At 39.4% G+C, this 72,089-nt stretch overlaps 2 protein-coding genes and 2 long non-coding RNA genes across 4 annotated transcripts; 2 read left to right on the top strand and 2 right to left on the bottom strand.

Annotated features, from left to right (window-relative positions):
* The first annotated feature begins 216 nt into the window (after positions 1 to 216).
* Positions 217 to 7,188, top strand: LOC113055117 (zinc-binding protein A33-like). The gene is made up of 6 exons (XM_026221117.1): positions 217 to 612; positions 750 to 845; positions 2,577 to 2,807; positions 2,897 to 2,919; positions 3,000 to 3,121; positions 6,677 to 7,188. The coding sequence occupies exons 1-6, from the start codon at positions 217 to 219 to the stop codon at positions 7,186 to 7,188; spliced, it is 1,380 nt and encodes a 459-aa protein (XP_026076902.1).
* Positions 7,189 to 11,316: 4,128 nt separating this feature from the next.
* LOC113055983 (uncharacterized) lies at positions 11,317 to 13,969 on the bottom strand. The gene is made up of 4 exons (XR_003277636.1): positions 13,871 to 13,969; positions 11,782 to 11,875; positions 11,554 to 11,676; positions 11,317 to 11,478 (listed from the first exon to the last, which is right to left on the bottom strand). It is a non-coding gene; the product is annotated as an uncharacterized LOC113055983 (long non-coding RNA).
* Positions 13,970 to 21,457: 7,488 nt separating this feature from the next.
* LOC113055971 (uncharacterized) lies at positions 21,458 to 22,695 on the top strand. Its single transcript, XR_003277631.1, has 3 exons — positions 21,458 to 21,541; positions 21,661 to 21,691; positions 22,172 to 22,695. It is a non-coding gene; the product is annotated as an uncharacterized LOC113055971 (long non-coding RNA).
* A 9,143-nt stretch (positions 22,696 to 31,838) lies between these two features.
* On the bottom strand, positions 31,839 to 36,370 carry LOC113055283 (von Willebrand factor A domain-containing protein 7-like). The gene is made up of 6 exons (XM_026221467.1): positions 36,158 to 36,370; positions 35,092 to 35,364; positions 34,217 to 34,310; positions 32,776 to 32,898; positions 32,450 to 32,639; positions 31,839 to 32,063 (listed from the first exon to the last, which is right to left on the bottom strand). The coding sequence occupies exons 1-6, from the start codon at positions 36,311 to 36,313 to the stop codon at positions 31,943 to 31,945; spliced, it is 957 nt and encodes a 318-aa protein (XP_026077252.1). The 5' UTR covers positions 36,314 to 36,370; the 3' UTR covers positions 31,839 to 31,942.
* Between the last annotated feature and the right edge of the window lie 35,719 nt (positions 36,371 to 72,089).

Consider the following 72,089-nt stretch of genomic DNA (forward strand, 5'->3'; position numbering starts at 1 on the left):
AGACTGACTTATTTCTGTCATACAGACTCGCTTCTCTCTCAACAAAAGCTATAAGGATCAATAGAAAAGGAGGAGAAACTCTTTAAAGAAGGATTTCTGAGAACTGTGTTTGTAAACAGACAGCAGATCTTTGTGATTCTTATGATTCATCATTTTTTAAACTGTCTTTCAGAAAGTGAAAGTAAAGTTTAGATCGCAGGAGCTCAAACAGGAAAAATGGCTTCACTATCTGAAGAAGATTTTTCTTGTCCTGTGTGTCATGAAATCTTCAAGGCTCCTGTTATTTTATCATGTAGTCACAGTTTCTGTAAAGAGTGTCTCCAACAGTTCTGGAGAATCAAGGGAACTCAGGAGTGTCCTGTCTGCAGGAGAACATCCTCAAATAATCATCCTCCTATTAATCTTGCATTACAAAACTTGTGTGAGTCATTTCTAAAGGAAAGAAAAGAAAGGCATTCATCAAGATCTGGGGGAGTCTGTAATTTACATGGTAACAAACTGGAGCTCTTCTGTCTGGAGGACAAACAGCCGGTGTGTTTAGTGTGCAGAGATTCGGAGAAACACGACAATCACAAATTCAGACCCATCGCTGAAGTTGTGTCATCATACAAGGTAAGACAGATTTATATTGTGGGTTAAAACTCATAGAAACTGAGTAACATGCTATACAACTTTCTCTATCATTTTGCTCATACAGTAACACATATGATTATATTACAGAAATCTCTGATTTTGTCTTTAAATTATAGGAGGAGCTCAATACAGCAATGAAGTCTTTACAAGACAAACTAAAACACAATGAAAATATAAAAGAAGAGTTTGAGAAAACAGTTCAACACATCAAGGTGAGGATTGATTCTTTTGACACTGATAGCTGAATTGATTTGTCCAACGTAATTACACATTTGACGAAGATCAAGCATTGACACTCACAGATGATTATTGCTCATATTGATATATGATCAATGCGCTCACTTTCCGCAGTTTCATTTTAGATAATTACTTCAGGCGAACTAAGACAATCTTTTCGGTAGAACAATTTCTCGCTGCTTAAAGGTAATGTAGGTGATTTCAGAGAGGCTGGTTGTAGCAAGCTAGCTTTGAAAGCATAAGATCCCACTTTCCCTGCATAACTGTTCTCCAGAGCCACGCCTCTTTCTTTGAACATGCATCGGCAGACCAGAGGCTAGAACAGAGCTGCTGGAGGATTGGATGCAACGCTGTCAGATGACCTCACTTCTCATTCACCAGTGAGAAAACATTACAGTAAAAAGTGCAGAATATTACAATTATAACACTTTCTATTCCTGCTCGTGTCTTCAAAAGCAAAACAGAAAGCACTGATCATGTATCATGTTTGTGAGAACAAGTTGCACAGAGTTATGCAAATATGTACAGGTATGTTGACAGGCAGGCAGGACAGCCTATCATAGCACTCGGACCGAGGAATATGATTGGACGAACAATTTATGGTCCTATGCCTTCCACAGATGATATAGATACATATGCCCTGTCCTGGGACAAAAAGACACTGAATCATTAAACAATGCTGGTAACCTCGGAATTTGTGACCATAGTTATATAACTACACTCTAAAAACTGCTGGGTTGAAAACAACCCAATTTTGGTTATTTTAAGCCAACATGTTGGGTTATCATGTCTTAACTCATGCTCTGTGTTTTTTTCATGGGTTAAAACTACTACATTGCTAGTCTAAATTGAACCCAAATTAAGCTAGGCATTAAATCTTGTTCAATTTAAAATCACTTTTACTCACAAATAATAAGTATCCGAGGTAAATATTTATTAAAAAGAAAAGAAAACAGTCAAAAAGTAACATGTAAGAAGAAATGCAGAAAAGTATGGCATTAACAGCTACAGAGTTCATAAATAAAGCATTGCACATCTGTTGAATATAACTTTTAAGATCAAATCTGACTTTGGAAAATTTTATATATTGTATAAAAATATATAGAAATCACTATTATACAATAACTGTACAATTAGTTAAGTTCTTAAACTATTCTGACATGACAGTACACAAATAAGCCACAACATTAACACTGATATTATAACATTTAACATACGTGTGTGTGTGTGTGTGTGTGTGTGTGTGTGTGTGTGTGTGTGTGTGTGTGTGTGTGTGTGTGTGTGTGTGTGTGAAAGAATGTGAGCATGTGTATGAATGACAGAGTGTAAACTCTTCTACTAAACCACACAGAACAAGCATTTAATATTGTTTTTACAAATTATACACTTACAGTTTGTTTCATAGTCCATGAATACAGATCATACATCACGGTCAATTTTCATGATCTCTTTAGCATAACTGAAGTAGTCATGAAGAAGCCCCATCAGCACAGTATATGTCATCTTTTACATCATCCAGGGCAGCGTCCTCCTTTAAAACCACTGCTGTATCAGATCAGGGGAAAGGATATTCCCTTCTTTGCTACAGTACTAGTACTTCAGAAAGTTAAAACTGTAGTTAACTATCCCATATTTATCCACTCACTCATTCATGCTGCTTCAGTTGAGTCTCTGAGACGACTGAAGTGAATGTGATTTGATTTCAGTCTCAAGCTGATCACACAGAGCGTCAGATTAAACAGCAGTTTGAGAAGCTTCATCAGTTTCTCAGAGATGAAGAAGCTGCTACAATCACTGCACTGAGAGAGGAAGAGGAGCAGAAGAAGAAGATGATGGAGGAGAAGCTGGAGGAGATCAACACACACATCTCAGCTCTTTCACACACAATCAAAGACACAGAGGAGATGATGAAAGACAGTGATGTCTGCTTTCTGAAGGTCTGATTTCAGATCAGTGATTGATTGATTGATTGATTGATTGATTGATTGATCAGTTGTTGATGATCAATGGTGTGTTTGTTCTGCAGAAGTTTCCAGTCTCGATGGAAAGGTGAGTGATCTGCTGCTGTCTCTACTCTCTCTGCTTCTGATCCAAAGGCACTTCAGTTATGATTCTGAATGTTCTTCCAGAGTCCAGATCTCATCACAGCCGGATCCACAGACTCCTTCTGGAGCTCTGATTCATGTGCCGCGATACTTGGTAAACCTGCCCTTCAGAGTCTGGAAGAAGATGCAGGACATCGTCCAGAACAGTGAGTCTGGAGAAGATCTGAGCACTTACACACAACAGTTTATCATCATGACACGAAACTACTAGATTATTTCAGTTCGTAGTGAGAGAAGATCAGACTATTATTCCTGGTATATAACTGTAACAAATTAAACCTTCATAATCATCGGGAAGAAGGAGGCGGGAACCAGCGGACAATCAAATAAGATTTAATAACTAACTAAAACCCAGGCCTGGTTCTCTCTCGTCCGTCACTGTCATTGCTTCGGTTTTATATCCTTCCATCTCCTCCGTGGGACTCGAGACCGGTGGGTCGAGCAGGTGTTGCTCATTTGTTATTGTCTGTTTGTAGAGAGAGGAGCAAGTGTGGTTAGGCAAGTCTGAAACAGAGAACATGAACAAGTTAAGGGTGGCCTCCGTAGCCACGACAGGATAAGTCGAGTGCTCAGAGAGTTCGGCTGAGAAGTGACGAGGCTCTGGTAGTTCAACAGAGACGTGGAGACGCTCTGGTAGTTCAGTAGAGATGTGGAGAGACTCTGGTAGTTAAGCAGAGATGTGGAAAGGCTCTGGTAGTTCAGCAGAGACGTGACGAGGCTCTGGTAGTTCAGTAGAGATGTGGAGAGACTCTGGTAGTTCAGTAGAGACGTGGAGAGGCTCTGGTAGTTCAGTAGAGACGTGGAGAGGCTCTGGTAGTTCAGTAGAGATGTGGAGATGCTCTGGTAGTTAAGCAGAGACGTGGAAAGGCTCTGGTAGTTCAGCAGAGACGTGGAGAGGCTCTGGTAGTTCAGTAGAGATGTGGAGAGGCTCTGGTAGTTCAGCAGAGACGTGGAGAGGCTCTGGTAGTTCAGTAGAGATGTGGAGAGACTCTGGTAGTTCAGTAGAGATGTGGAGAGGCTCTGGTAGTTCAGCAGAGACGTGGAGAGGCTCTGGTAGTTCAGTAGAGACGTGGAGAGGCTCTGGTAGTTCAGTAGAGATGTGGAGAGACTCTGGTAGTTCAGTAGAGATGTGGAGAGACTCTGGTAGTTAAGCAGAGACGTGGAAAGGCTCTGGTAGTTCAGCAGAGACGTGGAGAGGCTCTGGTAGTTCAGTAGAGATGTGGAGAGGCTCTGGTAGTTCAGCAGAGACGTGACGAGGCTCTGGTAGTTCAGTAGAGATGTGGAGATGCTCTGGTAGTTCAGTAGAGATGTGGAGAGGCTCTGGTAGTTCAGCAGAGTTGTGGAGAGGCTCTGGTAGTTCAGCAGAGACGTGGAGAGGCTCTGGTAGTTCAGCCGAGATGTGGAGATGCTCTGGTAGTTCAGTAGATACGTGGAGAGGCTCTGGTAGTTCAGTAGAGATGTGGAGATGCTCTGGTAGTTCAGTAGAGATGTGGAGAGGCTCTGGTAGTTCAGCAGAGTTGTGGAGAGGCTCTGGTAGTTCAGCAGAGACGTGGAGAGACTCTGGTAGTTCAGCAGAGTTGTGGAGAGGCTCTGGTAGTTCAGTAGATACGTGAAGAGGCTCTGGTAGTTCAGCAGAGACGTGGAGAGACTCTGGTAGTTCAGTAGAGATGTGGAGAGGCTCTGGTAGTTCAGTAGATACGTGAAGAGGCTCTGGTAATTCAGTAGAGACGTGGAGAGGCTCTGGTAGTTCAGCAGAGTTGTGGAGATGCTCTGGTAGTTCAGCAGAGATGTGGAGATGCTCTGGTAGTTCAGTAGATACGTGGAGAGGCTCTGGTAGTTCAGCAGAGACGTGGAGAGGCTCTGGTAGTTCAGTAGATACGTGAAGAGGCTCTGGTAATTCAGCAGAGACGTGGAGAGGCTCTGGTAGTTCAGCAGAGTTGTGGAGAGGCTCTGGTAGTTCAGCAGAGATGTGGAGATGCTCTGGTAGTTCAGTAGAGATGTGGAGATGCTCTGGTAGTTCAGTAGAGATGTGGAGATGCTCTGGTAGTTCAGTAGAGATGTGGAGATGCTCTGGTAGTTCAGTAGAGACGTGGAGAGGCTCTGGTAGATCCGTGGAATTTAGACTGGATTCAGGAAAATCAATGGTGACTTTACTCTGCTCATGAAGATCATTGGTGACTTGACTCTGCTCATGAAGATCAATGGTGACTTGACTCTGCCCATGAAGATCAATGGTGACCTGCCTCTGCCCATGAAGATAGTCGCTGACTTGCCTTTGCCCATGAAGAACACTGGTGACTTGTCTTTGTCCTTGAAGATCACCGGTGACTTGACTTGATTCCTGAGGTCTAACTGTGGTAGTGCTTAACTCATGAGGGTCAACAGGGACCTGACCCGACTCTGGGGGGTCAACTGTGGCTGTCATCTTGTGCAGAGGCACTGGACAGTGGGCCATCTTGTGCCATGGCTCTGGGCCGATGGCCATCTTGCGCTGGGCCGGTGGCCATCTTGTGCAGTGGCGCTGGGCTGATGGTCCTCCTGTCTGTAAACCCTGGTCTAGAGTCGGCCATCCCACAGGGAGAGACAGGTGTGGCTGGGGTATCCCACGGAGACCGATGTTGTAAGTACAAAATGAACCCCCAAAAATCAAAGGCATCAAGCTGATCCATTTCCCTTTCTGGCACAGGGTTATCTAGACCGGCGTTGGAAAGGGTCTTTCAGGGCTGCATCATTATATCCCAATCCACCCGCCAGTGTCCAGAACACTTGTGCCACACCACCCACCTCATTCCCCTCTTGACAGAGGGTGGTTAATTTTAGGAATCTCCCCCTCCGCTCCTCCACACTGGCTGGGGAATGGACACAAAGACCCACACCGCTGAATCTCGACATGATGGAGTCCTTCTGTAACGATCTGTAACGACTGGGACACAGGAGACGAGAGATCCAAAAGCAGTGTGAGATTTAATGGATAATCCAAAATCAGTCATAACCAAACATCAGTCCAAAAAACAAACAAACAAACAAACAAACAAGAACAGGAACTTGAAATACTAGGAACGTGAGGAAACCAGGTGATGGAAAGTAAGGACTCCATGAAACAAACAGAAACAGACCGGTTCAAATAGGCAGGATAATGACTGTGAAGTGAAGACACCTGAGTGCAATTAACAGGTGTGCAATTACTCTGATGAAGGGACAAGGCTTTGTGTGAATTGTAGTGCCTGCGGTGAGGTGCCTATGGGGAAGTGAGACCACTAGTGGAGACCCAGGGAAACACAGAACAGACACCGTGACAGAATGATGAGGCTCTGTTCAGACAATTATGTGTTTACCACAATATCCTCAATTACTCATTCCACAGAGATTTGAATACAACATTACAAACAGACAATAACAAACTATTTACAAACAGACAGAGACACAGTTTAATGAACATGATCAGATAATGCTGAATATACGACATTTTTTTACAGTTTCCGATGGACACAGATTTTTGAATCACACATAGTGTTTGTGTCTGATGCCATTAAACACTGATAATAAAAATGAGTGTGTAACTAATAACACTGAGGGGTCAGAGGAAAATGTCTGATGTGATTGATCAACAGTGTCATAACTCATAATAATCTGTGTTCAGTTCACTCTTGATCATTATATGAACATCACAATAAAATCACCTGTTGATTGTGTCTCATCAGCTCCTGTGATTCTGGATCCAAACACGGCTCATCCACGTCTCCTCCTGTCTGATGATCTGACCAGTCTAAGAAAAAGTGTGAACAATCAACCAGTTCCTGATAATCCAGAGAGATTTGATAAGTGTCTTTGTGTCCTGGGTTCAGAGGGGTTTAACTCAGGGACACACTGCTGGGACGTGGAGGTTAAAGAGAGTCTGTGCTGGAGTATTGGAGTCACTACAGCATCAAACCAGAGGAAGGGATGGGGTTTCTTTAATAGTGATGTCTGGTGTGTGCAGTATCATGAATCTCCATATCTCTCACCATTTACAACATTTGGTTTTCCTGTTAAACAGACGCTGGACAGTGTGAGAGTGTATCTGGACTATGACAGGGGAACATTGTCATTCTCTGATCCTGTAACTAACACACATCTACACACATTCACAACCACCTTCACTGACACCGTCTTCCCATTCTTATATTGTTATAGTTTATTGCCTCTAAAGATCTTACCAGTCAGCAGTCAGTAATCATTACACCTGTAGATCTGAATATCAGTACATACAGACTGATCTCCGCTCTACAGACACACTCACACTGACACACTGCTGTTATACATCAATAAATAATACAATTAATTTAGTGAGAGCAATCAAACTAGATGATTGAGTTTATAGGATCTGTCTGCTGAGTTGAAGTTAATATCAAGTCACTCCATTTTAGTCACAGTATATCCAGATATCTTCAGCGTTCAGACACAGAAAACATGGAAACATCAGGGAATATTAAAACTATGATCTTCATGTCTGGATTTCTGTTATGATAATATATTTTTATTCATTAGTTTATTCTCTAGATTTATTAATCAAGCGTCATGCTGCACTGAATTAAAACTCACGGTGAAGGTTAAAATCAATCATGTTATTTCTCAAATCTGACCGATGAGAAACCGTGATGTGTTGTGAATCCACCCAGATTTTAGGAGTCATGACTCAAGAAAAAAAGCTTAAAAGAAAAGGAAAAAAATGTTCGTTTTTGTTTGTTTGTTTGTTTGTTTTCATTGTGAAAGTGTGTTGGTTTTCAGACTTTCTGTTGTTGGTTCAAATGTTCAGAGGAAAAACATTGTGCTAAACTAAAAACAGTGTTTAAATGTGTATCACTAAAGATCAAATCCAGTATAAATGACTTTCTAGTGTATTTTCATCAAGGTTAGCTCAGTTCAGCTCAGTTTTGGTTGAGAAAGTTCCTGTTTACTTATTTAAATGTGAATATGAATATAGAGCAGTGTTACTTTAGTATAGTAAGTGTTATAGTTTTTTTTTATTAACATTTTAAATAACTAAAATCTCTCTCTCTCTCTCTCTCTCTCTCTCTATATATATATATATTACATTTTCTGTTTTCATTTTAATTGAAAGATTTAGTCATTTTGTTTTAAATTAAAATAAGAAATGTTGTCTTGGCAACTTGCTAAAACAAAAATGTTATTTATAAATGTTATATTTAATTTCACTTTATTAAATGTTATATCATGCTTTTAATACACCTCTTAGCTAACTATAATAACTCTGACTTAGATTAGCTGTTTTTAATGCTATAATTAAATAAAATATTTTAATTCCACAAATTACACTACATTTATTTTACATTTGTGTTAAAAATTTAGTGATTTCTTTATTTTTTCCTATTTTTCCATCAAAAGTAACCCTATCTGTTTCTGGTCTCCATTGACTTCCACAGTATTTAGTTATTAACTCTCTGATTACCCACATGCTTCAAAATATCTTCTTTCATGCTCAACAGAAGAAAGAAACTCTTAGGTTTTGAATGATTTAAAGCAGAAGAATTTAAATCATTTTCATTTGGGTTAAATGTCCCTTTAAATAGTTTAGTATATATATATATATATATATATATATATATATATATATATATATATATATATATATATATATATATATAGTACAGACCAAAAGTTTGGAAACATTACTATTTTTAATGTTTTTGAAAGAAGTTTCTTCTGCTCATCAAACCTGCATTTATTTGATCAAAAATACAGAAAAACAGTAATATTGTGATATATTATTTAAATTTAAAATAAATGTTTTATACTTTAAATTATAATTTATTTCTGTGATGCAAAGCTGCATTTTTAGGATCATTATCACATGATCCTTTAGAAATCATTCTAATATGATGATTCATTATCAAAGTTAGAAACAGTTCTGCTGCTTAATATTTTTTCAGAACATGTGATACTTTTTTAGGATACTTTGATGAATAAAAAGTAAAAAAAAAAAAAGAAATAAAAAGAAGAAGCTAAGTTTTTAAGAGCAGAAATATTTCATTTGCGGATGTTTGTTGTTTTTTCAACCCAAATGCTGGGTTGAGACCGTTGGATAGGACTTTTGGATGTTTTAACCCAAATTTGGGTTGAAAATTGGTCTCCGTTTTAACCCAGCAGGGCTGGGTTGAGAACGCGGACGTGAAGGAGAGCACGCACATCACGTTAAGTTAAGATCGTACGTCTCCAGTGCGAGCAGCCGCCATTTTCTCAGCGTGAAAGAAGCGAGAAGCGAGTGAAAGACTTTGGTAAGGAAATATTCAAAATGTAAATTTATCGTTTATTGTTTACCTGGTTGTATGAAAGGTGGAAACAAAGGAGCTCAACATTATAAAAAAAAAAAAAAACGGAGGCGGTTTTCGCCTCAGACACGGAGGTCTTAACGGCATCATTTAAAGGAGCATTGCATAGGTTCTGAAATGTATTACTGTTACTGACACCAGTGACAGTTATACACCATGTTTGGTATAATTTGAATTGCAATAATCTCAGCTTTCCATAGATATATGACACGATTTTTTTTTTAAACTATTTTCGCGATATTTGTGATTCGTAATTGCGTGGCCCGTGGGCGGCACACTGGAATTCTATCACTAAATATGTTACAGTGTTATATCATAATGTTATTGTTGTTTTACTTCCTGCTTTTATCTCATTTTACAATTACTTTCAGTTCACAATCCGTCCCTTTTCGCCATCTGGCGGTAGTTTCGTGAATTATTTTAACACGCGACCTACATGCGGCAGTAATACCCATATTGGATGTCAACCTACTGTATATGACAGCTGAAAGGAACCAGATTTGGAAGAATGAAGCGGCTTGACCAGAGATCATAAACATGAGTAAAGGCCCGTTCACACCAAGCACGATAACTATAAAGATAACGATAGAGATATAAAGGATTTAAAGCGTCAGACGTACGTGCGCTCAGAATAAACAAACGATATAGTTTGCTGGTGTGGACGCTAATATCATTATCTTTATAGTTATAATTTTTGGTGTGAACAGGGCTTAAGTCTTTTTTATTATTAATCTACTTGTATTAGTTTTCATATAACTTGTACACATTTTACTTAGACTTTTTCAGAAATATAATTCCTTACCGACGTCTGCTTCACACATACTCCGTCTTCAGTGCGTATGCGTTGCGTATTTTTTTACGCACCCATGTTAACGAATTACAGTGTCCCCCCTGGACGCAGTTGCGGTCTATCAGTATGTTCCAGGAGCGGTGCATGTTTACGTACCGAGCCTATTTTTGCTGTGCTGCATGCGCTGAACTAAGTGACAGCGCATTGTTCGCGGTACAAATTAACATGGATTGACACAGAAATGCAGTCATTTCACAATAAATATATACTTATAAAAGCCTACTGTGTTTCACAGGCAACACATTGATTTTTGGCTAGGTTTAAAACAAGAAAAAGAGCACCTTTAGATAAACAGGGCAATATAATATGTGCACTTTTATGGAAGCAGAAAAACAAAGTTCATTAATACCCGTGGGATTGCTTGTAATAAAGATTTAAATGCAAAAGGAACGAGAATCAACTGTATGTCACTGGTGTTTTAATTTGATATATTTACGATATCCTAACAAGAAAAGTTGGCTAATTGTTGTGTTAAAAAGTCTGCTTGCTTAACCCTCTGAGACCGTTGGAACCATAATATTAATTGGTGCAATACAGTTCCAGTCAAACAGTTATAAAGTAATCACTCAATTTCAGTCACTTTCAGTCCCACTCAAGGAAGCGAGTACTATCTACATTGTAGTTGAAGAGTTCTATTGTATCTGTGGTTGTGACAATTATTTTTGTGTCACAAAGAAATATGATTCTGCTGATCACATGAGGAAACAGGAGGCATCATTTGCAAACTTTATTTAATGCACATGGATTCAATTGGCTGTTTGCTCATTGTCATTCAATTTCCACATTTTCATTTTCAGTTGCATTTGGAAATCTGTCTTTGAAGCTAATGAAAGGAATATGAGTTTTCCATTCACCCTTTGGCTTTTCCTGATGAAGACCCATCAGCCTGAGAGAGAGAGAGAGAGAGAGAGAGTGAGTCATCATAGAACTAGTCACAGTTTAATTGCAGAAAAAGCTATATAAATTAACCTGACAACATTAACTTCAGCTTGTTTCTTTTTGGTGTGAAATCTTTACTGATTTTCATCATTTAAATAACTTTTATATTTCAAGTTGAACACTTAAAGTGCTGAAGCAATTTAGGATTACTTCTTCTTATCAGGATTATCTTAGTTAGTAAGAATCTGTCTGTACCTGAAGAAAATAGCGTCATCATTGTTCTTCCAGATCTTCTCCAGCAGCTGCACACTGGCCTTAATGGCAACCTCTGCAGCTTTATTATGGAGTAAACCATGACTGGAATCCCTGTAGTCTTTATTGATACCATCCCAGCTTCTCCCAGTGCCAGTTGTGAAGTCTAGAGTACCTCCATGGCTACATTTACCTGTCAAGGAATAAAAAAGTAATAACAATATCAATATGACGATTCGACATTCCATCTGTAAATGAAAAAAAATACCTGGTGGCTTTTTTACTCCAAAGTGTCCTGATGTCAAAATCTTTTTGTCAATAATGTCTTGCAGAATTGTGGCCCCACAATTTTCATTAGCACAGTTTGCCTTACATGTTGGTTGTTCTTTTTCTGGAGGGAATATGCAAGCAAGGTTTTTATTTTTTATTTTTTTATACATAAGTGTTTGCTGTGCAAAACACACACACACACACACACACACACACACACACTTACCTGCAGGGTTGGGTATGTTCTCGTCTGGATTGATCAGGGCAGTACAGGGTTCAGTGTTTCCCAGCTCTATCCAGTTACTGTGACTGTAGAAATCCTTTAATTTACCATATTTAACCAGTGTGAGTTAGTAGATGTTCATATATTATTCAGAATATTTACTGAAATATATGCCTTAGTGTCTTATTATATAAGACACATTTTCTGGTATGAAATCTCATATTTAAAACACATTTGTGTCACAGTTACACTTATACAAATATTTATCCTAAATTTAAGATTTATTGTTTTATTTATTTGCATGTAAAAATTCAGTCTGTTTTTACAGTCAAAAGTTTTAACAAAATAATATAATACACTACACTACCAGTGGATTACACAAAAACATCATGCATTCACAATCAGAAACATTTTCTTTATTAATCAATATTTTCAAACAAATCTATTGTATTGGATGCCAAAACATATAACATAAGTATGAGACTCAAATTGACATCCCAGAATTTATTATAAATTTAAACAGCTAAATGTCTTATACAGTATGTAAAACTATGTGGGAAGAAAAAAGTTTAATAGGCAATCAGTCAAAAGAGCAAATACAAGCCAAATATACTTCGATGCATACCATATCTCAATCAAAAGATGAAGCACAAGGGTAACACTTTAGGATACTGTTTCTTACTTACTACATAACTAATAAGGAATTACTGAAGAGGTGATTAATCATTAACACTTAACTCACTACTGTTAACTACTAAGAAAGATGTGTTAACTAATCAGTATGTAATATAATTTTATGATTATGTTAAGTAACAGTTAGCTAATCTATAACTAATGTATTCTGTCATACCTCCTGAAGAACTACTTTTAATTATCTACTATTTAGGGTTCAAGAAAAATAACTATGAAGTAACTACTAATGAACAGTTTTACACAATTACATTGAATTGTGACCCTTTCATATAAATGTTATTAGCAGTAGTAGTAGTAGTATGAAAATGCAATATTAATTAATGCAATACATTTTATAGAGGTTTTGCCTGTGTAGTAAATTGTTTTGTGAGTGTGTTATGTTATGACATATGATAACTTACCTTAGTTTTTATATTTTATATACAGTACTGTATGTGTGCCTCCTCGGCATATACCACATTACCATTAATTCAATTTCTTTATGCAAGGCACAGCCTGAGGAAAAGTGAAAATACAGGTATCCAGTTTGTAATTAATAAAGAATTATAAAATAATTCTGCAGGACTTATTTTGATCCTGAAACATTAAACCTATTCTAAAGTGAAAGTATTGGGAACCCATTAGTAATTAATAAAGAATTATTAGATAATTTTGCAGGACTTTACTTAGAACCTGAAACAGTATTCTAAAGTGAAACTATTAGTAAATAATAATAAACTACATCATTTTGACTAAAAGAGATGAGAACATTTCTTAATACAGCATATTTTATTCTATTTTAACATGTACAGCATACTGCCCACATTTTAACTAATTAAACAAACATTTCATAATCAAAAGTTACATTTAGAAGCAAACAAAATCCATATTTTATTTCCAATATAAGCTAATAAGTGGGCTGTAACAAAGTTGGTACCATAGTAGTACTTTATACTTGTCCTTTTACTCAAGTAATTTTGAAAACTAGTAAATAATTAATAGTAGTAGATAATTAAAAGTAGTTATTCAGAAGGTATGACAGAATACATTAGTTATTGATTAGCTAACTGTTACTTAACATAATCATAAAATTATATTACATATTGATTAGTTAACACATCTTTCTTAGTAGTTAACAGTAGTGAGTTAAGTGTTAATGATTAATCACCTGTTAGTTCTTCAGTAATTCCTTATTAGTTATGCAGTAAGAAACAGTATTCTAAAGTGTTACCAGCACAAGTATTGCCAAATAGGAAATTAGAACTGAATCTACTAATTATAACTGAAATTATACGGTCTTATTTTTAGTTTAAAAAGTGCACCAATAGCAGCCTTGAATAAACGTATTTATTGTAAGGGTCTGCTGAAGTCCACTGGTCATGTTGATCACAAATTCATTATTGAATTGTGTCTGACTCACCTGTAAAGTATGCAGGATTGCCCCAAGTGTCTTTCTTGCATCTTCAAATTTCTCCTTTTTCACATGAGCTTTGATGTTCTCTATTCCCTCGATGATGAGGGCTTTACCGTCTAGAAATCTCTCGCTGTCAAAATGATGTTTCTCACTAAAAGGATGGTCAAGATCTGTTTTTACATTGTAATAGGCGATAATTATTATGCCTGTTTCAAAGTTACTTTTAAATGCATCTTTTTTGCAGGCCTTTGCCAGTGTCTCTGCATTCAGTGGTTCTGGCTGAAACACACAACACACACATCACAGACACACAAAATGTCTAGTTAGTAGTAAATAAATCGATGTGAACCCTCCCCGGTGCCCTCACAACACCATTGGGCTAGAGTACTGTTAATATAATAATGCCTAATGCCATTGGATCAGAGCATCTCCCTACACCAACCCTACACCTACCCCTCACAGAAAACTTTGTACATTTTTAGATAAAAACAAAACAAAACACAATTTACTATGTTTTTTTATGCCTTTAGAAAAACAGGGACACAAGAAGTGTGAACCACCTTTATATTGTAATACCTGTGTCATACCCATCTCATTCTACATTATATATATATATATATATATATATATATATATATATATATATATACGGCTAAACAATAACTGCCCCACCCCCTGTGATTTCAGCCATTGCCCCTCAAAATGTCTGTGCATGGCCCTGTTAAAATTGATAATTTACCAATGAGCATATTGCTATCATATTACTGATGCCATGTATTTTTACAATGCATCTGTAATCTGTTTTTATCATTGTCACAGTGTATGGAGAAGTATTTTGTCAATTGTTTTCCCTACAGAAATCTGTTGCAATGTTTGTCAAAACTTTGGGTCAGTAAAATCTATCAATACTAAATATTGTATTAAAAGTGTATTATGATTGCCCCAATCATAATACGCTTTTAATACAATATTTAGTATTGATAGATTTTACTGACCCAAAGTTTTGACAAACATTGCAAAAGATTTCTGTAGGGAAAACAGTACATGCTGTCTAATAGATTAATTTCATGCACAGATTATACATATATTCATACCTTTTTGAAGCCTTCAACAGTCTCGCAGAGCTTTGCAGTAGCACGCACAATAGCCGAACGTGTGATGTCTTGATGGTTTTTAGAATTTGGCTTTTTCAAAATATGAAAGGCCTGTACACCAATCAGAAGAGTCAACAGAAGAAATGCGCTCCTCATTCTCATATGATTATTAATATGAAAGATCACTCAAAGAGATCTTGAAAGTTTGGTTGCCCTCAGTCAGTGTCGTATGGTGTGCTGCATAATATATACATTGTCATTTGAATTGATATGAAAAAAATTTAGATAAAGATATGAACATTTGTATAGGTATCACATCACAACTTGCTCAGAACACTATCTGTATATCTGAATTGTAGCCTTCGTCATTATATATAGTCATTTACCTCATCAAAGAAGTTTTGAAATTAAAAAACACCATGTCTGATATAAATTCTTTATTGAGTGGTGCAAAAATGTAAAAACCATTTTCTATTGAACAAATGCTTTCATTTTTATTCACACTGACTAATTTCCTTGTTTTATCTAGTTTCTTATAGGCTGAGTTGGGGAAGTGAGGCTATAAAGGCCACAGCCTTCTTCACGGACACATCACCACGTTCTTATTTTTTCACCTTAGTTAGCGCATTTAGTTTTGTGCTGGGAGTCGCAGCTTGACTCAGTTTAGTTATCTTTTCTGTTGCTGGGCTCAACATCTCTCATTTTGTTTGGTTATTTGTTTGTGGGACCATCCTTAAAAATATTCTTGTTAGCCGTAACCCGACCGACCCTGTCAATTTAGGACTGACTAGATTATTATTTTTATTTTTTTTTTGCTTTTAGTCCGACCGACTTACCGATTGTAAATTTGCATTAAGACCAAACAATTTTTTTTTACTCTTCAAACAACTAATACAAAAGCAATAAAATAATATTAATTATATTTAAGTAAGTATTATAAATATATACATTTCCTAGGCCTACATACAAACGAAGGCTATCTTAATTTTTTTATTTTTAAAAAGTGACGTCATCTATGTTTACATGGATGTCACACTATGGCCTGTGCGTTCGCTTCGTTTCATAAGGCTTGTTCGACTTCATGCAGCTCTGCGCAGACCGATCGCCGGCTGACTTGAAGCAGTGCATGCCGGTTAGAAATTTTGTCATCAAATTTTTGTGCCATCAAAGTACCGCGAGAGCGATTCGAGAGTAGCCGGAGAGCTCAGCCAGCGCAGCTTCTGAAGAGCGGCTGCACAGGTTCTGATGACGACACAACTGATCCACGATTGGCTGGATTCACTGATGACACAGATGACGTGCGTTTCAAGTTTATTGCAAGTTGACTTCAGTTTCAGAAATTCTCATATGGACTTTTTTATGTCGTCTTCATCTTATAAATCATATTTATTAAATATTGTTTTACTGTATTTACTTTATTGTTAATATAAAATTTGTGTATGTTTATTTTGCATGACTTTCTTTTTTATACAGACCTTTTACAGTATTCAGCAGCATAACCTATTCAAGTGAGCATTTTTAATAACTAAAATGTTAATCTTAAAAACATACAATCTAATGTGGTCATAAATGTATGCTCCTATACAAATGATACATAATACATTATGTTCCTCCATTTGTTTGGTTTCTTCATATTGTCTAGTTTATTTTGCTGTGTTTATACTTCACCTGCATGTGGTTAGCAAACTGTTAACAACTTGCTGTAACTTCAACTTAACAACTTGACAACATTCTGTTCACTTTCAAATAGTAGGTCTAAATCACAATATAAATCCAACAGAATTGTGCTTTTCTGTTTATGAAAATCAGTGGTGTTATGTTTAAAATGTTAAAAAGCTCAGCAGGAGGGCACTGTAAATCTTGTTGCTGAAACCTTCTTAAAAAACACATACCCACCACGGAATTTTTTTATAGGTTACTTTTTATCATTTTGTTTTAGCAGAAACACCCATGTCATACTGCTAAAGTATATATTCAATATGTTATCTTGTTTTGGAAGACACCCTTCCAAAACACCACTTATACACACATCTTAAACGCGATCAAGTAAGCAAACGCCACGTGATCTGCCATGACTGACGTAATTTCAGCAAACAACAGGAGCCACAACGTGTCCTGCTTCATATCTCCGTTTCCAGCTTCTCCCCACCTGCACGTGGCTACTCTCGATGTCGAACACACCTATGATCTCATTCACTGTCAGAGTCAACGGTTCGCGCTTGGTAATGATGGCTGCGGCTGCAGTAAACTAAATGTTCGTAGTCACTGTTCAAAGTCATACGGGTTGGGGCACCATAATATGTCTAAAATGCATTAAAACAGCTCGACACCGCTTTAACTTGGAACGAAGTTCTGGAAAAACACAGAAACTGCAGCTTCGGACAAACACGCATAACAGCAGATAATACTTCTGCACAATGTTTCTCTTTATAGGCTACAACAGAAATGTGAATTCTGACGTTATTCAGACAGTCTCATGCATGAAGATACAGATTCGGGCTAGAATCGCCTAGGGCTGTCAAAATAGCTGAAAAACTAAAATCGAATATTTTACTTAAAGGGGGGGGGGGGGGGGTGAAATGCTATTTCATGCATACTGAGTTTTTTACACTGTTAAAGAGTTGGATTCCCATGCTAAACATGGACAAAGTTTCAAAAATTAAGTTGTACGTTTGAAGGAGTATTTTTGTTCCAAAAAAAACTCTTCCGGTTTGTCACAAGTTTCGGAAAGTTTTTTTTCGAGTATGGCTCTGTGTGACGTTAGATGGAGCGGAATTTCCTTATATGGGTGCTAAGTGCGTGCTCTTCTGCTGGAAGAGCACGCGCTCCCGTATAGCAGAGCACTGAGAGGCTGAGCACAGCCTGATCAGAGCGAGAGCGTCGCGAAAAGTCACAAAAGAAGTTTTTGGTTGCCAGGGCAAGACAACCCTGCACAGATTACCAAAAGAGAAACAGCATTAAGGGACCAGTGGATGGAGTTTATTTTTACAGAGCAAGTGTTTTTGTTTGTTCCCTGCATTTCGGATTGCACATCGTTTATTTCTTAAGGATAATGCAGTCCCAACGGAAAAGGGTCACGATCGTGTGTTGGAACCGCAGGCGGTGAGTAAAACTGCTTCAAATATCTCTGTGTTGTTAATTTAGCTATCGGCGCGTAAGCACATCAAGTAAACAACATGCGATGTTGTCATCCAACTGCACTTTCCACATGTACAGCTTAAAAAAAAAAAAAAAAAAAAAAAAAGACGACATAAAGTGGAACTTAGTCATTTTCCAAAACCGCTAAGCAAATATATACAGTTTCAGTACATACCACATAGCATACCGCCTTTGCTGATGCTGCTCTTGTTAAATTTCAGGCCTCTGGATCTGTGTCACAGCTTCCACATGCTCTCAACGCAAAAGCCTACTGGTGCGCGTGATTCTTTAGCTCCGCCCACACGTCACGCCTCCAGCCGGTCGTGTTTTTCCGGGAAAAATCGGTACAGACTATCTTTCTCTTATGAATATAATAAAAAAGACTTTTTGGAGTTATGAAGGAATGCAGTACTACTCTATAGGTACTCAAGATTAACAGGATATTGAGTGAAAACGAGCATTTCACCCCCCCCCCCCCCTTAAAAACTGTCTGCGGAGGTTGAGTCGTTCTGCAACCAGCCCCCGCCGGCTGCAGCATCTTTTTTCTAAGTTCTAAAAAAATACTGTAGTCCGTAGGTGGCTATAGGCACAAATATAGATATTAATTTATCTAATTAATCTATATGCACAAAGACAATAGGACCTTTTTGTCCCCTTTTTGTTTTGAAGCTTGACGAAGAGATCGCAAGTTTCCGCAGCTGCGAGGAGGACAGTGATGCACGCGTACAGGAGTGATTGACAGTTCGCGGCACTGTGTACAAAAAAAAAAAATACTCCGCTACACAATTTTCGTTTAAGCTTATCAGCTTTGGCGTTACAGAAAGGTCTGATTTACGCACTATTACAAAAGTCATTGTTTTTTTTCTTTTTCTTTTTACAATGACATTTGAGTTCATGATTTTAATGTTGGTTGTTTTTTGTGGCAGACTAAAGTCTAATGACTCTGAATAAAAATGTGTTTAGTTAAGATTTGAAATTCATTATCTTTTCTTATAGACTACTCTATCATAAGCTCCCCATACCGTCACCCAAGACCACAGACAACCCCCCACCCCCCGTCTCGAATTTCAGCCGATCTCACCTGGTCACCCTAGAACAATGGGAGCAATCAGAATCAACAAAAGAGCAAAGATATATAAGTGCTATAACAAGTCTCAGTTAGATTAACGCATTTTTTTAATAAAACAAGCAGCAAATGAAAGTTCAAGTCTTTTTTTTTTTAAATAATAGAATTAGAATAGAAAGTGCTAGAGTTAGAGGGTCAAGTAAAGATAGAAGAGAAGTGTTTATATGATGTGGTTATAAAGTCTGCAAGTGTTAATGCATATTCAAATCAACACCAGAAGCAACATTTTTACTGGTGATAAATTGACACAAAAACAAAAACTCAAAACAACACTGGATATTTTGGATATTTATACAGGTATTCAAGGGCAGGCTCTAAGATGGTTTAGATCCTACCTGTCCGATCGCTACCATTTTGTTTACTTAAATGGGGAGTCATCTCATTTATCATCAGTAAAATATGGAGTGCCACAAGGATCCGTCCTAGGTCCCCTTCTATTTTCAATATATATGTTGCCCCTTGGTAATATTATTAGAATGCTGATGATACTCAGCTATATATCTCAACGAGACCAGATGAAACTTCCCAATTATCTAAGCTAACAGAGTGTGTTAAAAATGTAAAAGATTGGATGACACACAATTTTCTCCAATTAAATTCGGATAAGACAGAGATACTAATTATTGGACCAAAAAACACTACACAGAATCTTGTAGATTACAATCTGCAACTAGACGGATGTACTGTTACTTCCTCTACAGTCAGAAATCTGGGTGTTATATTAGACAGCAATTTGTCTTTTGAAAATCATATTTCCAATGTTACAAAAACTGCATTCTTCCATCTTAGAAACATTGCCAAGCTACGAAACATGTTATCTGTTTCTGATGCAGAAAAGCTAGTTCATGCATTCATGACCTCTAGACTGGACTATTGTAATGCACTTCTAGGTGGTTGTCCTGCTTCGTCAATAAACAAGCTACAGGTCGTCCAAAATGCAGCAGCTAGAGTCCTTACCAGGTCAAGAAAATATGATCATATTACCCCAATTTTACAGTCTCTGCACTGGCTACCTATTAAGTTCCGTATCAGTTACAAATTATCATTACTTACCTATAAGGCCCTAAATGGTTTAGCTCCTGCGTACCTAACTAGCCTTCTACCACGTTACAACCCATCACGCACCCTAAGGTCACAAAACGCTGGACTTTTGGTCGTTCCTAGGATAGCGAAGTCCTCTAAAGGAGGTAGAGCTTTCTCACATTTGGCTCCCAAACTCTGGAATAGCCTTCCTGATAATGTTCGGGGTTCAGACACACTCTCTCTGTTTAAATCTAGATTAAAAACACATCTCTTTCGCCAAGCATTCGAATAATGTATCTTTTTAATTGTGAGTGTAGTTGCATCTGTTCAAAGGTGCATTTTTATTCATTAACTTGGGTTAAACTAATTTTACTTTGTTGGATCAGCAGCTATGCTAATGATGTCTGTATTTTGTTTCTATGTTTCGCCACGGGATGTGGTAACTAGGATTTAAACAAGCTCCAGTCTGGATCCAGAACACCTGAGAAAAGATGATGCTGACTCTCAGAGGACCCCAGATGATGCTACCTTGAATCATCAAACAGAACTAACAATTATTGCTAAATGTGTCACTGAATCATATAATAACTTAATTAATAATATTGATAGTTCATCGTCTAGCTGACTACGTCTTGTATTATTATTATTATTATTTTTTTTTTTTTTTTCTAAAATCCTGTCAAATGTGCACAAACTACTAGCTACTACTAAATATTGTAGAAACATAATTTTCTGTAAAGTTGCTTTGTAACGATTTATTTTGTAAAAAGCGCTATACAAATAAACATGAATTGAATTGAATTGAACTGGATATTTTGCTGTGGACCCAAAAAAGACTTGAGACTGTTAAAGTTCTCAAGCTAAATATTTAGTTAAGGGTATGAATATTTATTCCAGTTTTTTATTGTTAATACATTTACGAAGTACACTTTTTGAATGGAGTGTATTGTGGATTGTGTGGAGAAAAAGTAATTTAAAGCAGTTTAACATAAGCCTTCTTCATAAAAATGTGAAAAGATGAAGGGGTATGAATACTTTTGCAAGGCACTGTAAATAAATATGCATCAAATTCTTGTTAGTAAAATAATGCATTTGTCAATAAAACAAAGTTATTCAATAAGTAAAGAGAAATGCTAATTAATTAATATAAATTGCTTTATAAGGCATAGTCAGAGAAATATCTATCATCTGTGATCTCTGCTTACCACACCAGGGAATATTTAACTCTACAATTGAAGTAAATAATTGTAGATCATGCAGGCCGGTGTCACACAGTGGATCACATGGATCAATCAGGTCAGTTTTTTTATTTTTTTATCAGTGGGGTTATGTTTGCATTTATTTATTTTTTCTGAAATGTGCATAATTTAGATAGTAAGTTTAATTCGGTGACATGACTCCTTTGTATTTTACAGAATGGAAAACAATGGCATCCCTACTTACTTGGTAAGAGTGAAACATCTCAAAAACCATTAATTTACATACTATGAAGTCCAAATGAACTAAAAGGACAGATTTCTAGGGATTTTCTTAAGGACACAGTGCTTTATCCAGGGCTGCTGCAGGCCAAATGGGTGCTCTAAGCAGAATTGTATTGTTATTCCCCCTCTACCAAATATTATGGTGAAAAAATAACACCTACTATAGGGGTCAAAATAGAACTTTAATAAAACATAAAAGTAAATAAAATACTATTTACGAATTACCATTGTAACTCTACAGAAGAAGAAAAAGAAATACACACATAAATAGTTTTAAGATTCAACATTATCAACAGCCTCCACCCCGTGTTGGTGACCTATGCAAACTGTGTACTCTGTGTACAGGGAGCTGATCTCAATAAAAACAGACAGTTTCAGTCAGCAAGTTTCACCATGATCATCAGCATGAAGTCACCTCTTACATATCCTCATATTTTCTCTTTAGGTGAGCAATGCAGGGGTTCAGTCATACAGAAACAACCATATCCAGAGATCCATGGTCATACCAAGAAATGCAACAGTTACTCATTATCACAATAATATTCAGCAAGGTGTTTCAAAAATATGGATGTGTAATCATAAAGAACGGCCAGCCTGTTATCACTGAAGAAATCATGATTTATTCAACTTAAAAGTAAAGGGGAAATATAATCCAAAGAAAGTCTTTCAGGGTCTTGAACCATCAGTTCACTCACAGACCATATTTGCAACGCTTACAGGCAGCTATTTTAATCATGCATGGCCAGCTTTTGCAATAGAAAATGTAAAAATCTTACTGATTTTGTTTTACAAACTAACATTTAATTGGCACATTTCAAAATGTTACTGTGTTTCATATCTTAAGCAGCGTGTGAATATGTCAAAGTTTCATGATTAGTTCACCTGAATTAGATGATATGATACTGTCTATTGTCTATTTGCATTACTCCTGTAATTTGTTACGGCTATTTCATAAATGTTTGTACCATAAATTTACCAAATTGTCTGCGGTTTGTCAGTTATTTCTTTTGTCAGTAAATGGAATGCATATAGTGATCGGAATACATAATTTAATGCACATATACTGTATATTTATTTTTAACTTCTACATTTGAATCCATAGTTTCATCTGAATAACTTGATTTGAGTTTTAAAAAAAATTATTCCGAATTTTGCTTTTTCATGTAGTCTAAAATAGAGAAAGAGTGTAAATAAAGAAAGAAACATTTAGTAATAGATCAGGGATTCTCAACTGCTGGATCACAAGTTTATAGTGAACTATTGGCTACAGAGACATTGAAAGCACTTACATTTTCACATTCAAAATATCATGTTAATTATTTTGTGTTTTGTTGGACAGTTCATGGGATCCTCATATATTCGATTTTAGGTGGGGGGGGGGGGTCAATAGCTTTATTATGCAGTGACCCATGACTGGAAGCACTGTAGTCTTTTTGATTCCATCCAGGCTTCTCCAAATGCCACTTGTGAAGACATCCGTGGCTACATTTACCTGTCAAGAAATAAAAATAAGCATCTTGATGACTTACATTGTACTAAATTTATCTGTTATATGTCAGAATATATACAGGAATCAAGGAGTACAATTTTATTTTATTATTAAGACTACATACATTTTAAGATCTCATTGCCACTTCAAGTAACTGTTTACATCAGCGACACTTTAACTTACATTAATATTGATTGCAAGATATCACAACCAAGCCTTGATTTGTGATAAATCCTTAAAGAAACATAATTCAGAAGGGTAGGAATGAAGCACAAGAGAATTAATCGAGTGAGTAACCCAGTGTAAGCTTTATAAGAAAGAGAAACCAGAAACTAATTAAACTTATAAGGGCTACACGATTATGGCTAAAATCATGATTATTTTGGTCAATATATATATATATACTACAGTGAGCTACACCTCAGCTTCATTACATTACAAAACCAGAGGTTTACATAACCCCACCCCTGGGAACATGCATAAAAGTGGGTGGGGCCATATTGCACCACTTTCGAGAAGAGGAAAAACCATGCCATTGACACAGTGTTATTTTCACCCTGCTAACAGGTCTTCTGGGTTAGGCCTTCTTACGGACGGTGTACTTCATGAACAATAGTTAAAATGTATTTTTAATTCTGTTCCTGACAATAACAATCCTAATGTAGCTGTATGTGCTGCACGTTTTACTGACGACAGTTTCCAGAACCTACATAAGATCAGTGCTGGATTCACACAGAGGCCATTCCTGAAACATGGATCAGTTCCCACTTTAAAAAGCAGAGGCAGCTGTTGTTGGGCCCCAACCTGTAAGTATGTTTTATTATTTAGAAATGTATTTTCCATGTATAGTTTCTGCCATTATTTTTTGGTTATATTAAGGACGTAAACAAAGGCCAACATCATTTGGCTTTAGTAGCCATAACTAAATGCTATTTTGTACTTCTAAGACAAAAGTGTTTTCGATCATGCAGCGTCTGTAGTAAATGCTGTTCATGAGTTTGAGTCACTGAAAAAAGCAACCTGTTCCTAAACTTGATGAGATAAGTGTATATAAACCAGGGCCCGTATTCATAAAGAATCTTAATGCAAAAAGTAGCTCCTAGTGACAAAATTCTAAGAAAATTCTTAGAAATGTGGGCGTTTACTCTTAAAATTAAAGAAAAAATCCTAGTAAAGAAAAAGGTAATTCAGAAAGCATCTTAACCCTTAAAAGAGGTCTTAAGGTCAAACTTGTTAGGTGCACGGCAAGGACTTTTAAGAGGCTTAAGAGTTTCTTTAGCAGAGGAGAAAATGGCAGAAAGATGAAGAGGCAGAAGAAATGTGTCGCAGACAATGAATGACAGTGAGTTAATAAGACGCTATAGATTATATAATAATTTATAATTTAATATTTAAATTAAAGTAATCACTACGATATTGGAAGTCGTGGCCTAATGGTTAGAGGGTTGGACTCCCAATCGAAGGGTCGTGGGTTCTAGTCTCGGGCCGGACGGAATTGTGGGTGGGGGTAGTGCATGAACAGCTCTCTCTCCACCTTTAATACCACGACTTAGGTGCCCTTGAGCAAGGCATCGAACCCCCAACTGCTCCCTGGGCGCCGCAGCATAAATGGCTTCCCACTGCTCCGGGTGTGTGCTCACAGTGTGTGTGTGTGTGTTCACTGCTCTATGTGTGTGCACTTCGGATGGGTTAAATGCAGAGCACAAATTCTGAGTATGGGTCACCATACTTGGCTGAATGTCACTTCACTTTTCACTCACTTTATTTGGCAACTGGGAAAATGCAACAATGCAATATGATGACTTGGGTCTGTCACAACCTTCTGTAAGCAGAGTGATCACACAAACAATTACTGCACTTTCAGAACATCTTATTGTGTCGCAGTTCATTTCGTTTCCACTGGACATTCCCACCTTGCAGGCTTAAAAAACTGCATTTATGAATTTAGCAGGCTTATAAGTTTGCACAAGCAGGGGGAATGAACAGTTAATAGTTTGTGCTATACGCTCCCATTTCTGCTTCTTGTCCCTTGCTATGACACCCGGCCCGAATTATCCTTTAAGAATGGCCTTGTGTTCATCCACTAACTGGGATAACAGTAAACACTGTTTGGCTTTCTCGTCCTTCTTGGTTTTGATCCCATGTTTGATACATTTAAACCAACATTCAAGCTGCCACTTCAATCACTGTAATTGGAAAGAGTGAAACAATTTTTTATCATTCTAAACCAATCAAATATCTTATAGGAAATTAAAAGCATGGTAAAAAATATATATTTATATACACACATATAATGTGTGTGTGTGTGTGTGTGTAAGAGAGAGAGAGAGAGAGAGAGAGAGAGAGAATGGTCAAATACGAAAAATTACGCATGTAAATTCAAATTGAATTTCACTCTTTTTTTCCTTCTAGGACAACCAGCCAATCACAGTCTTCAAAAGATTGTGTCATACATAGCAACGGGGTCAACCCCGCCTCCTCACTAAGATTAAAGTTTTTGTCTTTTCCTTACTCAGAGTTGCTCTCAGATCGGTCCCGAATCGCTTTTAAGCTAAGACTCCTACGTAAACGTTTTTAAGCTAAATTAAGAGTTTTCTGAGAGGATTCTTAGAATCTTTATGAATACGGGCCCAGGAACCATAAGAACATGAGTGGCAAAGCCGGCAGCCAGCCTTCCGTTTTCAGCAAGCGCTCTGTGTTTGTTTGTGTGTGAGTCAGAGTCTGAAGCCAGGAGAGCATATTAAGTGATGTACACTGTATTTGTATTTTTACAGAGCAGAGTGTGCGTGTTTCACAAACCCTCTCCGGCCACGTTGAGTTGTTACTGACAGCCCCAAAAGCAATGCATGCGCTCGTGGTGGAAATAATAATTCTTTCAAGAGATTCGTTCATTTTCAGTTCATTCACCAAAATGACTCGTTCAGAATCGTTCACTGATTCGTTCAGTGATCATTTCTTAGTAATACACAAAATATGCCAGTAGGTGGCAAAAAAAAAAAACGAATTCGCTTGTTACAAAAAATGATCTGGCTTTAATAAAATGTGTGCATTATCGCATTCAATATATAAAATCTAATTAAGTTGTTCAGATGAACAAATCACCAGGTTTTCTTGCATAATTAACATTTTAATTGTTTGGTCAGACAGTTCATATATTATATATTCACATTAATCGGTGATTAAACGCGGAGTTATGTTCTGAATGCTAAATATCAAAACAAGTGTATGTGCGCAGTACCTATAACTGCGCTTTGCATTTTGTGAGATTGATATGCTAAATGGCCAACTGACGCGGTTTACTCTCATTCATTTAGTTCACGAACGAGATAAACTATGTACCAGTTCATTCATTCACGTACGAGATGTACTAAATTATTCAACTCGTTCACGAACGATATGTGTACCAGTCAGTCATTTCATTCATGAACGATAAGATCTCTTACGATTCAGACTCATATGAAACTCGTTCTGTCACGGTTCATGAATTCACTCTCTCTCTCTCCTCTATCGTGTTGTTATGTGTGTATCTATGGGCGTGGTCACTGATCAGCGATGATCAGCAGTGCCAGCTGGTTTCAATTGTTTGTGTCCTATATAAGTTCAGTAACTGGTGTTTTCATGTTGTCAGATCGTTGTTTCTCCCCGGTGCGACTGTGACTTTTTTTCGGCCGTTTTGACTTTTCTCTTTCGTACCGCCCGGGTTCCAAGAACATCAAACCTGATTCTTTCTCGCATTTTTTGACCATTCCGAATGCCCGTCCACTCCCGAGTGTATTTTACCCGAGACATTAGTGGTCTCCACTCTCAGATGGGAGGTCGAATCGAAGGTCATGAAGGCCTTAGAAGGGGTAACGCCTCTGCCCGATTGCCCACTGAACCGCTTATTTTTGCCTGAGGAGTATCGGTCCGAAGTCATTCAGTGGGGTCATTACTCCAGTATAGCTTGTCATCCAGGAGTTAATTGTAACAGTTTTTTGGTTAAGCAACGATTCTGGTGGCCGTTAATGGCTCGTGATATCCGTAGCTTTGTTTTGGCTTGCTCTGTTTGTGCCACTGGTAAGATGTCCAACCGACCCCCTGATGGGTTACTACAACCGCTGTCAGTCCCTTCGAGACCCTGGTCCCACATCGCTCTAGATTTTGTCACAACTCGTTACCAGTGTCAGCTACGGGCCTTACTCCGTTTGAGTGTAGTTTAGGTTACCAGCCACCAGTTTTTGCCAGTACGGAATCCGAAGTCGCGGTCCCCTCTGCTCACGCCTTCGTCCAGAGGTGTCACCACTCTTGGACTAGAGCCAGTGAGACTCTTCTCCAAGTGGGGGCGCGCGCCAAGGCCAAGGCCGATCGCCACCGGTCAAAGCCTCCTGTATACGCCGTTGGTCAAAAAGTGTGGCTTTCAACTAAGAACATTCCTCTCCGCTCCGTCTCTAATAAGCTTGCTCCCAAATTTATTGGCCTGTTTCCTGTCACCAAGATCATTAGTCCGGTGGCAGTCCACCTCAAACTTCCTCCCACGTACAGGAGAATTCACCCCGCCTTCCATGTATCTAAAATCAAGCCCGTGTTTTGGGCACCCATTAATCCGCCTGTCCCGGTTCCTCCCCCGCCGCGTCTCGTGATGAAACCAGGGGGGCAGGGTTTCATATTTTTTTGAAGCACCCCTGGGCGCCGCCATTGGCTAGCAGACCCCCACCTGCTGTTAGCATTCCATTGACTCCCATTCATTTGGCGTCACTTTGACAGCGAATAACTTTACATCTGAGGTGTTTAAAGACTCAATTTGTCCATTAATTATTTCTAAAGAAACACAAAAATGTATAAAAGGCTCCATTACCTTGTATCTTACGTTATGGTGCTGTAGAAGCAGTTTTTGTAAAAAAATAGGCTAACGATTGCATCATAACCAGCGACTCTGTGTCGGACAGTAGAGAAATTACCATATGGACAGGAGGGGAAGCTCGCAGGCAATCTTTTACTGTCTATGAGGCTATTGGGTTGGCCGTGGAGGAATGAAAGTAAGTGCTTCTAATTAACTTAATTTGTCTCCGTTGAATCCAATGGGGTCACTGTGTCCATTTCTTTTACTGTCTATGGATGAAACGGTTCACAGATACCCGGTTCACCGAGCTGCGCATGCGCCATGCTGCTGTGGAGGGAGGAACTTCAATGAATGAGAAATATGAGTCAGTGGACTACGTGAATGAGAATGATTCATTCACCTAAAAGATTCGTTCATGAACGACACATCACTAGCAGGCGCTTTTCACTTGTAAAACTCAAGGGTATATGGGTAATGTAGTCTCTGCTCTCGTTGGGACGAATTAGGAAACTTGCATTGTGAAGGGTGCTCTGAAAGGCGGCAGCGCAGGGAAAAGATTAAAACCTCTATTAAAACAGATGTCCAAATGAGCTCAAGAGCTATATTTGGAAGTGGCCCATTTAAAGCACTGCTTTTAGTTTCTACCCCCCCGCCCCCCATTACTGTAATTCCATAAATTACCATTTGCTTACACACGTTTTCAAAAACTAAGTCTCCTTTTTTCAAAACTCTACACACAATTCTCAGAACTGCCACACAAAATGCAAAATGCCTCACGTCTCCTTCAAAATGCAACACTGCATTCAAAATGCCGTAAACACAGGTCAGAACGAAGCATTTGCATCAAATGGCAAACACTTCTTTCATAACAATACATTTTTGGATATACCATGTTAACACTGCTGTTCTAAATCTAAAGCTCTTTGGTCTTTCATAGGTTTAGATCTACATTTCAATTCAATGTTCTACAGTGAAATTAATCTGCTGAGACGGGTAACAAGAGACGTGTTCCGAGCGACGGTGTGTGTTATCTCAGTGAGGGTTGTGTGTGGTGTTTTGGTGTGTTTGGTCTTGGTGTGTTCTGAGTGAGTGTGTGTGTTCTCTCAGTGAGGGTCATGTGTAGTGTTTCTCCTCTCGGTGTGTTCCGAGTGACGGTGTGTGTTATTTCGGTGAGGGTCATGTGTGGTGTTTCTCCTCTCGGTGTGTTCTGAGAGACGGTGTGTGTTCTCTCAGTGAGGGTCGTGTGTGGTGTTTCTCCTCTCGGTGTGTTCCGAGTGACGGTGTGTGTTCTCTCAGTGAGGGTCGTGTGTGGTGTTTCTCCTCTCGGTGTGTTCTGAGTGACGGTGTGTGTTCTCTCAGTGAGGGTCGTGTGTGGTGTTTCTCCTCTCTGTGTGTTCTGAGTGACGGTGTGTGTTCTCTCAGTGAGGGTCGTGTGTGGTGTTTCTCCTCTCGGTGTGTTCTGAGTGACGGTGTGTGTTATCTCGGTGAGGGTTGTGTGTGGTGTTTCTCCTCTCTGTGTGTTCTGAGTGACGGTGTGTGTTATCTCAGTGAGGGTCGTGTGTGGTGTTTCTCCTCTCGGTGTGTTCCGAGTGACGGTGTGTGTTCTCTCAGTGAGGGTCGTGTGTGGTGTTTCTCCTCTCTGTGTGTTCTGAGTGACGGTGTGTGTTATCTCGGCGAGGGTTGTGTGTGGTGTTTCTCCTCTCGGTGTGTTCTGAGTGACGGTGTGTGTTCTCTCGGTGAGGGTCGTGTGTGGTGTTTCTCCTCTCGGTGTGTTCCGAGTGACGGTGTGTGTTATCTCAGTGAGGGTTGTGTGTGGTGTTTCTCCTCTCTGTGTGTTCTGAGTGACGGTGTGTGTTATCTCAGTGAGGGTTGTGTGTGGTGTTTCTCCTCTCGGTGTGTTCCGAGTGACGGTGTGTGTGTTATCTCAGTGAGGGTTGTGTGTGGTGTTTCTCCTCTCTGTGTGTTCTGAGTGACGGTGTGTGTTCTCTCGGTGAGGGTCGTGTGTGGTGTTTCTCCTCTCTGTGTGTTCTGAGTGACGGTGTGTGTTATCTCAGTGAGGGTCGTGTGTGGTGTTTCTCCTCTCGGTGTGTTCTGAGTGACGGTGTGTGTTATCTCAGTGAGGGTCGTGTGTGGTGTTTCTCCTCTCGGTGTGTTCTGAGTGACGGTGTGTGTTATCTCGGCGAGGGTTGTGTGTGGTGTTTCTCCTCTCGGTGTGTTCTGAGTGACGGTGTGTGTTCTCTCGGTGAGGGTCGTGTGTGGTGTTTCTCCTCTCGGTGTGTTCTGAGTGACGGTGTGTGTTCTCTCGGTGAGGGTCGTGTGTGGTGTTTCTCCTCTCGGTGTGTTCTGAGTGACGGTGTGTGTTATCTCGGTGAGGGTCGTGTGTGGTGTTTCTCCTCTCGGTGTGTTCTGAGTGACGGTGTGTGTTATCTCGGTGAGGGTCGTGTGTGGTGTTTCTCCTCTCGGTGTGTTCTGAGTGACGGTGTGTGTTATCTCGGTGAGGGTCGTGTGTGGTGTTTCTCCTCTCGGTGTGTTCCGAGTGACGGTGTGTGTTATCTCAGTGAGGGTTGTGTGTGGTGTTTCTCCTCTCGGTGTGTTCTCAGTGACGGTGTGTGTGTTATCTCACAGAGGGTTGTGTGTGGTGTTTCTCCTCTCGGTGTGTTCTGGGTGAGTGTGTGTGTTCTCTCAGTGAGGGTTGTGTGTGGTGTTTCTCCTCTCGGTGTGTTCTGAGTGACGGTGTGTGTTATCTCGGCGAGGGTCGTGTGTGGTGTTTCTCCTCTCGGTGTGTTCCGAGTGATGGTGTGTGTTATCTCGGCGAGGGTTGTGTGTGGTGTTTCTCCTCTCGGTGTGTTCTGAGTGACGGTGTGTGTTCTCTCGGTGAGGGTCGTGTGTGGTGTTTCTCCTCTCGGTGTGTTCTGAGTGACGGTGTGTGTTATCTCGGTGAGGGTCATGTGTGGTGTTTCTCCTCTTGGTGTGTTCCGAGTGACGGTGTGTGTTATCTCAGTGAGGGTTGTGTGTGGTGTTTCTCCTCTTGGTGTGTTCCGAGTGACGGTGTGTGTTATCTCAGTGAGGGTTGTGTGTGGTGTTTCTCCTCTCGGTGTGTTCTCAGTGACGGTGTGTGTGTTATCTCACAGAGGGTTGTGTGTGGTGTTTCTCCTCTCGGTGTGTTCTGAGTGACGGTGTGTGTTCTCTCAGTGAGGGTTGTGTGTGGTGTTTCTCCTCTCGGTGTGTTCCGAGTGACGGTGTGTGTTCTCTCAGTGAGGGTTGTGTGTGGTGTTTCTCCTCTCGGTGTGCTCTGAGTGACGGTGTGTGTGTTATCTCACAGAGGGTTGTGTGTGGTGTTTCTCCTCTCGGTGTGTTCTGAGTGACGGTGTGTGTTCTCTCAGTGAGGGTTGTGTGTAGTGTTTGGCTGCACTGAGTCTGTTTTGAGCCATGTGTTAAGAGTTGTGTTGCTTGTAATGAGTTTTGCAGGTGATGTGAACTGTTTAGCTCAAGTGACCATTGGTAGTGCAGACTGTAGTTAGAGGTTTGCACTTGGAGCTCCAGTTGCGCTCACTGTTGTTTAGCAATCGAAAAAAAACTGTAATGGATACATTTTTTTTTCTTTTAAGAGCCTGAGTGTAATTATTTTGTGTACCTATTGTAAAACAAATGTATTAAAGCAATTAAGTGTTAAATATTAAAATTCTAATAAAAATACACACTACAAATGTATGCTTTTGGCAGTAACACAGGCCATAAACAAATAAACAAATGAATACAAAACTCACAGAAGTAGACAAAAATATCCACAATGTTGCACAAGTGTTAAGCATATTTTATTGCAATATCTTCATATGAGAAGTAAGAGAAATACAGGAAGTGACAGAGATTTGATTACATAATTTTGGGGTTTTGCCCATGCAGTGTCATTAAACTTCTATATTTTCAGTTGATTTGTCATTTGCATCTGAAACTCTTGATTTGGAGCTAAAGAGAGATAAGTGAGTTTTCCATTCACCCTTTGGCTTTTCCTTATAAAGCCCCATGAGCCTGAGAAGGAGAAAAAAAAATTATGAACTAATACTATAGATCAGTGGTTCTTAACTGGTAGGTTGTACCACAATAACATTGCCAAAAAATTATAAAACCATTACGATTGCAAACAATAAAATACAACTAACTAGTACATCATAGAAACTCTTCAAATGCGACATTTGTGATCATGGTTATAACTGTGAAAAACCAGGAAAAAACTGCACAAAATGAAGGAAAAGCGAATCCAGACATTAAAAACATTCATTTGCAATGAGGAGAAACATTGTTTGTTGTATTTATTGGTGAATAGTTCATGGAAATTTGATTTGTTTTCACTGTCTCTTGATTTTAGCAGAAGAAGAAATTACTTGAAATTAAATTTGTTAATCCTGCATGTGTACCTGAGAAAGTTGTCGTTATCATTATTCTTCCAGATCTTCTCCAGCAGCTGCACACTGGCAGCAATGGCAATGTCTGCAGCTTTATTATGCAGTAAACCATGACTGGAATCAATGGCGTCTTTATTGATACCATCCCAGCTTCTCCCAATGCCAGTTGAGAGGTCTAAAGTACCTCCATGGCTGCACTTTCCTGTCAAGAAATTATAATATTCAATATGATGATTTGATGTATCAAATTGCTGAGCTCATGATTGTTCTGTTTGTAGCCTATCTGATGGCAATCTATATATACATTTTAATAAATATGAGAGAAAATTTTTTTTTACCCTTTTTTTTGCTTTTTCCAAAGTATCCTGAAGTCAGAATCTTGTTGTTTAAAATGTTATCCTTAATTTTTGCCCCAGTGTTCGTATCAGGAATGTTACTTTCACATGTTTCCATGTTTGCCTCTTTAAGGAAAACAAACTCATTTTAATGCATAACATGTTTCATTGCTTAACGTCACACACCACATTGGCTAAATGAATGGTGACATTCTATAGTTTTATATACAGCTAGTTATAAATACTACAACCTTACCTAAATACTAACAAAAATGTTCTGCAATTTTACAAAGATTTAATTATTATTATTATTATTATTATTTTAATTTAGATTTATTAAACTTAGATTTAACTCAAGTCTAAGACAAATTTATCCACAAAATATAATTATGTAGACCCACACACACACAGGCATGGTATTGGCAGTGACATAAATTGTGTTTTGCAAAGTTTGCTGCTTAAGTTGTTGTTCATTCACAATGTTTCTAAATTATTGTGTAGAGTGATCAGATGTATTTTAAATAATTGTTAAAAGCTTTGTTTTCCAAAAAAATGTGAACTGTGTCTCCAGCAGTGCAGAGCTTGGAGGAATGGAAGCAGGTTGGTTTGAGAGCATCTGCACACACAGTTAGGCCAAGACTTTTTGACAATGGCCTGGTGTCAAGAAGGGCAGCAAAGGAGCCACTTCTGTCCAAGAAAAACAGATTGAAATTCTGCAGGAAGTACTAGGATTGGACAGTAGAAGACTGGTGCAAAGATATTTTCTCTGATGAAACTCCCATCTGACTGTTTGGGACATCTGGAAAATCGATTGTTCACAGAAGAAAAAGTGAATGCTGGCACGAGTCCTGTGTCGTGCCTGCAGTAAAGCCTCCTGAGACCATCCATGTGTGGGGTTGCTTTTCAACCAAGAGAGTGGGCTCTCTCATAATTTTGCCCAAAACACTGCCACTGAATAAAGTATGAAATCAAAACGTTGTTGATGATCCATGCATTTTCCAGCATGATGGAGCACCATGTCACTAAGCAAGAGTGATAAAGAAGGGGCTCGAAGATCATTACATTTAAATTTTGGATCCGTGGCCAAGCAACTACCTGGATCTCAATCTCATACCTGTCAGTTCTCAAAAGATGAGTGGACAAGAACAAACCCACCAATTGTGATCTCTGAGAACTAATAAGGCAAGAATGGATCGCCATCATTAAGGATTTGGCCCAGAAGATAATATCCAGCACACTAGAGCGAGCTGAATATATAAATTTTGCCAATAAAAGCCTTTAAAACTGTTGATATGCTTGTACCATTGTTTTTCAGTATACCATAAAAACGTGGAAAAACAATATACAAATACTGATGCAGCAAACTTTGCAAAACACAAAATTTATGCCACTGCCAAAACCTTTGGCCATGACTGTACACACACACACACACACACACACTTGCCTGCAGGGTTGGGTATGTTCTCTTCTAAATTGATCAGGGCAGTACAGGGTTCAGTGTTTCCCATCTCTATCCAGTTACTGTGACTGTAGAAATCCTTAAATGTAATAGATGACACACATGTCAGTTCATATGAACCATTTAGTAAAAATCAAACTTTATCCCCCCTTACAAAAAATAAGTATACTTCAAGTTCATTTTTGTAAAAATACTTAAGTAAAGTTCAAGTATATTTAAGTTTTAAGTTTAAGTTATACTTTATGTAGTAAGTATACAAATATCAAAGAACCAGTAGTATGTTCGTAAGTGTAATTTCAATACAACTTGCAATAAATTAGGCCCAATGTTTAGTTTATAACACTTTTATGTAGGCAATACTTTGTTTAATTATAGTAAACGGAGTACACAACTAGTTTCTGTTTTTAATTTGTACTGTAACAGGTGAACTTCTAGGTATACAGAGTTAAATACTTCTAGAACATAATTCTACAATTATAGTTTTGTTAACACTTCATTTTAAGAACTAGTTCTCACCATTAACTAGCTGCTTATTGACATGCATATTAAAAGCATATTGGCTGTTTATGAGTACTTAGAAAGCTATTCATTCCCAAAACGTGTTATAAATTTAAACCGGTAAATTTAGTGTACAGTATGTAAAAACTATGTCAAAAAAAAGTTTAACAGGCAATCAGTCAGAAGGACAAATACAAGCCAAATAAGACTGAAAGTAGACTGAAAGTATACTTTCTTATTTTAGGTCCTAATAGCAGACTTGAATAAACATTTATTGTAAGGGTCTGGTCATGTTGATAACAAATTCATTCTAGTATCACCTACAGTATGTGTTCTCATTTTAAGTTTTGCGTATGACTCACCTGTAAAGTATGCAGGATTGCCCCAAGTGTCTTTCTTGCATCTTCAAATTTCTCCTTTTTCACTTGAGCTGTTATTTCCTCTATTCCCTTGATGATGAGGGCTTTACCGTCTAGAAATGTCTCGCTGTCAAAATGATGTTTCTCACTAAAAGGATGGTCAATGTCTGTTTTTACGTTGTAATAGGTGATAATTTTTATGCCTGTTTCAAAATTACTTTTAAATGCATCTTTTTTGCAGGCCTTTGCCAGTGTCTCTGCATTCAGTGGTTCTGGCTATAAAAAAGAACAAAACAACAACAACACAAAATGTCTAGTTAGTTGTAAATAAATTGGATATCAGATACATTTTAAATAATGCCACTACTTCTGTCTGAGCTGATGTCTATTTCCATCAGTATCAATATTAGCATGGTTGTGCACATGGGGGTGGTCCGGTGGCTATAGTGCCAATGCCCCTCTGCCCTCATTGGTGCCCCCCCCCCCATGTAAATTGAGGGAGTGAATTAATGAATCATGCACATAAATTTACTTAAAACGAGGTAACAAATTAATAAACTGTGTATACAATTGAGAAAATCAATGTTTGAGGCACTGTAGTCATCTCCTGGAACCTAGATCTGTCAATTGTTTTTCAAACGACCACATACCACTTATCTGTTCACATGGTACGTAAACACTCAGTAATATATTTTGGAATATCAACCTGGTTGCACTCAAGTTGGTTGAGTCAATATTTATTTTGATTACTTTTTGTGTGACTGATCAAGTTATTATATGTAGCTAGTATGAGTAACAAAATGCGTTCAATTAGTCCAGATTTGATCTCAATAATAATGCATCAAATCAACCTTTAAATGTCAACTTTTACAAAAAGTAGTCTTTAAAAGTATAAATACTGTATATATCCAAATGCATAATTTAATACAAGTAATTATGTTTGAAAACAATGTTCCCTGCAAATAGGGAGAACAGAGACATGTTTATATATAAATATATATAGAGAGAGAGAGAGAGAGAGAGAGAGGGAGAGAGATCTTTTATGCACAGATTGTACAAATATTCATACCTTTTTGAAGCCTTCAATGGTCTCGCAGAGCTTTGCAGTAGCACGTAAAATTGCCAATTTTGTGATGTCTTGATGATTTTTAGAGTTTGGCTTTTCCTTAATATGAAAGGTATGAGAACCAATCAGAAGAGCCAGCAGAAAAAATGCACTCCTCATTCTCAGATGATTATTAATATGAAAAATGACTCAAAGAGATCTTGAAAGTTTGGTTGCCCTCAATCAATCTCGTATAAGCTTAAACTAGTGTGCTGCATAATATATACATTGTCATTTGAATTGATATGAAGAAAATTTGCAACAATACCTAAATATATGAACATTTGTATAGATATCATATCACATCTTGCTCAGAAGACTATCTGTATATCTGAATTTTGGTAGATTGCGGTCATGTGACAAGTGTCGCGAGAAGACTGACACTATGATAGCAGATCCAATGAGCAACTTTTTGTAAGTAAAACTTTCATTTATTTGTTTAATAGCCTATAAGTGAGTGTCTTTGTTGCTGGGTTTTCACAAAAAATATTTTCCTCTTTAATATTTGCAGCATGAAATAAACATCAATATTTGAATGCATGGTGAAATAAAAAACTCAAAAATTTATCACATCTCAATCGATCAATCAGAGTTTTAAAAAAAGTCAAAAGAATGATGGAGGCCACATAATTTTATATTTATTTATTTTTGGAGTAGGCCTATAGGTTGAATTGTCACATTAACTTCACACAATAAAACATGATTTTATTATCATAATTTTACTTTATTCCTAAAATATTATGACATTAGTTTTATTTATTTAATTATTTTTAAAGGTGGCACAAAAATGCTGCCATATTTAATGCAAACACAATTTTGGCGCAGATGCCCCAAAAACAAACAAACAAACACACACAAAAAATGTAAATATAATCTTATTTTAAAAAAATTAACAAGGGGATATTTAAATTATTTGTTAATAAACTAATGTTTTCTGAGTACATGGTGAAAAAATATATTTGACCAACCTGACTCCCATCTCCTCATTGGATGTGCCTTTAGAGGGAAATGCATGTTTACAGATTACTTTTTTTTTAAAGAGTAATTTAAAGTATTATATATATATATATATATATATATATATATATATATATATATATATATATATATATATATATATATATATACATACACACATATTTATTTATTATTTCTGTGAACAGTGCTGGAGAAAGTTACTTTTACAAGTAATGCATTACAATATTGTTTTTAATATAAGTTCTATGTAAAAGCCATTTCACACCAACAAGTGTAATGAATAAATCTGATGCTGAAGGAAAAGTAAAAAAAAAAAAAAAATGAAGCACAATTGTTAGTTTATCTAAAGTCATTTTTGCTCATTAGTACGGTTGAACTGGATCATTAAAGGTCAGCAGCTAAGAAATTAGTTAATAAAATGGAAGTGGTGCATTTGTGTTAACATGTTGAATTATTGCTGGTTTACATTATGTTCTGAGTTTGAATTTCAAGCTGGTTTCTTTCTCTTCTATATATTTCACAATGTAAAATAACATGTTCAACTGTTTCTGTTACTCCATAGTAACCGCAGCTATCTGACTCATATTTTCTTATCATACGCAGGGAGTAATTAAGGTTGGAATGACCTATACGGAGTCTAGTTATAACTGTATCTTCTCTTCTGTTTCCATATGACTTTCTTTTAGTTCCCATTTTTAATTGAATGTTGAATAGATGTCTTCTTTTTGCTCTTTATTCCAGTCTTCTTGCCACAGACTTACAACTGTTGCTTTGATATTAATTAATTTTAAATTCTTTTTTCCAAAATGGAATTTGTATGCCAGCCTCCTCTTTTTTTCAATGCTGTTTTGGCCAATTTATCCTCACTTCATTCCCTTCTATTCCTACATGGGCAGGGATGGAATGGTAAATAGACTGCATTTTATATAGCGCTTTCAACAGACCCATGGCCATCCAAAGCGCTTTACAAGTTGCCTCACATTCACCCAATCACTTACTCACTCATACACCAATGGCAATCCATAAAAAATACCCTTACTCCTGTTGAATTGATTCTATATATATTCTGTAATATTTCATGTACTATATCCTGTCTAGATGCTGATTTCTCACTATCTAAACTGTTCAACCCTGAATAGGAGTGTAACGGAGTGACAGAGACATGAGACATGCGGATCCATATACAAGATTTTATTCCTTGACATGGTCTAAACACAGACAGGGTCAAAACAGGAGCAAAAATGTATGGTATGTGTAACGGAGTTTAAATAATGCTGTTAAATTCATGCATTAATTGGGGGAAGCTCGACATTGGCTGGCTGTTGAGTCACTCGCATTTGTGTGCGTGATATTGTGGGCGTAGTTATGTAATTACCAGCAGAGTCTCACATCTCTCACTGCTGGTAAGTCGCATCAATAAGTGCTGTGTCATAAACAGAGTTTAGATTCTTTTCAAGTGCAAGGTTGGACTTTAATATTACACACAAGTTTACTTCATTTGCCTGTCAGTTCCTGGTTCTTTCAGTAGAGTCAAATGTGTTATTTGTGATGATTAAATTTGATGCGTGTGTCTGTTAACCTGCTTGTGAACTCCGAATCTATGTTGATTTTCATTTAAGATTTCTGAGCAACGTTGATGCTTTGATGTAGCCTACACTAACCAGCTTTGGTCGTGTTTGTCCCAGGCCCAGTAAAGCAAGATTTGAGTAACCATCCACCTGCTCTCAGTGTGATTTCATCCACATACACACAAACAGTCACATATGGGAAAGACACAAGAATAATCCAAAGGCAAGCAAGGGTCTCTGATCAGCGAGCAATATCCGGAGGACTAAACAAAATGGGTAATGCGGAATCCAGAGCAAAGGGTCAAAACATGAGTAACAAGGCAAAGCAATGAAAATTGTAAACTGAAACAAGACTACGAAAACTATAAACTTAAACAAGACTATGAAAACTAGAAACAGAGAAACCAACATGGAATGGATTGCTATCGCTAGGGGAGGGATATGTGCAGAACACTACTTGGCAGTGTGTGAGGGGAAGTCCAATGCTTATAAAGCGTGTCTGATGATTATGTAGAGTGTGTGTGATTGGTCTCAGGTGCATGGTGTGATTGTAATCAGGTGAATGTGATAGGTGCAATGGAACATGGGAAATGTAGTCCACTGTTTACTATGTAGTGTGAGAGTCTGTGTTGTGTATGATGACCTCTGGTGGTGAATTAACGGAAGTTCAGTGACCTGATCATGACAAGGAGTCTGAACATACTAAAATACTTGAAGAATGAATTTACTCCACCCATTGCATCACCAATTATTTTTGTTTCAAATGTTGATCCAGTATTATTTCTTAAGGCATACACCTATCCTTATTATTTTGCCATGCAACTGTAGAACTACTTTCGGCATTTGGAACTGATCACCTGCATCACAGTATAAAAGAGCACAGAGCACGCAAACACACGTCTTGTCTCCAATGTGGAAAAGATTCATAGCTCATGCTAAGCAACTTACCTGAATGGCTACTCTGGTTCAGCTGAGGCCTGCAGTGTATTTCTTCTTCAGTGTCCCCTCGCCCTGGAGATGCAACCACACAGCTTCCCCACAGAGAGGGCTAAAATTTCCTTGATTCTGTCCTTGCGAACAAGTTGAGCACTCCAATGAGCAAAGTCATTGTGGGAGCAGAATAGACCACACAATGGAACAATCGTCATTAATCCGCTTCCTTCATCATCAGCGGGCACTTCCGGTAACAATGCCATCACTTCTTCACCTTCAGTACAAGCCAGTCCCATGGCCAAACCAGCGCTCTTCTCTGGTTCAGCGGAGGAATGCAGCGGATTTCAACTGCAACGCTTGCTGGTCCTGGAGATGCAACTGCACTTATACCCCACCTAGAAATCCAAGTACAGCATTCATTGTTTCACAATTACAAGGTAGAGCACTCAGAATAATCCTGTTTTTCAGTCGTATTCCAGCTTTGTCAATCACTTCAGAGAAGTCTTCGGAAAAACCACCAGGGATTCGTCTATTGGTGAGAAACTGTACAATTTAAAACAAGGAAAGATGACTCTGATTGATTATGCTTTCAATTTAGCACTCACGTGGCCTGCCATCAAGGATTGGATCCTCGAGTGAGGTTGCATCTCGCTGCATATGAGGACACCATCGGGCTTGAATGCTTCATTCAACTCTCCATTTACTTCACCACTCGTATGCAGTCGTGTCTCAAAGAGCACCATTGCCAGTCTCTGCACAACATCTCCCTCTGCCGACCAGAATCCGTCAGCCCTCCAGAACAAGCCTGTGAGCCCATGCAACTGGATTCCACTCGTCTGACAGTCACTGAACAGCAGAGAAGGCTGACCCAGAATCTGTGCTTGTATTGTGGATCTACGGGGCATATAATCTCCACATGCCCCATACGTCCTCTTCGCCCTATGGTGAGTGCCTTGTTTCTTTCCATAAATAAGATGAAGCCACTCACCACTGTTGTAACCCTTACTGCTGTTGATGTTTCCATTCCAGTCAACTTTATCTCTGGCTCCCTCTGCCACCAGCTCAATATCAAGACCTCAGCAATGCCGTCTACCTACCAGATCCACTCAATAACTGGAAGGCCGCTTATTAGCAGACAGGTTCACCATAGCATCGGCCCAATTCAACTGCAAACTGCCATTCTTCACTTTGAGAAGATCCATCTGCTGGTTCTGGAGGAATCCACCACTGATGTGATCCTAAGGCGCCAATGGTTTGAGCAGCACATTCCCATCGTCTCCTGGAAAAATGGTGAAATCCTGAAGAGGGGTGACAGCTGTTTACAAGAACTGTTTTTCTGGGTTTCCTGTTCCATCCTCTGCACATCCTGAACACCGCTCTGTCTGTGCAACCTACATTGAGAGTCCAATTGAAAAACTTTCAGTGGAGATACCATCGTGTTACACCTCCTTCAGTGATGTTTTCTGCCCTAAAAGAGACTCCAAGCTGCCTCCACACCGGCCATGGGACTGCACCATTGATCTGCTTCTAGGTGAGTCAGTGCCAAGGGGACGGCTCTATCCTCTTTCTATCCCGGAGGAGAAGAACATTTAGGAATACATAAAGGAAGCTCTACCTCAAGGCTACATCCGTCCATCTACTTCCCCTGCTGCCTTGAGCTACTTTTTGGGGAAAAAAGGGTGGAGGCTTGCGGCCATGTATCGACTACTGGTCTCTCAACAACATCACAGTCAAGTTCAGGTATCCACTTCCTCTCGTCCCAGCAGTCCTGGAACACCTCTGTGGTGCCACTGTTTTCACCAAGTTGGAACTCTGCAGCACGTATAACCTCATCCGGATATGTAAGGAGGATGAGTGGAAAACAGCCTTCAAAACCCCTAATGGACACAAGTAAAACTTGTGATGCTGTATGGCCTGGTCAACACCCCCTCCATCCCAAAGGACATAGTATCAGACAGAGGACCTCAATTCATCTCTCTGGTCTGGAGAGCCTTCTTCTCACTCCTAGGTGTGTCCGTCAGCCTATCATCGGGATATCATCCACAGCTGAATGGGCCGACGAAGAGGAAGATCCAAGAGATCATTCGCCTCCTCAGTACCTTCTGTCACTGCCACCAGGAATCTTGGAACCAGTACCTGGGGTGGTCTGAGTACGCTCAAAACTCCCTGTGCCAACCATCTACCAGACTCACAGCATTCCAGTGCATACTCAGTTACCAACCTCCACTATTTCCTTGGTCAGGGGAGCCCTCGGATGTACCATCTGTCGACTACTGGTTCCGACAGAGCAAGAGGGTCTGGGGCTCTATGTAGATGCAGGATAACAGCAGACCCCCGCCGTTCCGAAGCTCCAGCCTATCAAACAGGACAGAAGGTCTGTCTGTCAACCAGTGACATCTGACTGCATCTACCATCCCGTAAGCTGAGTCCTAGGTCTATTGGCCCATTCACCATAACGGAGCAGATCAACCCAGTCATTTACAGGTTTCAACTCCCTCCTGAGTATCGCATTCACCCTACATTCCATGTACCTCACCATCCTTCTGTTCCTCTCTCCACAGCTCGAGTACCTTGTGGACTGGGAAAGCTATGGCCCTGAGGAACGTAATGACATACTTGACCCAAACCTGCTGGAAACCTTCCACGCTGCTCATCCCAACAGACATGCCCCTCGGGGAAGAGGAAGACCCTCAGCCCTCAGGGTCTTCCCTCATACATCAGGATACAAGTCTCTTGCAGGTCAAATAATATGGGAAGTCTATAGTGAGTCAACGACTGGAAGTGACCACTATCCGATTATGTGTAGGATGGGTAGCAGGCGCTGCAATGTGACCCAGTGTTTCTCTGAAAGATGGTGTAATGATAAAAGCTCCATACTCATTGGGAAGAAGGAGGCGGGAACCGGCGCACAATCAAATAACACTTTAATACTCAAAATAAATACAAAACAGCGCACCAGCCCCTCGCGGACGACTGGTGCGGGCAAATAAAAACCAAAACATAACATAATGTCCCAGGCCTGGTCCTCTCTCGTCCTTCACTATAGTCGCTCCAGTTTTATATCCTTCCATCTCCTACGTGGGACTCAATACCGGCGGTGGGGCGCAGGTGCAGCTCATCTTCAATCACTACACCTGGCCTCACTCCTCGTTCCCACGCCTCTCGGCCCCGCCCCACTCGCCACAGATGGAATTTCAATAAAGTTGATAAATGAATTATGGAGAGTTGTGAAAAAAAATGAGTGGGGTGCGGCAATCTTGGAGCTATCCAGTCCTTAAGAATGGTGACACTGTGGCAGTGAAGGATGAAGATAAAGCAGCATTAATGGTCAAAGCTATAGCTAATGTTCATAGTAGTCTCAATTTAACTGATGATGAAAGACATAAAAGAGCAGCAACAAAAAGACAGTATCAATATCGTTTAGAAAATGTAGAGGATCAAAATGATAGCTTGAACACAAGTTTTTCAGTGAGTGAACTAAAATAGGCTATAAGCAAGGCGAAGGTAACAGCTACGGGAAAAGATAGAATAAGTTATGCAATGTTGAAACATCTTAGTAACAAGGCTCTTAATACTGTGTTGGAATTATTTAATAAGGTGTGGGATCAAGGGAAAATTCCAAAGAGCTGGAAGATGGCTTTTATTATTCCAATTAGAAAGCTGGGGAAAGATCCTACTGTGGCTTCAAGCTATAGGCCAATTGCTTTGTCATCCCACCTGGGTAAGGTAATGGAGAGAATGACTGTGGAGAGAATGACTTTTTATGTTGAGTCTCGGAATTTGATAACGCCATTCCAAAGCGGCTTCAGGAAAGGAAGGTCAACGATGGACCCAGTTATTAAAATGGAGAGTGATATAAGGAAGGCCCAACTGTGTAAAGAAGTAGTTGCTGCTATATTTTTTGATGTGGAAAAGGCGTATGATATGCTTTGGAAGGATGGTGTGTTAATTCAAATACGAAGGCTTGGAATAGACGGGAAAATTTATTACTGGATTAAGGACTTTTTAAATAATAGACAAATTCAGGTGAGGATAAACATTAGCTTCTCTTATTGTGTATTTGTGGAAAATGGTGTACCCCAAGGAAGTGTTATTTCACCAATTCTGTTCTCTATTATGATAAATGATATATATGATACACTTGATTATAGCATAGGCAAATCACTGTTTGCAGATGACGGCGCTCTTTGGAAAACTAAGGTAGTATTCTTCTCATTAAAAAAAATTAAGAAAGGTTTAAATTTCAATTGTATGGTAGAGATTTAGAAAGAGTAAATTGTATGAGATTTTTAGGTATGCATTTTGATTCTAAGCTTACATGACATAATCATATTGAAAAGGTTGTTGCCAAATGTAAAAAATTCATTAACATAATTAGGTGCTTGTGCAATAAGGAATGGGGAGCAGATATGACTTAAATGAAAAGATTATATGTTGGATTAATTAGGTCTATTGTTGACTACGGGTGCATGGCTTATGGGTCTGCTGCAAAGTCTGAATTAAAGAAGCTTGATGTTATTCAGGGTTCGGCCCTCAGGATATGTTCAGGAGCAATGAGAACCTCCCCTATATCAGCGCTTCAGGTTGAAGTTGGTGAACTGCCATTTGAGTTGAGGCGACTGCAAATGTCATTGTCATATTATGTTCAATTAAAAGGGCATATGGAAGACCATCCCACTAAAAGTGTCCTCATTTTAAAATGGGAGCAGGAAAAAAGTAAAAGAGAGTTGTTTAGTGCAAGTATACATGAAAAGATAAAGCAAGCTGCTGTAGAAAATTATGAATTTAGTCCATCTGTAGTCTATCCACCGCACACACCGTGGATGCTACTGGTACCTGACACTGATATAACCTTGCATGAAAAGATAAAAAATTATAAGGGGGATAGTGGACAAATGGCTATGAGGTATGTGGATAACTATTATGGGTACGTGCAAAGCTTTACTGATGGATCAAAGCAACCAGATACAGGGAAAGTGGCAATCGCATATGTGATACCAGAGTTTGATATTTAGTTTTCTGCAAGAGTTTCGGATCACTTATCAGTGTACACAGCAGAGCTAATAGCAATTGTAATGGCGTTGCAGTGGGTAGAGCAAATTAAACCACTAAGGGCCCTATCTTGCACCCAGCGCAATTGACTTTGTACACCGACGCATGTGTCATTCCTATTTTGCACCCGCGCAAAGCGCGCTTTTCCCTGCACAGAAGCACGTCGCTAAAATAGTGAATGAACTTGCGCTCCCTGGGCGGTTCAGCGCAAAAAAGGAGGCGTGTTCCGGCGCAAACAATCCCTGGTGCTATTTTCCTGTTCCATTAAACAATTGCGCCACTGACCAGAAAAAACCTAGTCTAAAGTCAGTGGCGCGTTGCGCGTTGTTCATTATGATATTTTAAGGGCGCATGCTTGACCATAATGTATAGCGTGCACAACGCGCATACACTTTGCTCATCTAATCTACACAGATGCAACAGTTATTTTTGCAAATCATAAATTGTTACACTAAAAAAATATTAACACATGAGATGACGGAAATCATTGTGGTGTGACACGAAGATGTGAAAAAATAGGCATAAATCTAGCTTACAAATTATTCAGGCTAATTATTCTCCCATCCCCATACAACACAACTTCTCTGTCTTTCACTGCTCTTACAAGAACATCAGTCTCCTCGGCTGTGAACCGCTCCTGGCGTGCGCCTGGTAAATACGCCATAATAATAGCAATCCATAATGCAACTTGCGCACCTGCTTTTAAAGGGAATGTTGGATGACGCTCTGATTGGTTTATTTCACGTTACGCCCAAACCACACCTATGAATAATGAAGCTACTTCAGACCAACCCACTTTAGATTTGCGCCGGGCGCAAGAGCCATTTATCCCGCCGGGAAAATAGCAACAGCGCCGAGACCCGCCCACAAACTTACTTGCGTTTCGCGCTTTGACACTTGCGTTTCAGATCGTTAAAATAGGGCCCTAAGAGTAGCTGTATGTTCAGATTCGTTTTCAGTCTTAGAAAATTTTAAATCTGGTAACTCAAGTGAAAGATATGATATTGTGCGTGAGATATTGACTTTGATTCATAGTTTTCTAATTGGGGGGACGCATGTAAAGTTTGTGTGGGTTCCGGCTCATGTAGGTATGGTTGGTAAAGAGTTGGCAGACAAGTTTGCTAAACAGGCTTTGGAAGCACAAATGTGTCTATTCAGTGTAAAATATCTAAATCAGAGGCTAAGTCAATGATTAAAAAACATGTTAAAAAGTTGTGGCAAGATAAATGGGATAGGGGAGATAAAGGGAGGGGCTTTTACATTGTAAACCCTGAGGTTGGTCAGGGCCATTTGATAATAAGATGTTGAAGAGAAGAGGCAATTTTTACAAGAATGAGAATAGGACACACTGGACTGAACAAAACATTGCAGCTGATAGGAAAGCATAATTCAGGAAATTGTGGGATCTTTAATGTGCCAGAAACAGTGGAACATGTCTTGATGATGTGTAGGAAATTTAATTGAGAAAGGACTTTAATTAAAAGGAAAGTAGGGGACAATGGGGAAAGTTTTGAAACTTAAAGTAATAAAGTATTTGTTTGAATTTTTAAAGAACACCAGACTCATTGATAGAATATAGGGAATTTATTTATTTTTATTTTTAATAAGGTTTTTTTGTAGCTTGCAGGCTACATTATTTTCAAAGATGTAAATCATAGTGGTGATTAGGCACAATTTAACTGGAGGGTGGCGGTAGTAACTAAGTTAGTCCGCATCCGCCGTTAAGCAGCCAAAGAAGAAGAAGAAGAAGAACCCTCTTGACGAGTAACGAGTTTCCCGAGGGAACGATTTGTGTGCGACACATACCACTCCGGTTCCGGAGGTGTTTCTCAGGCTGTGTCCAAATTCAGGGTCTACATCCTTCGGAGGACGCATTTGAAGGATGTTACGTCACAGCGCCGCGACGAAGGCTGTCCAAATTCGTAGGATCCTTCAAATGCGGCCCACAAATGCGTCCTCCTTTTCCCCGAATTCGAAGGATGGGTGTGATGGATCCTTTCGCGTCCTACCTATCCCATAATTCTTTTCGGCAGGACGAAGCGAGCGGTAGCGGAGTGGGGGAGGAGTATTATTTTCGATGTTTTTTAAAAACTGGCTTTTCAAAAATATATATTTTCAGTGGTTTTCTAGTTAGGCATTTTGTTTTAGCGTTAAGCATTTTTTTTTACATGTGTACGTGTATATGTAAAAAAAAAAAAAAAACGTTTACTTTTGTAAACTAGCTTCTTCCTTACTGCCTGTGTGCATACACACAGCTTATTTGTTAGTGATTGAAGCTGTTTTAACGCTTCTAAGGACGAAAGAGCAGACAGAAGTGTTTATAAAGCTCCGGGGAGAGAACGATGAGCTCTTCACCGGCGTCTTGCTTGGTGCTGTCACGGTTGCTAGGCGACAGGATATGAGCAACGGTTAAGGGAGGGAACTGAAAGAAGGGTAGGCTGTCCAAATTCACAAACACCGACTTCCGGTTTTTGCGGTCGTCGGAGGACCCATCCTCCTTCAACCGGGTAGGAAGGATCCTAAGGAGGATGCAGACCCTGAATTTGGACACAGCTTCAATGTCAAGGAAGGATCCTCGGAAGCCAGTATTTCGAGGATGCTACGTCATCGACATCCGTCGAAGGACTGTTCCAATGTCGAGGATCCTCGGAATTTCAACTAAGGACTGAGTCCTTCATTCAAAAAATATCCCATACACAGGAAAGGATGCATATGTGTATCCTTCGCGCTCTCAAATCACCCACAATCCTATGCATGCAGCTTTGCTATCTAACGTTAGTTCAAAAATTAAAAAATGTTGAACGTTAACGGTTTTTATTTACGTTACCAAACATTTGTTATAACTGTAGTAAATATAAGTAAAGTTTGACATTTAAATGCCAGTACAAATTACTACTGTATTGATATTGTAAAATATACAAATACAAATGGTTAACTGAACCGGACCTGTCATTTAACAATTGGTTGCGTCAACGGCATTTCTTTTATAAATAACTAGTTAAGTTGTCCAAAGTAATTTAATGATACCATTCACAGCGTTATTCAAACGGACCTTTTCACTGACGTAATGACGCAATTACGTGCACTTTCTAGCCTGTTCCATTTATGTGTTCTCCGTATGCTAAAGAGGAGTCTCACCTAGCCTCTGAAGGAAGTGACTTGGAAGGATCAGTCCTACCAAGGAAGTATCCTTGACATTGAGAAACGCCTCGGGTGTGGCAGAAACATTGTCCGGCCTGATTAGCACTAATGCACTGCAGGTGCGAGAGGAGCGGCGTTCACACAGGCTTCCTGCTTTACAAGCGAAAGATAAAAGGGCTATTCAGAGAAGTTTCACGGGCAGCTTGTTTTTTTTTTAAAGCAGTTTTGGGCACAAGCTTGCTCGGGGAAGTTATCTGGGTGTGAAGGTTTCCTGTTGAAGTCTCCAGGGAAAAGGTTCCCTATTGAAGTTGTCTGCATTGGGAGTGTACTCTGCTGTAGTGAAGCCTCGTTGGGGTGAAAGCCGCCCATTGAAGTTTGCTGGAATAGAGTTCGTCTGCGGGAATCTGCTGGACTGATTTATCGATTGGATCTGCGCTGTGAAGGGAGAGAGAAAAATAAGTGAATTGATTGCATCTTACAAACATTCGAAAAGCTGGAAGAGGATGCAGTGAATGTAAATCCGACTGTTGGGGAAGCTATGTGTTTCAGATTGTGCTGAAGAGGAACTGAGGATTGAATATCCCCCAAGGGAGTGTAACGAATGGATTGAGGCCTCTGATCAGCCCTATCATGTAAGTCAATTGTAGTGCTTTTGCCTTATTGTTACACATTGATTCATTGCTGTGGATTTGTAGTGAACGTGAGTGTGGTGTCCTTTTTTCTGAGAAGCGGCCCCAACCCCCGCTTACACATTTGTGAAAAGTTATGATACCTACTCTCCATCACAATCCCAGAGTGATACAGCTGAGCTGGTGAGGTATCTTCTCTTGGGCTGTCTGAACTCTGGTGAGGTATCTTCTTTTGGGCTGTCTGAGCTCTGAGTACTATACTGCTTCGCTGAAATCTCCTCTTAAACCACTCTCTCTGTTTGCGAGCTCTAGGAAGGAACATATTGCTGTGCGAAGAACCCTTACCTGTCTACTCACCGTCTGAGTCCTGGAAGTATGCAGCATTGCTGGTGAAGTAAGCTTTTAAGCCACTGTCTCACTCACGTGCACGGACACAAGTATCCTGTACTGAGAAGACTTCTTACCTCCCTACTTACCGTCTGAGTCTGGAAGTATGCAGCATCGCTGAGGAAGTAATGTGCCCCGACGAAAGTATTCTGTACTGCGAAGAACCCTTACCTTTCTACTCATCGCCTGAGTCCTGCAGAATGCAGCATTGCTGGTGAAGTAAGCTTTTAAACCACTGTCTCACTACTGTGTATCGACGCAAGTATCCTTGACTGAGAAGCATCCTTACCTGTATACTCACTGCCCGAGTCCTGAAGTGAGCCGTCCCATTGGTGAAGTCGCTGTCAGGGCGAAACTGCGACATACGATCAGTACCTACTCATAGCTGAAGAAGACCTAGAGGACACTGAGGTCTATCACGCTTTTTTTTGACCCTTTAACATATCTGAATCATGTCCATTATTTTTTTTATTTTTTTGTGTGTGTGACAAAAGTCAACAAGTTTCATCTCATTCCCATGACGCTAAGATTTTAAGAATATACATTTTTTTGGTCAAATGACGAAGAGGGCCAGAGGGTTTAACCAAAATGAGTTATGGAAATGGGCATTTTGTTTCCAACTCGGAATAGATACAGAAAGCCCATCAAAACAGACTTGGCCAGCTGACCAATCAGAACATAGTTGGCTTATGGAAGAGAGGGGTTTACAGACCTTATGCTCAGAACTGCTTCAAACGAAACGTTTTGAAATCACGGACAAATGACTTGGAAATATAGCGTTTTGAAAATTTCTTATTTCTTATTTTTATTCAGGTCAGAAAAAAAGGGTGCAGCAATCAAGGGGTGACTTTTTATAATATCAGGAGTGCAAAATAGACACCCTGACACACACAAACATATATACACCGAAATGAACTGGTAAGACTCCAGCAGAATTTTTAAAGTGAAATAACATTTATTGAATTACATTGAGTCATCATTACATATCAGTTAATTACAAAATGTTTGTATAAAGTGTTTTGAATTATCACAATACATTTCATTTTATTTGTTTAATTTTCAAATACAGAGTAACAAAAGTGCTTTCTGTGTGTTCACTTCTAGCAAGATTTTTAATGTTTTACTGTAATAATGTAAAACCTGATACTTTTCTAACCAAAAATATCTAAACCATGACAAAGGGTAGTCTTTTACAATGTCAAGATATAAATATCTATATGCAAAACCTAAAAACAACGGGTATCGAAAAGTTCTTTATATATCTATACAGTATGAGAGTGTACAGGGCACCATGCGACAATAAATTTGATTGATGAAGGTCATAAAAATACAACCCCCCACCTTGAAGTGACCATCTGTTTGGACACCCCAACAATCAAAAGAAATTTATGGATGTATTTTATACTCTGCCATACCAGGGTACTACTTTTGATGAAGCAATGGCTGCACTTCTGAAACACTGTGTCTTAAGTTGACGTTGTTGCATGCCACCACACTTTCAGACAATGTGTGCATATAACAGATGAAACCATTATGCAATACGTTGCCGCTTGAACAGCCAAAGGTCATAGTCATGAACTATATTTTTGTCCTGTTGTTTAATGTTCAAGGGTTTTTTATGCAGGCTACACTATTCACTTTTCATAACAGTCAGTATTAAAGCTGCGGTAGGGAACTTTTGACGCTCTAGCGGTTCATACACAGAACTGCTTGTGTATTGCGGAAGAACATCGTAGCCGGAACTACTTCTCTCTGTTTATGTCTATGAAGAATCACAAAGGTACTGGGTTACTCCGCCGCGGTACCCCCGAAGCAATCTAAAATAGTCTGAATATAAACACTTATTATAGGTGCACCCTAGTGATTCAGGACAAGCTAAAAACACGGTTTGGAAAATGGATTCATGGTGTACTCGCTTATTATATACATTTTTCTACATTTTGAACACAAACAAAGTTACGAACCACAGCTCTGATTGGTTATTTTTTACCGGGAGCAATGGAGTTCCTGCAAATGGCAATAGGACCACTGGGAGGAGCCAAAGGAGCTTGATTTTTTCACAGATTATCTGTCTCATATTCTACTGTCAGGACATAATGACAGGTTTAATAAATATGTAAAAAATATTTTTTTACAAAAGTTCCCTACAGCACCTTTAAGCTAAACAAGCCAGCACTAATAACGAGAATTAGAAAGAAGTAAATACATATTTGGGTGGTGTAATAGGCTATTATAATACAATGTCATTAATCAACATATTAAGATAACCTATGTTATTAAAAAAAATAGCCTATGAGCAATTTAATAATTCACCACATTGCATAGGATGATGCAATGACAAATTCAATTATTTTGTTTTAAAAAAACTATATAATTTACAATTTGAATTATACAAAATTAGATCAATAAACTTTAGGTAAAAAGAGAGAGGTTTTATTTATTACATCAGATCTGATTTTTCTTCTTCAGGAAACAGGCAGACTAGAATAAATCATAGGTCATAGGTCCTCTTCTGACTATTATTAACTCCTCATTGTCATTAGGATATGTCCCCAAAGCCTTCAAAATGGCTGCTATTAAGCCTCTCATAAAAAAAACACAACTTGACCCCAGAGAACTTGTTAATTATAGACCAATCTCGAATCTCCCTTTTCTGTCCAAGATACTAGAAAAGGTGGTATCCTCACAATTATATTCCTTCTTAGAGAAAAATGGTATATGTGAGGATTTCCAGTCAGGATTTAGACCGTATCATAGTACTGAGACTGCTCTCCTTAGAGTTACAAATGATCTGCTCTTATCATCTGATCGTGGGTGTATCTCTCTATTAGTTTTATTGGATCTTATTGCTGCGTTTGACACAATTGACCACAACATTCTTTTGCATAGACTTGAACACTTTGTTGGCATCAGTGGAAGTGCATTAGCATGGTTTAAATCGTACTTATATGACTGCCATCAGTTCGTAGCAGTGAATGAAGATGTATCATATCGATCACAAGTGCAGTATGGTGTACCTCAAGGCTCAGCACTAGGGCCGCAACTCTTCACGCTTTATATGTTACCCTTGGGAGATATCATCAGGAAACATAGTGTTAGCTTTCACTGTTATGCTGATGATACTCAGCTCTATATTTCCTCGCAGCCCGGTGAAACACACCAATTTGAAAAACTAATGGAATGCATAGTCGATATAAAAATTGGATGACGAGTAATTTCTTACTGCTAAATTCAGAAAAAACAGAGGTGTTAATCATAGGGCCTAAAAACTCTGCATGTAATAACCTAGAACACTGTCTAAGACTTGATGGTTGCTCTGTCAATTCTTCGTCATCAGTTAGGAACCTAGGTGTGCTACTTGATCGCAATCTTTCCTTAGAAAGCCACGTTTCTAGCATTTGTAAAACTGCATTTTTCCATCTCAAAAATATATCTAAATTACGGCCTATGCTCTCAATGTCAAATGCAGAAATGTTAATCCATGCATTTATGACTTCAAGGTTAGACTATTGTAATGCTTTATTGGGTGGTTGTTCTGCACGCTTGGTAAACAAACTACAGCTAGTCCAAAATGCAGCAGCAAGAGTTCTTACTAGAACCAGGAAGTATGACCATATTAACCCGGTCCTGTCCACACTGCACTGGCTCCCTATCAAACATCGTATAGATTTTAAAATATTGCTTATTACTTATAAAGCCCTGAATGGTTTAGCACCTCAGTATTTGAATGAGCTCCTTTTACATTATACTCCTCTACGTCCGCTGCGTTCTCAAAACTCAGGCAATTTGATAATACCTAGAATATCAAAATCAACTGGCGGGCGGCAGATCCTTTTCCTATTTGGCACCTAAACTCTGGAATAACCTACCTAACATTGTTCGGGAGGCAGACACACTCTTGCAGTTTAAATCTAGATTAAAGACCCATCTCTTTAACCTGGCATACACATAACATACTAATATGCTTTTAATATCCAAATCCGTTAAAGGATTTTTAGGCTGCATTAATTAGGTAATCTGGAACCGGAAACACTTCACATAACACCGTACTTTCTACATCATTAGAAGAATGGCATCTACGCTAATATTTGTCTGTTTCTGTCTTATTCCGAGGTCACCGTAGCCACCAGATCCAGTCTGTATCCAGATCAGAGGGTCACTGCAATCGCCCGGATCCAGTACGTATCCAGACCAGATGGTGGATCAGCACCTAGAAAGGACCTCTACTGCCCTGAAAGACAGCGGAGACCAGGACAACTAGAGCTCCAGATACAGATCCCCTGTAAAGACCTTGTCTCAGAGGAGCACAAGGACAAGACCACAGGAAACAGATGATTCTTCTGCACAATCTGACTTTGCTGCAGCCTGGAATTGAACTACTGGTTTCGTCTGGTCAGAGGAGAACTGGCCCCCCAACTGAGCCTGGTTTCTCCCAAGGTTTTTTTCTCCATTCTGTCACCGATGGAGTTTCGGTTCCTTGCCGCTGTCGCCTCTGGCTTGCTTAGTTGGGGTCACTTCATCTACAGCGATATCATTGACTTGATTGCAAATAAATGCACAGACACTATTTAAACTGAACAGAGATGACATAACTGAATTCAATGATGAACTGCCTTTAACTATCATTTTGCATTATTGAGACACTGTTTTCCAAATGAATGTTGTTCAGTGCTTTGACGCAATGTATTTTGTTTAAAGCACTATATAAATAAAGGTGATTGATTGATTGATTGATTGAATAAATAGCAACACAGATGTGAACAATAATCGATGGAAATGGCAAAAAAAAAATTATCAAACAAAATGTTGAACAATTATGCGTAACATTAGGATAAGACGTCTAAATATGAAATGTGCAGAATTTTATTAAGAGAATAGTCATAGAGGCAGAAATCAGGAACGGCGTCAGGGATATCCAGAATCATAAACGGTAACAAGCAGAGATCAAGGCAGGCAGCAGAGAATCAGAGTCAGTTCAAACAATCCAAGATAATACACGGGAAGAACAAACACAAGGGAATACACTCGGAAATGCTAGACAGGCTAAACAAGACTTTGCAGTGAGTGAGAGTGATTGTGCTGCTTTTATGTATGTATAAATGAGGTGCAGGTGTGGCAAGGAAATTGGCTGATGAATGAGGTGCAGGTGTGGCAACGTGATTGTGATGCTGTGACTCATGGGGAATGTAGTTTGGGTGTGGTGCAACAGTATGAGAGGTGCTAGTGTCCAAGTGACATCTGGTGGTTGATGGGTGGAATGGTCCTGAGTGGAGTGCCCTCTACTGAAGTTCATGGGCACTCCATCTAATGATCGTGACATAGCCCCCACCCAAAGGAGTGGCTTCCAGATGCTCAAAACAATCTAGGAGGGCGGTGGAGTGGAGGTGGAACAGAGGGATGGCCAGGTCCATGTGGAAGTGCAGTGGCCGGGGACAGAGCAGGCGTAACTGGAGCACTTCCTGGACCTGACATCGGAAACAGGGGCCCTTCCTGGGCCTGACACAGGAAACAAGGCTCGCCGTGGGCTTAACTCGGGAACAGGGGCCCCGCCGTGGGCTTAACTCGGGAACAGGGGCCCGCCGTGGGCCTAACTCGGGAACAGGGGTGCACTAAGGCAGAGCAGGAGGCGTGGGAGCTCACCAGAGCAGAGCAGGTGGAGCTGGAGCCCACCTGGGTGGAGCAGAGGACCACCACAGCTGAGAAGAGGGGACAGAAGCCCAACAGGGCAGAGCAGATGACCACCACAGCTGAGCAGACAAGACAGAAGCCCACCAGGGCGGTGCAAAGGACCACCATAGCCGAGAAGACGGGACAAAAGCCCACCAGGGCGGAATAGAGGACCACCACAGCCGAGAAGACGGGACAGAAGCACAGCAGGGCGGAGCAGAGGACCACCACAGTGGAGTCGATGGCGCAGGAGAGCAAGTCTGGTCAGGTGGGACTGAAACAGAGAACATAAACAGGGCCCGGTTCCCCAAAACATTCTTATCGCTAAGTAGTTCTTAACTTATTCCTTAACCTCTCTCTTAACCTTACGGCACGATTCCCGACACATTTGTACGCTAAGTATATCTTTTGTAAGTCACACTATAGTAAAAGTAAAAGTCTGTAACTGGGATACTTGAATGTTTCATTAAAAATATTTTATGTACGTTGCCTGGTCTGATGAGTCTCGATTTCTGTTGAGACATTCAGATGGTAGAATCAGAAACAGAATGAGAACATGGATCCATCATGCCTTGTTACCACTGTGCAGGCTGGTGGTGCTGGTGTAATGGTGTGGGAGATGTTTTCTTGGCACACTTTAGGCCCCTTATTGCCAATTGGGCATCGTTTAAATGCCACAGCCTACCTGAGGATTGTTTCTGACCATGTCCATCCCTTTATGACCACCATGTACCCATCCTCTGATGGCTACTTCCAGCAGGATAATGCACCATGTCACAAAGCTTGAATCATTTCAAATTGGTTTCTTGAACATGGCATAGGTTCACTGTACTAAAACGGCCCCCACAGTCACCAGATCTCAACGCAATATGGGAACGGGAGCTTCATGCCCTGGATGTGCATCCCACAAATCTCCAACAACTGCAAGATGCTATCCTATCAGTATGGGCAGTATGGGCTCATTTCTAAGAAGGCTTTCAGCACCTTGTTGAATCAATGCCACATATAATTATGGCAGTTCTGAAGGTGAAAGGGGTTCAAACACAATATTAGTATGGCGTTCCTAATAATCCTTTAGGTGAGTGTATATTTACATATATATGTGTGTGTGTGTGTGTGTGTGTATGTGTATATATATATATATATATATATATATATATACAGTCATGGCCAAAAGGTTTGAGAATTACATAAATATTAGTTTTCAAAAAGTTTGCTAAACTGCTTTCAGATCTTTGTTTCAGTTGTTTCTGTGATGTACTGAAATATAATTACAAGCCCTTCATACATTTCAAAGGCTTTTATCGACAATTACATGACATTTATGCAAAGAGTCAGTATTTGGAGTGTTGGCCCTTGTTTTTCAGGACCTCTGCAATTCGACTGGGCATGCTCTGAATCAACTTCTGGGCCAAATCCTGACTGATAGCAACCCATTCTTTCATAATCACATCTTTTAGTTTGTCAGAATTAGTGGGTTTTTGTTTGTCAACCTGCCTCTTGAGGATTGACCACAAGTTCTCAAAGGGATTAAGATCTGGGGAGTTTCCAGGCCATGGACCCAAAATTTCAACATTCTGGTCCCCGAGCCACTTAGTTATCACTTTTGCCTTATGGCACGGTGCTCCATCATGCTGGAAAATGCATTGTTCTTCACCAAACTGTTGTTGGATTGTTGGAAGAAGTTGCTGTTGGAGGGTGTTTTGGTACCCTTCTTTATTCATGGCTGTGTTTTGGGGCAGAATTGTGAATGAGCCCACTCCTTTGGATGAGAAGCAACCCCACACATGAATGGTGTAAGGATGCTTTTACTGTTGGCATGACACAGGACTGATGGTAGCGCTCACCTTTTCTTCTCTGGACAAGCCTTTTTCCAGATGCCCCAAACAATCGGAAAGGGGCTTCATCGGAGAATATGACTTTGCCCCAGTCCTCAGCAGTTCATTCACTATACTTTCTGCATATGATCAATCTGTCCCTGATGTTTTTTTTTTTTTGGATAGAAGAGGCTTCTTTGCTGCCCTTCTTGAAACCAGGTCATCTTCCAAAAGTCTTGGCCTCACTGTGTGTGCAGATGCGCTCACACCTGCCTGCTGCCATTCCTGAGCAAGCTCTGCACTGGTGGCACTCCGATCCCGCAGCTGAATCCTCTTTAGGAGACGATCCTGGCGCTTGCTGGACTTTCTTGGACGCCCTGAAGCCTTCTTTACAAGAATTTAACCTCTTTCCTTGAAGTTCTTGATGATCCTATTAATTGTTGATTTAGGTGCAATCTTAGTAGCCACAATATCCTTGCCTGTGAAGCCATTTTTATGCAAAGCAATGATGGCTCCACGTGTTTCTTTGCAGGTCACCATGGTTAACAATGGAAGAACAATGATTTCAAGCATCACCCTCCTTTTAACATGTCAAGTCTGCCATTCTAACCCAATCAGCCTAATATAATGATCTCCAGCCTTGTGGTCGTCAACATTCTCACCTGAGTTAACAAGATGATTACTGAATAATCTCAGCAGGTACTTTAATGACAGCAATGAAATGCAGTGGAAAGGTTTTTTTGGGATTAAGTTAATTTTCATGGCAAGGAAGGACTATGCAATTCATCTGATCACTCCTCATAAAATTCTGGAGTATATGTAAATTGCTATTATAAAAACTTAAGCAGCAAATTTTCCAATTTCCAATATTTATGTAATTCTCAAGACTTTTGGCCATGACTTTACATTGTACCCCCCCCCCCCCCCTTTTTTTTTTTTTACTAAAAGCATTAACAAAGCTACAACCAGCGTTTCAAGCAGTACCAGAAATATGCTTTAAACCAAACAGTTAAACTGTATAAATCACAGAATATAGCTTAAACTCATTAACAGATTTATCAAATAAACATGGCATCAGTATTTTACCCCATAAATCATGAAACGTACACACCCAATCCTTTACCAATCACCATAAGGCTCATTTGTCAAACATGCACTAAGTTTCTTCCCTGATCTGAATGCAACCTCTCTGGTACTCCATATTTCATAAACCACTCTTTTAGTAAAATCTTGCCTGTGGGATCAGCCCGCTGGTCTCAGGTAGGGATTGCCTGTGGTAATTTAGTAAACACATCTGTTACAACCAACACATTTTCATGACCATCCGTGGCAGGTTCGAGTACTGTATGATCCACTGCCACCACTTCCAAAGGCCTTGAAGCTAAGAACGGCTTCATAGGAGGACGGATTCTCGGTTGCAGTATCTTGGTTAGAATGAACCGCTGTCATTTTTTAACCTACCTCTCCACATCATCATAAATGCTGACCCAGAAGCATTTTGCCTTAAGAGGTTGATAGTTCATTCAATACCCTGGTGTCCCATCTTGTCATGCACACTTCCAATGACTTGATCTTTTTTTTAACAGGCTGGCAGGAGCAGCTACTGGCACTCACAAAGAAGGAGATCCTCCACAACATGATAGAGCAACCCATCCGACTCTCTAATATGTTTCCACTGCTTTAAAAGTGGTTATGAGCGTTCTAAACCATAGAGAATTGTTGGCTCCAGGAAGAAGGATTCTTTGAGACTAAACGTTGCAATGTTCTGTCTAAATCCTGGCTTGCTCGCTCAGACTGACTGTTAATCTGGGGGTGATAACCCGAATACAGACAAACCGTCGCTCCTAACAATTTACAAAATTCTTTCCAAAAGCGCCCCTGCCGGAGAGTAGGGTGAGAGCAAAAGCTACCTTGGACTCCTCCCAAAGTGCATGGAACACTTGGTTAGGAATGTTCTGCAGAAGTCTGGCTCACCAGAATAGTCCCGGGGGCGGGCGGTGCAGGTGGCGCAGCAGGAGAGGTCAGCTGGTGGATCTGCTGGGTAAGCTCAGACACCTGTGTCACCAGCGCTTGGACAGCGCGTCCGGTGTTGACAATACTCTCCTGCTGGTGCTCCTACTCGCTCTTAGATGATCTGGGGTGCGATAGTGAGCTGGCAGCAGGAGAGTGTGGCACAGGGACTGTGGGGGAAAGAGCCATGAAGGTACGTGGTGTAATCCAGTGATGAGGTGAGTGGAAGGGGTTCCGGGAAGACAGGACAATCCAACGACGAGAAACAAACACAAAGAAGGCCGAATATGAGACACAGAATAACTAACAATGCTCTGACAAACACAAGATTCTAGACAGGGCAATATATAGGGAAGGGTAATGAGTGGCAGCTGGTGCTGATGAACAATTAGCAGAGACGCCCACATGAAACAATCAGTGCTGACGCGAAACACACAAACTCCACCCACATAGTGCAAAACCCAAGATCACGGTTTACCAACCGTGACAGAGGGCCAGCGATTTTGGAAAAACCTTCAATGAACTTTCTGTAATAACTACAGAAACCTAGGAACGATCTTAACTCCTTTGCTGTGCCAGGTGGTTTCCATTGTTTCACAGCTGTAATTATTCCAGGGTCAGTACCAATGCCTTGAGCAAATATTTGATGATCCAATAATTTTACATTTTTCAAGTTTAACCTTGACCCCCGTTTTCTTCAGTCTACTGAACACGACCTCTAGTCTCTGGAGATGTTCATGGAAACTAGATGAATATTCCAGGATATCATCCAGATAGACTAAAAGGATCTGGAATATCAAGTCTCCCATCATGGATATCATAAGGCGCTGTAACATAGATGGTCCATTAAAGACCCCGAAAGGCATACGAGAGTATTCAAAATATACCAAATGGGGTAGTGAATGCTGGTTTTGGCTGGTCACAGCCACCTGATGACACCCGCTAGCCAAATCAATAGTTGAAAATAACTCTGCACCTTGTAATGCATCAAAACTTTTGTCAATGCGGGGCAAGGGGATGGAGTCTCGTTTCATTTTGGAGTTTAATTGTCTGTAGTCAAGACAGAGTCTAAGTTACCATCTGCCTTTCTCACAGGTACTATTGGCAATGCATAGGCACTATTGCTGGGTTTGATAACCCCCTTCATAAGAAGCTTGGTGATATGCTCGCTGACCTCACCATACTGGGTTGGTGGAATGCAGTGATAGGGCTGGGAAATCGGAACATCATCTACCAGAGGTGACAGAATGGAGAGAAAAAAAACCTTGGGAGAAACCAGACTCAGTTGGGGAGCTAGTTCTGCTCTGACCAGACAAAACCAGCAGTTCAATTCCAGGCTGCAGCAAAGTCACATTGTGCAGAAGAATCATTTGTTTCCTGTGGTCTTGTCCCGGTGGTCATCTGAGACAAAGTCTTCACAGGGGATCTGTATCTGGGGCTCTAGTTGTCCTGGTCTCCACTGACTTTCAGGGCTGTAGAGGTCCTTTCTAGGTGCTGATCCACCATCTGGTCTGGATATGTACTGGATCCGGGTGACTGCATTGACCCTCTGATCTGGAAACAGACTGGATCTGGTGGCTACAGTGACCTCAGAATAAGAGAGAAACAGACTAATATTAGTGTAGATACCGTTCTTCTAATAATGTAGCAAATACATTGTGTGTTACGGGAATTGTTCCCGGTTCCGGTTTACCTAATTAATGCAGCCTAAAAATCCTTTAAGGGATTTGTATATTAGAAGCATATTAGTGTGTTATGTGTAAGCCAGGTTTAAAGCGATGGGTCTTTAATCTAGATTTAAACTGCAAGAGTGTTAAGGTATCTGTCAACACCCATCTCTCTTCTGTGTTTACAGTTATCTCTTTCAAGCCATCCGAGATTCTCTGAAACTTCACTTCACAACCTTCAGTTGGACTTAGGGATTCAACAGGACTGAGAGTACCCAGACGGGTATTGGGCTGCAATCATACATCCTCTGAGGAGAGATTTACAACTTGTATGGGAAACAATAGTATTGTAGTGAATACAAGGGAAGGTACAACGATCAAGCCCCCAGGTAAAGGTGAATTTCCAGGCTCCAACAACAGTTTTGAACCCCCAGGCAACAAACTCGTCATTCCCTTGACCATTAAAGTTGCAATTGAGAATGCAGGGGCATCGTCTCTTTACCAGCTACCTGTCCCACCAATCATCTAAGTTGACTGGCACTTTGCATCTGCTGGAAAGTCTCTCTCCAGTCAGACTGCAACTCCCTTCCTAAGGTGGTATGGAACTCAGCATGAACTAATTGTCTACATATGCCTATGGTATTCGTGCCAATGAGAGCTGTCATGGCTGAAGAACTTTGTGTATCCGGTATTACTAGAAAAGCACACTCTGACAGGGTGATGCATTGACTTAACATTGAAATCATTCAATGTTATATATATCAATGTTATATATATATATATATATATATATATTAGGGGTGTAACGATACGCGTATTCGTATTGAACCGTTCGGTACGACGCTTTCGGTTCGGTACGCGGTACGCATTATGTATACCGAACGGTTCGTTGGAGTAATTAATTATATTTGAAAAAAAAAAAAAAAGAGAGAGAAAGAAATATAATGATATGCGTTCAACAAGGTAGCCCAATAACCCAAACAACGTAACAGGCAACGCCCCTGACACTCCCGAAGAAGAAAAAAACACCATCTTATATGTTTATGTTAGGCTACTCAGCAGGCGCTCGCTCACTCAGTACGCGCTGAAGGCTCGTTGCAAAATAGCCAATGCGTTTAACAGACTAGAAATGAGAAGATCCCCCAATAACCAACAGGTCTGGTGTTTGGGTGCACTTTGGATTCCCTTTAAGCTATAATGGTGATGGCAAGAGAGTGGTGGATAAATAAACAACGGTATGTCGCATCTGCTACATGACAGAGTAAACCAGCGGGAATATCTGGGATATATGCGTCAGTACTATCTGGGAAAAGACGAAAAAAAGGAGAAACATGCACGCAGCAAACTATCCCTGCAGCATTTAGACACTATAGCTTACAGGGAATCCAACCCAAACACCAGACCTGTTGGTTATTTTAGGATCTTATATTTCTGGTCTGTTAAATGCATTAGACATTTTGCAACGAGCCTTCAGCGCGTGCTGAGTGAGCGAGCGCCTTAGGGGCCGTTCACATATCGTGCCTAAAAACGCATGGAAAACGCTAAGCGCGTCTTTCTCCTGAGGCGTCTGTCTTTGCTAAGCAACAATGACGTGCTCTCTCCATGAGACGCGGAAATTTCAGCGAAGGATAAATGGATTTGCAGCTCTAAAAATCGCTTGCAGTAGCTCTGCTACTGAATTTATTTCAAAATTGCAATCCATATACAACTATGATCAGCTGTTCCTTCATCTTGGCTGAGCTCTCAACGTTATTACGGGAAAGGATGAAGCTGATTGGTTGGTTCTTGTCACATGACCCGCGGTGCGCTTGCGGCATTCTGAAAAGTTGAGATGTTTTTACATTTTGCTGTATCTAAAACGTATCGAACCGAACCGAACCGAACCGTGACATCAGTGTATCGTATCGAACCGAACCGTGAATTTTGTGAACCGTTACACCCCTAATATATATATATATATATATATATATATATATATATATATATATATATATATATATATATATATATGCTTTACTATATATATATATATATATATATATATATATATTTACTCTACAGTAGCTCAACAAATGTGATTTTAACGCAAGGAACTGTTTTTTGGTTTCTGATACTCACATTTGTAAACACCCTCGTAGCTGTTCTCCTTCATGTTCGATGATAACATATTGATCTCGTGTGGCCTCTTGGGATTGAAAAGTATCCATTGATGCGCACAGAATTTGGACTGAAGCAGAAGGACATATGGGGATTTCTTGTCTACTCTTTTATGAATAGCGAGGTTTCGGACATACTACCTTTTTATACATACTCTTTTAACCTACTAATAGGTAAGTATGCATATTCACACAGTAGCCAGTAGGCGCAAGTCTGAATCTTGCGAGAATTAGTGCGTCACCCAGGTAATTCTCGCCTGCTCTTTTAAGAAAACTAAGGATTTGTACATACTTATTAACTCACCAACTGCTTTTCTCCTACGATATATTAGAGAAGTAGGCGGTTTCTAATAGAGCATGTGAGTCCATCTGAATAGACTGCTGAATCACTGGCTCACTTGATTCGTTCAAAATCTGATTCATTCAGGGAACAAAACACCATGTTGCTATGCACTGTTATATAAAATCAATAGCACATTTGTGCTCACGCACATGTGATGATATTCAGAAAAATACATTGCTTATGCAACGAATACAAAAAATTTAAAAACTTGGGTATTTCTTTCTTTCATTGCTTGAATTATAAGGGCTTCTAGCTTTATTGGGCTTCATCACACAGTGAATGATTCTGGACTTTCAAAACATGTTTTGTTTGGTTTTTGCAAAGTCATCTCTACTATCGTCTCTCAATCTCACAGTCACACATACAGGACAATAACATAATGTCTGGGAATGTCTTTACATTATAATCAAGGACCAATCACCGCGATTTAGTGTGTGAATTATCATAAGTAGAGAATTTTAACATTTCATTTGCATGGTAAGTTTTACCTAATACATATTATTAATCTAAAGGGGAAGGTAAGGGGTGGTTTTACCAAGGGGACAGTTTTTGTCTTTATTTTCAAGCCCTGCTTACCTTCAAAGTTATCTACACACACAGACTCCAGGGGCTACAGTGTATTGAATAAATCCTAATTCTATAGCCAGATGTAACTGTGATCAACGATGAGTGTTTCAGTTGGAGAATCATTTGTTTAATGAAACATGAGTCTTGAAGAAAATGACTTGATAAAAGGTACTGTATACTGTGTATACAGATAGTCTTCTGAGCACGTTGTGATATCTATACAAATGTTCATATCTTTAAGTGATGTTGCAAACTTTCTTCATTACAATTCAAATGACAATATATTGTATGTCAGGGCTATTCAAATCTTGCCCTGGAGGGCCAGTGCACTGCAGAGTTAACATCAACCCTAATCAAACACACCTGAGCCTTTTAATCAATGTCTTCGGGATCATTAGAAAATCACAGGTAGGTGGGTTTTATCAGGGTTGGAGCAAAACTTTGCAGTGCACTGGCCCTCCAGGGCAAGATTTGAATAGCCCTGCTGTATGTTATACAACACACTAGATTAGCCTTTAAAGACCTAGAAAATTTTGGGGCACTTGACACGCCTGCACTCTTCTTTGTTTAGTAAGATCTATTCTAGCAGTCCGCATCAAGTGTCATATTGTATATTGTTATAAACAGGAGAACTTGAAGTTTCAGTCAAGCTTATTTAAAATCCAAATTTTCTTTTTGTATTCCTTAAGAATGAATGAATTTCCAGAATTTTAGGAAAAACACAAACAACAATTGGGTGTTTTTTACTGTGTAAGTTTGCATTTTTTTTTTTTTCTTTAGAAAGTTGCACCTCAGTGTTTTAGACTTGCAAATAAAATGTTGTCTACATATAACATGCCCAAAGCAAGTTATAGCCATTTAAAGCTGCAGTCGGTAACTTTTGACGCTCTAGTGGTTAATAAACAGAACTGCTTGCGTCTTGTGGAAGAACATTGTAGCCGGAACTACTTTTCTCTGTTTATGTCTATGAAGAATCACACGTGGGACGCGTGGGAGAGGTGGCGGGTCGTGTGTCTGGCGGCTCTTTCCGTGGAGGACACTAAAGATATCTACCTATTCGATACCATGATAACAGGTCTTCTGCTAATTGGACTAGGCTTTGCCATGGGTTATCGAGGAATTCAGAAAATGGGAACAGCTATTCAAAGCCTCATAAGGCTGCCCGTTTTGATTGACCAGAATGGACAAAGAGATTAATCGTGTGAATTGGAATGCGGCTACTCGCCCCAAGACCAAACAATCGCAATCTTCTTTCGGCTCCCCTCAACCAGCACTGGCCTCAGCCAAGGCCACTGTTGAGAACAACAACTACCCCGGAAGAGCACTTGCAGCAAGATGCTCTTGCGTTCCTCCCCGAATTCCACAGACACCTGCTGATTGTTGACTCTGTCTGGGACCTGGCTGTCTCCATGGCAACTTGCTGTGTATCGCTATCACAATCTTGCAGACTGAGGCAACTAGATTTGAGAACTCTTGCATACATATACACATACACATAAGCACATATATACAGAAACTTGTATATTATATTCAACCATTACACACAGACTGATATATTTCAAATATTTATTTCTTTTAATTTTGATGTTTATAACTGACAACTAAGGAAAATCCCAAATTCAGTACCTCAGAAAATTAGAATATAATTTAACACCAAAACAAAGAAAGGATTTTTAGGAATCTTGGCCAACTAAAAAGTATGAACATGACTAGTATGAGCATGTACAGCACTCAATACTTAGTTGTGGCTCCTTTTGTCTGAATTACTGCAGCAATGCAGCGTGGCATGGAGTCGATCAGTCTGTGGCACTGCTCAGGTGTTATGAGAGCCTAGGTTGCTCTTATAGTGGCCTTCAGCTCTTCTGCATTCTTGGATCTGGCATATCGCATCTTCCTCTTCACAATACACAAAGTTCAGACGAGTTTGCTGGGCAATTAAGAACAGGGATACCATGGTCCTTAAACCAGGTACTGGTAGCTTTGGCACTGTGTGCAGGTGTTGAGTCCTGTTGGAAAATGAAATCTGCATCTCCATAAAGTTGGTCAGCAGCAGGAAGCATGAAGTGCTCTAAAACGTCCTGGTATACGACTGCGTTGACCTTAGACCTCAGAAAATACAGTGGACCAACACCAGCAGATGACATGGCACCCCAAACCATCACTGACTGTGTAAACTTTACACTGGACCTCAAGCAACGTGGAATGTGTGCCTCTCCTCTCTTCCTCCAGACTCTGGGACCCTGATATCCAAACGAAATGCTAAATTTACTTTCATCAGAGAACATAACTGTGGCACCAGGTGTCTTTAATATTGAACCTTTTCACAATATTCTAAATTTCTGAGTTACTGAATTTGGGATTTTCGTTAGTTGTCAGTTATAATCATCAAAATTAAAATAAATAAATATTTTGAAATATATCAGTCTGTGCGTAATGAATGAATATAATATACAAGTTTCTGCATATATGTGCATATGTTTGTGTATAAGTATGCAAGAGTTCTCAAATCTAATGTTACATTTAGAAATAAAACGCAGATGGGGTTTTCGCATCAGACACGTAGGTCTTAACGGCCTCATTTAACATTACTGAATGGAAGAGGTAATTTTAATATAACGTCCGTGAATGTCTTATGTCACATTTACATAAGATTTTACATTATCTGCACTTTATGAGGGGTTAATAGATGGATATGGTTATGGTTACACTCATGATAATTTGTTATCTTATTTTTCACGGTTAAACTGAATGTACGTTAGTCTCCTAAAGCAAACGGCATTGTGTAGTAAAGTCTAGCATAATTATTTTGAAGCTGTGAGTATGTTTTGCATGTAATATTTCAGACTTGTTGAGCTTGTGTCTTATTTGTCCTCGCGCAAAGAGTTAAAGACACAGAATCTGTTTGTGTGAGAGTCTCAGACTTTGAGGAGGAGGAGGTGATCTTCTGAAGAGAGGGAAAGACGGTTTAAGGAGAGTAAACTTCAGAACAACATCAAGTTATCTTTATTTTTACTAAGACTAAAATAATGTTTGTTTGGTAGATGTTGAAATCCAGAGACAAGATAACTTCATTCTTTTGAGACTGACGTGAGTTATTATTATTATTATTATTATTATCTTTTTTTTTTTACGATTAATTTCTTTTGTGTCCTGCCTGTTTACTTCACATTTTGGTGCAACAACAGTGTGATGACATGTTCATATTTTATTGAAACCATTGATGTCCCTCTTTGCAGAACTCAAACTAACTGGAGTTAAGGACACAGAAGTCTGCTTGTGTGAGGAGGTGGTTTTCTCAGCTTCAGAAGAGAGGGAAAGATCGTTTAAGGCAAGTAAACTTCATAATTTCATATTATCAGTTATATATATATATATATATATTTTTTTTTTTTTACTAAGAGTAAAATAATGTCTGTTTTTTTGTTTTGTTTTTATAGATGTTAGAAGCCAGAGACATGGGAGAGCATCATTCTTTTGAGATTTTATGTAAGTTATTTTTAGAAAATAAATGTTTCTGTTGTCTCCTGCCGGTTTAATTCACATTTTGATGCAACAACAGTGTGATTACGTGCTCATTTCATTAAAACCATTGATGTCTGTTGTTCACTGGAGAACTCAAACCAACTTTGGAGTTGTCTGATTTGGAGAGTCATCATTCTTGGACTTCCTTCTTCACAAAAAAGTATTTACTTGCCCTCATGTCCTTCCAAACCTATAAGACTTGAATGTATTAAAATGATTATATTTTTAATTTTCTCATAATTTTGTTAATCCATTTATAGTTTAGATAATCAGTATTTTCAAGCCTCATAAATACAGAGTTGTTGTAGAAGTAATTCATTCCGATATTTATATATGAATAAATCTTAAATTATATGATAGCAAACATGTATGTTCAAAATAAAATACTGGTCTCCCAGACTAGCAATGGAGGACACAAATTAAGAGAATATTAAATATATTTATTTGTTTTCCAAAAATTAGCAGAGTTTGTGTGGGTCTGGAACAACATGAGGGAGAGTAAATTATGAAGAGCAGCCCTCCACGTACATGAACATTTGTGAGGTATGTGAATGTCATGTCTGTTTTAATGTTTCAGTAAAGAAGCTTTCTGAAAGCAATATTTATTCAAACAATATCGCATGTCCTCACACTAGTGCTGTCGTTATAGCCTTCTGGAGCACTGTGGTAGACAGAGACATTAAACAACCAGACAAAGTGTTGTAACTTTGAATAAATAAATACACCTCTACCTTAAAATGGATAGAGTTTAATTAAATTAAACTTTTTTCAGATGTGTTTCTCTTTTTAGGCCACTGATGAAGAGCAGGCGGTGACTGGGATGAATGCTGGTCAGAGAGGAGAATCTTCTTTCCTCTAAACTGATGCAGCGGTGGTTTTAAAGGAGGACGCTGCCCTGGATGATGTAGAAGATGTCACATGTGCTGATGGGGTTTCTTCATGACGACTTCAGTTATGCTAAAGAGATCATGAAAATTGACCGTGATGCATGATCTGTATTCATGCACTATGAAACAAACTGTAAGTATATAATTCGTAAAAACAATGTTAAATGCTTGTTCTGTGTTGTTTAGTAGAAGAGTTTAAACTCTGTCATCCATACACATGCTCACATTTTTCACACACACACACACACACACACACATACACACACATGCGTCTGTTAAATGTTATAATATCAATGTTAATGTTGTGGTTTATTATTACTGTCATGCCAGAATAGTTGAAGAACTTAACTAATTTTACATTTATTGTATAATAGTGTTTTCGCATATTTTTATACAATATATAAAATTGAACAAAGTCCAATTTGATCTTAAGTTATATTCAACAAATGTTCAATGCTTTATTTATGAACTCTGCATTTCTTCTTGCATGTTACTTTTTTACTTTTCTCTTGTTTTTTCCTTTTGATAATTATTATTATTTGTGTGTAAAAGTGATATTTAAAATGAACAAGATTTGTTGGTTTAATGCCTATCAATTTGGTTTAATTTTAACGTAGCAATGCAGTGTTTCCCTACATCCTTACACTCAATATGTGGCGGCACTTCACAAGTTGATTTTCTGCAGGAGGCGCTAAGAGCGGGAGAGGTAGATGTTTCTATACAACTCCTACAATATTGCAGTATGCTGCATGTATACTGTGAATAGTATTTGAATGTTCTGTATGCATGGAATGACTGGATTACCTGCTACATTTGCTGAAATTTAATATATGAATCTGAAGACAATGCATGGGACATACTGTTTCCCAGAACACAACGCGCTCTATGTAATCTTCAAATGTGTGAGTGAACTGAAGATGGGGAATTTTAATTAAAAAACACTTTTGTATCTACATGTTTACTGTAACTTACAAACTTTCGCTGTGTACCTACGATATCGTAAGTAGGGCATAAACAAGTCAATGGCGTCACCTTTATCTCTATAGGGTTTTATACAGTAAAAAATATTGAAGTAATATAATACATAAAACATTTGTTGGCAGAGACTATTTACAATAACTCCACCCACCAATGCTTGGCTGCAATAAACAACTCTGCAAAAGATGCCCATTTATCTGTAATATCAGTTGCGCAGTGGGTAAAAGATGTGTGATGAATGATTTTGACCCAAGTTCGAGGCCACCCTTTGTCAAGCTTGTTCTAGGTTTGACAAATAAAGGAAATATTTGAAAATTGGAAATAAAATGTCTCATTAATAATGCAGTGATATTAGGTGGTCAGCAGTACAGGTGTAGGGAGGTTTTTGTCCCAATAAAGTTGCATTCTTTTAATTATATTTTTAAGAATGATAATTTAAACACACCATGTTATTGCATACTGTTTCATAATGCACTACAGTAGTGAAATATATATATCTTCCACATAACTACTATTTACACAATTATTATTAGTTCTGTTCAGTATTTAAAGTCCATTAATTATGAAATGAGTTCAATTGGGCAATATAGCATTGTTTACTAGTATGAATCCTTAATTAACAAGCCTTTGTAAAAAGACTGGTTAGTACATTTATTTGTGAGGTAATAACCTCAGTATACACTTGGCAGTAAGCAGTATACAGTAAGCAAGTATGCAATTTTGAACACCGCCATGGACAGAAAATATAGGCTCACATAATCCTTCACATAGATTGTTTGCATGATGACAGTGCCTCAGTGTGGGCATGTGATGATGACGCAGAATCATTTTGGATGTCTCCCTAATCAGGCACACCCAATTTAGTTCTTGCAGTCTCTACTAATGAGCTGATGAATGGAATCAGGTGTGTTCAAAAAAGTGTGTTCAAAAAGTGCAGGAAAGGGCGGCCTCCAGGACAGGTTTGGAAACCACTGGCATAGACTATTTTGTGTAATAGTCAACCAGGACATAATTGTACTCATTTACATTATTGGTCCTGGTAACTTACCCCACTAAATTCATCCCCAGTTGTTCCATAGGCTTGTCCAACTTACAATTTAAATAGCAACATTAATACATTTACATTTTGTAAACTCATGATTTCCCTAACTCAAAACCCATGCACATATTTGCACAAAAAGCTTACATGCACATATAGGGATGTATTTGGGCTACTGCTTGATGGACAGTCTGCTAAACTGGCACTGGGCACACTGCTAAACCTGATGTTCAAAAATAAGCACATGAGAAATGCATTCCATAGCATAATCAGTTAACATGTCTCACAAAGTACAAAGCCTTCTTAAAATAAATAAGCTAACCAAATGTTAGACCCCATCTAACAATTCACTCGTGGAAATTAGATGTAGGTTATGTGAGCCCAGCAAGAGGTTTCATTTTAAATTAGTTATAGGCTTAGCATTTAAACAAATGTTGTTTGTAAAGAATGGTACTAAAATTTATTTTATGGCATACAGTTAAGCAAAACACGAGGAAGAGTGTTTCTAATAACAGGACCGTTGTAAATGTTTATTGAACTGATTCAATATAACAAAAGGTATATTTTGAGTTTACTATCAATAGTAACTATTAATTGTAACGATTTTCTCATTTAGCATTATTTCGATGAAGATTTCAAACAGAGCCACATCAGAACAGTGTCCTCTACAAGCAATATAGTAACCTTTCGTATTGAATGATTCACTTTATTCTTCAATGAATGAATCAGCCATTAATATGATAGTGTTAGGCAATGGGGCACCTGCAAGTGTACAGTAAGTACAGTAAGTGCTCAGACTGACCTGATATTTGTCCCGCAAATATTTCAGCAGTTATTATAGACCTGTCTGCAGGGCCGCTGCTGGCCAAATGGATACCCTAATCAGAATGTCTCGGCTACGTACGTAACCCTCATTCCCTGATGGAGGGAACGAAGACATTATGTCAAATGACATATGGGGTTATAATACACTTGGGAGGCCAATCATCTCTGAGTTTAAGAGAAAATACCAATGAAAATTGGCTATTGGATTTAACATACCTGAGCAACTCCCCATGCCTATGGGTATAAATAGGAGACAGGTGCATCCACTCATTCAGGTTTTACGCCGAGGAGCCAAGAACGTGTCCCGGCAACAGCGAATGATTCAAGGTTGTCACATGGGGACATAACGTCTCTGTTCCCTCCATCTGGGAATGAGGGTTACATATGTAACCAAGATCTTCCCTATCTGTCGGTCACTACGAGTCATGTCGAACAACATATTGGGTCTCACTTGGGAGGCCAATCATCTCTGAGTTTAAGAGAAAACACCAATGAAGATTGGCTAGTGGATTTAACATACCTGAGCCACTCCCTGTGCCTAGGGGTATAAATAGGGGACAGGTGCATCCACTCATTCAGGTTTTATGCAGAGGAGCTGACAACGTGTCTCGGCAACAGCGAATGGTTCAAGGTTGTGGCATGGGGACATAACGTCTCCATTCCCTCCATCGGAGATGTTCTCTATATGTCGGTCACTACAAATTATGTCAAATGACATATGGGGTCCTATGGAAAACACCAAAACCTGAACACTTAGCCTCGGCGTGTCACAAAAGCTACACTTAAGGTCGTAACCTTCCCAATGCCCCAGCACAAATTCACTGACCTTGGAACCGAAGGGGGCCAAAAGTGTGAGTACATCACTGCTGGAGAAGGCCATGCTGCTGTTCCATCCACAAAATGTTTTTGGAATGGATTCCAACCTTCAGTGAAAGATTGCTTCAAATCTTTCCTACTTGTTTTTTCAGCTTGGCAGAATGATGGGGAAGTGAGCCTTAGGAAAAGTTCGCTACGGAGACCACATCCTACCCGTAGGGAGATACTGTGGAGATACTGATGTGGACTGACCCAGGGGGCAGTACTACATATGAACTGGGTCTCTGAGGCAGGTGTTACCTAGAGTAGGGATGGAACAGCTGCCAGAAGAGACTGACAGAGCTAGTCTGTCAAGGGAAGACATGGGTTTTCCAAGAGGGAAACTTTACCGTGGAAGAATACACATATGCGATTAACTGTAGTGAATCAAGCCATATGAACACCTAGCCCAGTACAGGGATTTCAGGCATGCTAACACCAGTACTTGGCCTGGCGTCAGACTGCTGTCTGACCGGCGAGGGTGCTGGAGGATGGGAGAAGAAAGGCTATTACATCCCCATGTCGGGGGAATGGCGCATCAACCTAACGATCAAGTCATGCCTCCTTGGGGACTGGTCATCTACTGCATCGTGATGGGCTGAAATGCAGTGTTGGGTATAGTTACTTTGGAAAGTAGTTAGTTAGGTTACAACGTTACCATCAATTAAAAGTAATCAGTTATGATACAGCGTTACCTATTCATAAAAGTAACGCGTTAGAGTACTCATGCGTTACCAAAAATTAAAAGCTGTTCGCAGCGGCTCACACACGACAGACACAGCCTCCGGCCCCTTTAAATGCACCTAGAAGTCGTGACTCCCGACAATGAATAACGTCAGTCATCCGACTAAATTAACACTGCAGGATAACAATAA

Source organism: Carassius auratus, chromosome 3 (genome assembly GCF_003368295.1).
Source record: "Carassius auratus strain Wakin chromosome 3, ASM336829v1, whole genome shotgun sequence".
Lineage (NCBI taxonomy): Eukaryota > Metazoa > Chordata > Actinopteri > Cypriniformes > Cyprinidae > Carassius > Carassius auratus.

Coding starts and splice junctions, on each gene's coding strand:
- LOC113055117 (XM_026221117.1), top strand. CDS start 217: ATGGCTTCACTATCTGAAGAAGATTTTTCTTGTCCTGTGTGTCATGAA. Junction 613..749: donor AAGTTGTGTCATCATACAAG/GTAAGACAGATT, acceptor TTTAAATTATAG/GAGGAGCTCAATACAGCAAT. Junction 2,920..2,999: donor TTTCCAGTCTCGATGGAAAG/GTGAGTGATCTG, acceptor ATGTTCTTCCAG/AGTCCAGATCTCATCACAGC.
- LOC113055283 (XM_026221467.1), bottom strand. CDS start 36,313: ATGAGGAGTGCATTTTTTCTGCTGGCTCTTCTGATTGGTTCTCATACC. Junction 32,899..34,216: donor GAACATACCCAACCCTGCAG/GCAAGTGTGTGT, acceptor TTTTCCTTAAAG/AGGCAAACATGGAAACATGT. Junction 32,640..32,775: donor TGGAAAAAGCAAAAAAAAGG/GTAAAAAAAAAT, acceptor ATTTCTTGACAG/GAAAGTGCAGCCATGGAGGT.